At 34.9% G+C, this 60912-nt stretch overlaps 2 protein-coding genes across 5 annotated transcripts; both read left to right on the top strand.

Annotated features, from left to right (window-relative positions):
- Window positions 1-6161: 6161 nt before the first annotated feature.
- On the top strand, window positions 6162-17614 carry LOC143223425 (hairy/enhancer-of-split related with YRPW motif protein-like). The gene is made up of 5 exons (XM_076451381.1): window positions 6162-6367; window positions 6547-6598; window positions 8267-8350; window positions 9474-9546; window positions 13453-17614. The coding sequence occupies exons 1-5, from the start codon at window positions 6300-6302 to the stop codon at window positions 13821-13823; spliced, it is 648 nt and encodes a 215-aa protein (XP_076307496.1). The 5' UTR covers window positions 6162-6299; the 3' UTR covers window positions 13824-17614.
- A 13585-nt stretch (window positions 17615-31199) lies between these two features.
- Window positions 31200-57747, top strand: LOC143223424 (epoxide hydrolase 1-like). 4 transcript variants are annotated; one of them, XM_076451379.1, is made up of 8 exons: window positions 31200-31222; window positions 39377-39506; window positions 40677-40978; window positions 43320-43488; window positions 46385-46517; window positions 48478-48686; window positions 55859-56093; window positions 57231-57747. In XM_076451379.1, the coding sequence occupies exons 2-8, from the start codon at window positions 39377-39379 to the stop codon at window positions 57451-57453; spliced, it is 1401 nt and encodes a 466-aa protein (XP_076307494.1). In that variant the 5' UTR covers window positions 31200-31222; the 3' UTR covers window positions 57454-57747. The 4 variants fall into 4 exon arrangements, with proteins under 4 accessions (XP_076307494.1, XP_076307493.1, XP_076307492.1 ...); XM_076451378.1 differs by lacking the exon at window positions 31200-31222 and adding an exon at window positions 31651-31956; XM_076451377.1 differs by lacking the exon at window positions 31200-31222 and adding an exon at window positions 31946-32081.
- The last annotated feature ends 3165 nt before the right edge of the window (window positions 57748-60912 follow it).

Here is a 60912-nt window from a genome sequence, read left to right as displayed (position 1 = left end):
AACCGTCCCTAATTTAGCAGTGTAAAACTAGAGGGAAGGCAGCTAGTCATCACCACCCACCGCCAACTCTTGGGCTACTCTTTTACCAACGAATAGTGGGATTGACCGTCACATTATAACGCCCCCACGGCTGAAAGGGCGAGCATGTTTGGCGCGACGGGGATGCGAACCCGCGACCCTCAGATTGCGAGTCGTACGCCTTAACGCGCTCAGCCATGCCAGACCTGCTATATTGTTTACAAGTGCGTAAACAAAGAGAGAAGAAACACTGTTTTCAAAGAACTTTTCATGCTGGTGAAGAAGAGTGAACTCAAATATATTTCAATTAAACACTTTCAATTAATTTTCATATATTATGTTTCTTCGAAGGTAAGCACAAAGCTACACGATGAGCTATTTATGCTTTGCCCACCACAAGCTGGGAACTCTGTGCCTACTGTTAAAAGATAATAGAGAAGTTTCAGGTGGTTTGAAACTCTGTTGTCTTTTTTTTTTTTTATAAATGTGACAATTATGTCTGTTACGCTTATATTCTGATAACATTTGTTTTACAAATTAATATTTATTTAGAAGAATGACATGAGAACATACGAATATTTATTAGTGATTAAGCTGAAAACACACTCATTGTATATTTGATTGAATCTGTGATATTTTAATAATCATTACGAATGATGATATTGTAATAAAAGTATTCTTATACTAGGAGGTTTCAAGACTTTATCAATCACTCTGGAATAAATGATTTGTATTACCAATAATTATACTGTATTGATAATCGATTTATAGATTACAGAAACACTTACGAATCTTATTTTACATGGAAGTTTTTAATTAATTAATCTAGCCTAAGAAAAAATTAAGTACCTACTCAGAGGTTTTATCATGTTTATGATGTTACGTGTAATGTACCTGGTGTACCCTTCTACCACTTTCATTATTTTGTATACCTAGTGATATTTTATTATTATTCACCTTTAAATCTGGAAGAGTTTGCAGTTCGAGGAAAAGCCCATACTGATTCAATATCAGATTTAAATGCGTCATTTATCGTGACTCTTGAGTTATGCTGTTAGACGAGGGAGTTCTAGTTCTATGATGTCTAGCAGAAACAAACTTTTAAAGATTTCAGCTTCTGAATATGTTATATTAGAGTAACATTTCTAGACGTGCAACAAATAAAATACAAATACACAATTGTACAAATGAAGTAAATATTTACTCATACGAATAGGGAAAGAGGTTTTAGTGTGATATCTCACTATTCGGCATAAACATAGAAGAGAGAAAATCTCTTTTAGAAGAAAGAACATTTTGTGTTGTTAGACTCAACCACTTATTTGAGTAGAGCTTCGAAAGATGACAATAAGAAAAGGGAAAATAAAAATAAAAAACGTTTTAGCATTTATTGGGGAAAATGTAAACACTATGAAATTAGCCTAAATACTAGCTGGTCAAAAGTTTAAAAGTAGTCCTAAACAGGGTAGGAAATGCCCAACAAGAGGTCTCAGTAGTGAGTTGCACGGCCGTAATTGCGAATAACTTCAAACATTCACTTTGGCATAGTCGATATGAGCGTTTGCAGAAGGCTGGATGGAATGTTATTCCAAGTGGTGAAGATGGCTTCACGAAGATCATGCACTGTTTGGAATTCACGTCCATTTCTATAGACTTCCCTTGCCATCCACCCACAAACATTTTCAATAGGGTTCAGTTCGGGCGAACACGCTGGATGGTCCAAAAGAATCACGTTATTCGCCATAAAAAAGTCCTTTATCCTGCGGGCATTGTGGATTGCAACGTTGTCCTGCTAAAAGAGCCAGTTATTTTTACACAAGAGAGGGCCTTCAGTCAACAAGGATGCTCTCGCCAACATGCCAATGTAGCCAGTTGCTGTTTGACGTACCTGTATCACCTGTAGCTCCATTGTTTCATGAAAGGAGAAAGCACCCCAGATAATGATGGAACTTCCTCCACTGTGTCGTGTAGAAAATGTCTCCGGTGGGATATCTTTATCGTGCCAGTATCGTTGGAAGCCATCTGGACCAACCAGGTTAAATTTTTTCTCATCAGAGAACAAATCATTTTTCCACTTTTCAACGTCCCATGTTTGGTGTTTTTCAGCAAAGTTTAACCAAGCTGTTTCGTGGTGTGGAAGGAGGCGTGGCCTTTGATGACGTTTACGGTTTCTTAAGCCTTTCTCTTGTAGATGCTGTCTTATTGTTCTTGAGCTGCATTCTGCGTCCGTAAGGGCCTTAATCTGGTTCGACGATCGACTGGTGTCTTGCCGGACAACCCGTCAAATACTCTTGCTTAACGCAGGCAAAATTTTCTTGGGCCGACCACTCGAAATTCTCGTTCTGAATCCCTCAGGATCTGTGAAAAAATTTGCAACAGCAGTTTTACTACACCCAATCTCACCAGCGATGGCACGTTGAGAGAGACCTTGCTTTTGCAGCTCGACAATTCTGCCACGTTTAAACTCTGTCAACTTTTAACCTTTGCCATATTTTTACCCAACGTACCACAGGAGATGTTAGTTGGAGATGTTCACAACGCTAATACTTAAATACAAATGGTTAAATTTCGTTACGTGTTTACCAATTAACACTTCGTTTCAGTATGGTCTTGAACTTTTGACCAGCTAGTATTTAGGCTTATTTCATAGTGTTCACATTTTCCCTATTAAATGCTAAAACGTTTTTTATTTTTTTCCTTTTCTTATTTTCATCTTTCGAAGCTCTATTCAAATAAGTGGTTGAGTCTAACAACACAAAATACATATTTTTTTCTTGATGTTCATTGGCCTTAAGATTTAGGCCAGCAGTGTATCTTTTCTTCTCCACAAAGAGTGGGTACAAAGTTAAACTATTATAAAGCTCTGTAGTAATACGTACTTTTCACTGGTTTACTAGGAATATAATAACTATGCGCTGAAGAACTTTATGATTAAGAAAGTCTTCATATTTGCTGTCAGGGCCGGATTAATACACATGGCTTACAAGATCATAGCTTGGGGCTCCTCGCTTCATTTACGGTACTCGAAGAGTCTCTGCTGGTAAGCACATAGACTTGTATACACAATCTCGGTATATTGTAGATTAGATTGTCGTAATTAGCTTACGTTAATAATCATTCATAAAGCTAATCGTTAAAATAATCGGATCAACCACTTTTATATCAGACAATATACTCGTGTGGCGCCACGCCAAACATTCACCTTTACGTAGTATCATGATGTGTTATGAAGTGTTTAAAATAACTTGGTAATTAATACATCTTTCGCGTGTTTATATTTTTCTCTTTTTAGGTTTTATTCCCATTAATTGTTAGGTGTATGAATAAACGAGGTTGACATGGTCTGGCGAATACGGGGCTCAAATCGTAACCGTCAGGTCTCGAGTTGGAACCTTAGTTGTCGAAAATGCTCGTTCAATACTGTTGCTGACTGGGCCAGCCAAAACTTGAACGATAAAATCCGTGGCTTAAAAAATTAAACGCCAACCCCAACAATATTTGAGATTAAGGTTAAAACAGAGGATAATATGAATGAACGACAAACCAAGTTGCGCCTGGGAAAGAACACCAAGCCCGGCATGGCCAGGTGGATTAAGGCGTTCGACTCGTAATCTGAAGGTCGTGGATTCGAATCCCCGTCGCACCAAACATGCTTGCCCTTTCAGCCGTGGGGGCGTTATACATTGACGGTCAATCTCTCTATTCTTTGGTAAAAGTGTAGCCCAATATTTGGCGGTGGATGGTGATGACAAGCTGCCTTCCCTCTAGTCTTACACTTCTAAATTACAAACGGCTAGCGCAGATAGCCCTCGTGTAGCTTTGCGCGAAGTTCCAACAAACAAACAAACAAACGGAACACAAAAATGTTTTGTAAACTTGTTATACTTTCACTGATTTCAACGTAACTAATAAAGTTTCTGACGTTAAACATTTGGAAATAATCTGAAGATGAAGTTGGAGGCAAAACATCTGACAGAAAAATTGATACAAGTCAAAATGTGCTTCAAGTTTTATACGAGTATCATTAAGATTGGATGCAAATAAGTATGCCTAAAAGTACCATTTGATATCTGTCAACCAACAGTTGACAAAGGCTGTAATTGTTCAGTTCTTACTGCACTCTATACTCTCACACGTTGGTTTAACCAATCACAGAATCTAGAAAGTTTAAATTTTCCTTCAGCAACACGTGATTAATCTGTGAAACTGAGAGCAAGAACGATAAATGACAATTCTTTTAAAACCAGTAATATATTTTATTACTCTTGGGAAATTACACGCGTACACAAATTACATGATTCATGATAAGTGAAATTTCCTTCTGAAAGGAAATTGTTTCCTGCTCCTGCTCGTCTTGTAAATTCACTTCTGACATTCAATATAAAGAGTTGCGAGAGGTCATCGTTTTCTCCACAAACTGTATTGTGTTGAGACAGTGGGACAAGAGTTCAGTGACGTATTTGTGGCTCTTGAAATTACTTTAATCACTACATTTCTGGTGTGAAAGATATGCTCACGGCTGTGGAACACAATGAATGCAATCTGACTTTATTTATGACATCGTGAAGGTTTTTAAAATCCATTATCACCAAATTGGTCACGTGCATCAAAGCCCTGGAGAATAAATATACATTAACAAGCGTGGGAATGTCACGCATGAGATCACGAGGATACTCATATTAACAAAAGATAAACAAAATTTCTTATAGCAGTTTCGTCTTCAGAGAATATGCTATAACTGACTGTCTGTTTCAATTAAAGATATTATGGAAACCGTGAAATACATGTAGATTTTTAATCATAACGATTATAAAAGTCTTTTTACCCTACGTCGTTTTACTACGATTCACACACTAACTTGAACCACAATAGTAGTTCATAATAGGGATCGTCCAAAAAAGTTCACAAAAATTGTAATAGAACAAAGAGCAATAATCATCTTGTAAAAACATATTTCTTCTTTAAATAAATTCAAAACCTATCTCAACAATTAAGGTTTCTAAAATATTGATAATAGCGGAAAAGCTGATTTTTCTAATTGTTAGACAAAATTCATAACTCTTCTATTTGTTATTATTATTATTCATATTTAGTGTTGTGTTTAGGTTACTGCAGACGTTATAGTTGCGGGGGAGACTAATTACATATGCAACAGATTTTAAAGTTTTTATATAAGAAAGAAAATATGTTCAATATACATCTTTATATTCTGTTTTGTATTTTGTCTTTTATTTTTTTCACAATAATTGCATCTGTTGTCTCTTCTTCTTTGCAATGGCTTTTTTTTTTCTTGTTTTAATTCTGTAGCAAAATCCTGATGTAAAACGAATAGCAGTAGACGTGATTCTATATTTATACTCTTCTACGCATAGGCGTCCTAAGGGGTTAGAATGAGTTGACACTTACCACACCCAGAAAATAAGAAACAAAATTCTTTCTCCATTCATTCAGAATATGTATATGAACTGAATATTTTATCGACGGTCCAGGTCCACGTCGAGCAAATTAGTTTAATATTGGCACACTTTACTTAACTGGAATGCTAGCTATCTCTATTCTTGTTGCCCAGCGTGGCCAGGTGGTTAGGGCGCTCGACTCCCAATCTCAGGGTCGTGGGTTCGAATTCCAGTCACACCAAACATATCTGCCATTTCAGTCGTGGGAGCGTTATAATGTGACAGTCAAACCCATGTCGAAAAAAGTTTATATTTGAAATTAGACCTTCAACTAACATCAAAGTGAACAGAGTTGAAAAAATAAACAATTTCATTTTCTTTTCGTGGACGGCAAATAAACTCAAACTAGCCGTCCAACCTCAGAACACGTTTGAATAATAAAACATCAATTGTCAGCTTTACTGAAGCATCTGATTGACGTATCTCACTGCTGTGATTTATTACTGGTTCATTTCTTTCTTCTACTCGGCCCAATTTTATAACTGAAAAGTTACTAGAAAAATAAAAAATACTACTATGATCACGTCAAATTTACACATTGTTCACTGAAAACGTCCCACGCTCACTTACGTTTCTGGTTCAGTGTACCCGTGCACGTGGCCAATCAGTGTACATTTTGCGCCTAAAGTTGGCAGTCATGGTTGAAGCAAAATGGGAGTGGAGGTAGGGGAAGGGGGTCCATAGTCAGAAGGCTTTCTTTCTTTGGAGATCAGAAAAGGAACGGTGTTGCACGAGACTGCTCGTGCGTCCTGAAGGAGAACTTCCGTTATTCGTGTGTTCGGCCGTCGTTTCATTTCACAACAACAGGCAGTCACTTGCGACACGATGAAGAGGAATATTAGTGACAGGGGCTCCGACACTGACGATGCCTTTGCTGTGGGTGACACCAAAGGGTATATTTTGGTTTTGTTTTACACGGCATTTAAACCATTCCTAGCTGTATCTAACATGTGTCATTAGATAAGTTTTTAAGTATTATTATACAGACAAATGTTCAAAGATAATTCCCTCTCAGTGATTTCCATACGTGTAAAATTAACCAAGTTGATCCTTTGTTCTCTCTCCTACGTAGGAGTCACAGTAACAACGAGTGCCAGTTTGTTAATCGCAAGAAAAGGCGAGGAGTAAGTGAATTTAATATTTTTACTGCTGAATAATAGTATGAGATTTATTGAACACAAAACTTTATAAGTAAAACAGTGTTCAGCATAAAAACATGGCCCAGCATGGCCAGGTGGTTAAGGCACTTGACTCGTAATCTAAGAGTCGCGGGTTTGAATCCCCGTCACACCAAACATGCTCGCCCTTTCAGCCGTAAGGGATTATAATGTGATGGTGAATCCCTCTATTCATTGGTAAAAGAGTAGCCCAAGAGTTGGTGGTGGGTGGTGATGACTAGCTGTCTTCCATTTAGTCTTGCACAACAAAATTAGAGACGGCTAGCGCAGATAGCCCTGTGTAGCTTTGCGCGAAATTCAAAACAATTAGCATAAAAACAGCAGCAAGGAAACATGTTAATTATTTTTAGCAAAGTTTCTATAGATTTTTCCACAAGAACTAAAAATGTAAGATTGTAGGTTTCTATCATATTCTCAAATATCTGACTTAAAGTTCATGTTTATTTTTCTGGAACACTCGCCTAAAATTGAAAACGGTTAAAGAATTTCTGTCGATTATATATGAACAACTGACAATATTATAATTTACGATATTCCGTGATATCGTTATGAAACTACCAGTTGAGAAAAACCATATAAATTGAGATAAGTTTGAAGGTACATTGTTTAACTACTTACAATAAAGGCTTATTGTTCTATTCAGTTTTAGATCAGATTCATTCCATTTCAAGTTGTCATACACTCGGTGATTTTTTTATTATTATTATTTACACATCATGTAAACGTTATGTATAAACTAATACTTGTTAGGTTCTAACCAACGAACAGGAAGCACGTTTCTGAACCGTAGATCTCAAACTTCTGTGGAATTTATGCTTTCAACAAAACACTCAAATCAATATTAAACAGTTTCGAACTTGGAATTAGAACTGTCCACAATAAACTTATACAAGCTTAAAAGAAAATGGATTTGACTATTAATATTTTTTGTTTTCTTTTTGTTGTTCTCCATTTCGTAAAGGATTTGTCGAAGAGATAAAATACAAACAACAATCACGAAACCTAATTGTTCATTCGGTTCACCACTTGTCACTGTGTTGTATCTGTTTGGGGAAATTTTTTTTATTTGTTTTCTTGTGTTGAATTTCGCGCAAAGCTACACGAAGGCTATCTGCGCCAAACGGCCCTAATATACCAGTGTAAGACTAGAGGGAAGACAGCTAGTCATCATCACCCACCGCCAATTTTTGGGCTACTCTTTTACCAACGAATAGTAGGATCGACCGTAACATTATAAAGCCCCCACGGCTGAATAGGGAAGCATGTTTGATGTGACGCGGATTCGAACCCGCGATCCTCAGATTACGAGTCAAGCGCCCTAATCACCTGGCCATGCCGGGCCCTTATTCAGCGGCTTATTGCTTTAGTATAAGTGGTGAAACGTTGTCTGAAATCAACAAGTTTATCATAATCTGAAACTAAAGGTCTTTTCAGTTGTCAACTTACTCACAAAATGTCTAAATCCCTCGGGTATAATTCAACATATTTCTTTAAAACTTGAGCCGATGAATCTCCCTGTGACATTTTAAAGTGTGCTTGTTTTACTTATATTAATGTATATATCTAACTTTTCTAGCCACCAATCTTTATTATCACTGTTCTTAATCTATTCAGGTTATTGAAAAGAAGCGTCGTGATCGAATCAACAACTGTCTGTTTGAACTACGACGTCTCGTTCCCACCGCTTTCGAAAGGCAGGTAATGAGAAAAACGTTTAAAATTATACGCAATATTGGACAATTTTAAAACATAGTGTAGGCTCAAACTAAGTGATCTTTTTAACGTCAACAATTAAATTGTTATTATTTTGCTTTGTGTACTTCTAATATTCAGTTAATAATAAGAATAAAACTCTTCGTAGTGACCTAATCATCACCAGAAAAACAGGAACATCTGATGAGAAAATGTATTTTTACTTTCACACAGTTCTTGTACCACTATAGTAACCATGGTGAAGCCACAATGTTGAAACTGTGGCTAAAATAAAACGTTTTTTTTTTTTATTATATGGAGAGTATAAAAAAGGTCATTTCATTTCTAGCTTTATTGCCAGAATGTCTAATTTCCTCAGGTAGGCACTAAAAATTCCTAAAAATAATCTAATGATCAATGATTTTACTAAAAGGTAAGCGTATGAAACTACTAATTAAGTTCCCGTTTCTCTACGTAATATTTTATGAGACTGAACATGAAAAATGAGTTGTTTTTCTATTAAATTTAGTTTAGATAAAAAATATCATAATTAGCTGTGTCAAATAATAAGTGAGAATACACATATACCCTACACAACATTACTCACGACTTATCTACTGAAGTTCTTCCGTTTTCTTCTTGAAGCACTCAAAAATGAGATTTTTAAATCTTAACGTTCGAAGTTTACGTTTTTTTCGTGAAAGCTTTTCACTTGCAATGTTTGTACATGTCATAATCTTAGTTTTGTTAGTTCTGAGTTCTTGCAGGTTCAAACTTCTCAACTACTTTTCCGTTTACATTGAAAAAGATATTATGCGATTTGTTGCAATTATCGTTAGAATGTTTCTAATTGAAAAAAACGATATAGCGTTGGACTTGAGACAGTAACAAAGTTTGTATGTATAGTTTCGTGTTTTTATTCTACGAGTTTTCTTTACTTACTTACATTACCAGTTCTTTCGGCACTAATCTTAACTAACATTATTAACCAAGTGAGACTATGTATATAAACGATACTGAAATTAGTTAATTTTTATATAGTATACAAAGCCGATTCAAACGGTTTGTTTTTATGCAGTGCTTACTTTATTTTTGTATAATGTATAAAGCGGATTCAAATCTTTTGCAGGGGTCAGCAAAACTTGAGAAGGCAGAGATTTTGGAAATGACAGTAGAACATATGAAGCTGTTAAATGTCAAAGGTAAAAAAAATATAGTTGATTATAAAGTTTCCATCATTTATTTATTCGTATTGCGAAAAAAGTTATGTAATGCCTGTACAACATTTGTGTTCAGTATTTCAAAATGTTGTATGGCGACTGTATGTGTATGTATATACAACAGATTACCGTCTAAAACTATTGCACGTTCTTTAATAAACACTTAGCAGTAAACACCATGTTACTACACTTGAATTCTCCGTACCTGTGAATTACTTCTATTTTAGTAAGTCTGTACGATTAGCTTTATCACAAGTCTTGAATTTACTCAGCAGTCTAAGTCATTCTTGATGCCCTGGTTAAAAAAATATATAAATTTTGTGCTCTTCCCTACAAAATCATATGCATGGGAAGAGAGAAGGTTCATAGAGTGAGATTTTTCTTACTGACTTTGTTTTAACTCAGGAAGGTGTGTAAAAGTTATAGTCGCACTGATTGTCCAATCATCAGCCATTGGTAAAGCTAATTTTAGTTTGTTCTTATGTTTGATGCTAAGTTATTGCTAAGCCTCAATCTTGACCTAGTTAGTGGCTGATCTATGAGGCAATTCAATTTACAGTATTTATATATGTGAGAGCACTAGTAGAGTGTACAAGTCTTCCATTAGACAGACCTACGTTATGTAGGAATTTTAGTACTGGCTTATGGTGTTTATAATTTTGACTCGTGATGAACATCTGGAAAAGCTAGAGAAGTTCGTTCTCTAACACTCTTTAGAAGCTTTGGAAACCGCAGTTCTATGATATTTAGTTTCAAGGAGAGAATATTTTGTTTTTGTTTCAACACTGGTGGCTGTCCCAGCGAAACTACAAGTTTTTGAGACTACTGAAACCCGGTAATAAGACTTAATTAACGGAATCTCTTGCAGATTACTAACTCCCCTTCCCACTTTTTTCTTGACGTTGGCGATAATTTCACACCTTCCCCTAACAACAAGGTCAAGTTACACTGGAATAATAAGAAAATCAAAAGTGCCATTATCAACTCAGTCGTTTTACGTCTGTAGGAGTTTGGTGGGTAAGTTTCGAAACAGTGGCGTGTTCTCATGACTTGGGCACGCCACATCCATCGTTATTTCAATTGTTAACGTTCACGAAAGAAAATAATGTTAGGCTATTGTTCAGTGGGCTGTTGTTACTCTTGTCGAACCAAGAAGCTCCCTTGTTCTCATGGTAACGCTCGAGCTCTTTGCTTCCTACGCACCTTTAGAATTGACGACAGAAAAAGTACCTCAAAAACATATTTTCGCCTAAGTGAAAACTAACCAGATGAGTTTTGAAGGTTTTGTTGATATTCCAAACTGTCATTTTCCTACCAGAAACAATGCAGTGTGAATGTTCCTGAAGTCATGCTTCTTTCGTCGAAGCAGGCAGGTGCACAAACAATTGGTGTGATACGTGAAGTTAGGCCTGTTTTTTGGCCTCACATGTGTATTTCCACGTAACTCTCGGGTGTGGGAACGAGGCTATCAGTGTGCCAGGAAGTCGTACGGACAAATAGTCGACTTAGTTTTACTGTTCGGAGAATTATTTTTATGCCCATGTTTCGTAACATGTTCTGCCAAGTTACATATCAGTTCTCGAACTGTACACATAATACGTTTTACTTGCCCGGCAGAAAAAAACAACAACATACCAAAACCACTGGATAAAGTGCTTTATTTGTATTACATCTAATCCAACTATCAGTAACTATTTTTCTAGCTGTAATTTTACACTTTCAATCTTGCGTGTGATGTCTCCGCGAATGATTATCAAATTACTTCAGCTGTTCTTGTCGTGTGTGTATTCACCTTCACACCAAAATAAAGGTTAGAAAGATACGGGATACTCGGTTTCACAGTAAACAAAGAGCATGATAACACATAACTTTTATTTCTTCTATGATTCTGGTCTCTGTTAATCAAGGTTTACGCAAGCGCGGCAAAAGAAATGATATTTTGATATTATATTAATCAACACATCCCGCTTATTGGTGTGGGTCATTTTACTTTTGCATCATTTATTATATTGCATAGCATGAAACAAGTTAATCAAATCGATCTCCGTGGGTTAAATATTATCTAAACATTAATATAAGGCATCACCACAACTCATTTCTATATAACACACGCTGTTATAAGCTCTCCAGAAAATCAAAAAAATACTTAATAAACGTCGTTTGTTTGTTTTGTTTCAAACACGTTTTTTTCATCTACAGTATGCGTCAGTTTCATTTTTTTCTTTGAAATAAAACCAGTGAATACAATTTCGGATTATTATTAAATTAACTGAAAGAGTTTTTTTTTATTCTGTCACTTGAGGTCGTGCAGAAAGCAGTGGATTTAGTTAGCAACCCCGAAGTAGAGTTTATATTACAGTATGAGCCATCAGTAGAGTTTTCTAAACTGCTGTTATTTTCCAAACTCACGCAACTGGTAAAATTTAAATGCAAATCTTACTAAAAGGTTATCATTTGTAATTCGGAGCATTGAATAATAAACAACGTTGTGAAACAATATAAGCAGATGAGGCCAACCAAAACACGCTTCAGGTTTAGTGTCAGAAAAAAATCTTGAAATATAAATAACACGATACACCGTTTTGAATAGTCATATAATAATTTGAACAAAGGCCATAAACTGCAATAGTGTATAATTGTGGTTATACGACCTAGGAGGTCAAGTGCCCACTGGACTTCTCTCTCTAATAAACAACGGATTGAGAAACTGTTGTCAAAGTTGATTTGTTCACATAGACTGATTCCTACAAATAAATGAACGGACGGAGACAGCTCAAGTACGTATGTTCTGAGCGTTTGGATCCAGATGTAAGGTATTGAAGAGGCGTCATTATGGACTGGACTGTATTTTGGTGTCATACGGACTTGTTAAAGTCATCAATAAATCTAGAATAAAAATAAGTAAGAAGAAGAACCGCCTATGAAATTAAGCCTTTCATAAGGTACAGAACTGCACCGATGACTGGACTTCAAGATATGTTCGAGACTGATTTACCTGGATTTAAGGATTTCTGAACAATTCTCGGAACAAGAATTTGACATCTCTCTTCCCACTCAAGCATCGCTGAAGAAAAGAGAGACGTTCTTATTGATGAATGGGGCGATGTTCACGTAAAAACTATTCATCATCTTGTTACTTCATAAACGAGCCAAATTGGCGTAGCTCTGAGACCTCACCACAGTCCATCATTTCTTTATCCAAACAGTATGGTTTGCATATATATATATGTACATGCAGTTTGTTTGTTTCATTGTTCTTACTTATTAAATTATAAAAAATTAAAGTCAGCAACAGTTATTGTTAGTTTCTGAATTAAAGCCCATCAAGCGTTTTTTTTACATCCATTTTACCAAATATTCACACACACACACGTCCACATGCATACATACATACATTTATAGAGTTAAAAGATTTCAACATGCACATAAAGGTTTAACAAGATATAAGTGTGAAAACTAAGATCCCATGACTGATATAGATACAGATCCTTCGCAAATTATCAAATCCCATGTCTTCTTGAAATCACATTTACACTGTTTCTTGCCAATCATACATCTATCCAAAGATTAATCATCTCCAGACTTACCATAACTTCAGTTTGGGTCAGCCACTGATTAATATGAACGTAAAATAACATACTTTTGTATATGTTGCTAATGCTGTATATTCTTTTGGCATATAATCTGACAGGCAGCTTTGTTACCTTGTACATGTTATTTAGGTATTTTTCTTATCTTTTACCTGGTATGTTCATTAATAAGTATATAGATAGCTATGCACTATATTTAAAATCTTAGTGTTAGACACCATTTGTTTCGAGAAAGTGGTGTGTGGTTTGTCAGTTTACTGTAAAACGTATGTTCATTCACTTGTTCTGCATTTTTCAGGATTTGGTCAATTGTCTCAGAAGAGCCATGGGATGTTTTTGAATTATCACAGCGCTGGGTTTCTAGAGTGTGCCACTGAAGTTACACGCTACCTGATGACGATGGAAGGCTTAGATGTTCAAGATTCATTGCGACTGCGCCTCATGAGCCACCTTCAGTGTTATTCAGCACAGAGAGGTCTAGCAGTTGCTCGCTGGTGTTCTTCATCTCCTTTATCATCATTACTTTCTTCTACACCTCAGAACCTTTCTCGAAGAGCAGTCCACCCTACTAATCATAGTGTACAAGTATCGTCCCCTCACAACTTGAAAGCAGTGTCTGGAACTTTGTACCCGTATCATAATTCAAATTTTGCCCATTCTCTTTCGTAAAGCACGATGCCATCGTATCTTCTTTCGCCACATCCGAAACAACAGGTACCAGTAATCTCCAAAGCTTCCATGGAGTCTTCTATTGGTTCTAGCAATAGTCCTAAGTTGTCATCTTTTCCTCAGCTTTCTTTAATCCAGTTGCCTGAGACAACAGGGGTTCATCAAGTGGTTAAGTGGATCTCCTTCCACAAAAATTTACAATCCTTGGGGTGCTGATCTACATTACTAATTAAAGTACAATTCTAAATGAATATGTGAACGAGAGTAAATCTGCACCATAATTCATGCCAAATATTCTCCAACTGAGTGGATACGAAACTTCTTTCTAGTATTCCAATACTGAGTGAACTATGAAAACTTTGTAAAAGTTTGCAAAAAATTCTCTCTGTAAATACAAAAAAACTGTTACTATTTTTTACAGCAAATTCAAATATTTTTAGAGATCAAGCGAAATGAACTGTCTTCACAAATATATTATTCTATAGCTGATCTATTAACGCTGTCTCAGACAAATTAATGTTTTACTTTGTTTGTTCATGTACATTATATTGCACAATATATGTTACTTGTTTTTATTTCTTATCGATTCATTATTTATTTTTGCAACACCTATTAACAGGAATATTGATATATATCCTACAGTTCTATGTGTTCTAAAACACATTTAATAATAAACATCACAATCTAGTCTAAGTAATTATTAGTCTAGAATATATTCTTATTTCATTTAAAGTTGAAAAAATGTTTTATTTTTGAAAGTTTTATCTAATATTTGTTAGATATAATTCTGAAGAATTAAATATAATAACAGTTTCTTAAACAATATTACAAGATTGTCGATTATTGTTCCCCGTTGAGTAAACGATTAGTTTACAAACAACGCTAAAAATCTATTTTGTTAATCCACGGTATACAGATCGCCCATAGGCTTGGTTTATTTTGAATCTCGCACAAAGCTACACGAGGGCTACCTGCGCTAGCCGTTCCTACTTTTGCAGCATAAGATTAGAGGGAAGATAGGTAGTCATCCCCACACACCGCCAACTCTTGGACTACTCTTTTACCAAGGAATAGTGGGATTGAAAGGCTGAAAGGGCGAGCATCTTTAGAGTGATGAGAATTCAAACCCGCGACCCTCACATTAGGAGTCGAGTGCCTTAACCACCTGGCCATGTCTGGCCCGCAGATAGGCATTGTGTAGCTTTGCCTGAAGATAAATGAAACGGGAGGTACATGTATAACCGTATTCCAAATTTTACCACATTTAAATTGATTTGTAGTTTAATAGCAATCATTAGTACATTATTTGATTTTACACTTTGTATATTATTTATAAATCTGGCGATATGATACGATTACGAAAATATACTATGTAAAATAAAAAAAGGAGAGTTTGTTTGATTTTGAAATTCGCACAAAGCTACTCGAGGGCTATCTGCGTTAGCCGTCCCTAATTTAGAAGTGTAAGACTAGAGGGAAGGCAGCTAGTCATCACCACCCACCGCCAACTCTTGGGCTACTCTTTTACCAACGAATAGTGGGATTGACCATCACTTATAACGCCCCCACGGCTGAAAGGGCAAGCATGTTTGGCGCGACGGAAATGCGTTTTTTACAGTCGTCTGTTTCACTGCTGTGAGATATGTGACTAATACTGTCTTTAAATATGCTTGAATTAAAAGAGCATATGTTTAAGTAGTTTTGAAAATGATTACTTACAGAATTTTTATGTCAAGATTGAGCTTATTATTGTAAAGACAGGACGTCAGATAATCCACAATTTATTGTCGCGTATTTGCATGAAAAATTACGTTTTTAACTCATATGTTTCTAAAATAAGTTTGCTTGTTCTTGTAGTTACATGATCTGCATGCTGTAGGGAATTAAAAGTAATTACTGTTTGAACAACTTGTATGTGGGTTCAAACTACGTTTCATTTCCTCGTTTACTATAAACCCAAGTTTCATGTTAAATCTGTAGAAGGCTCGGCATGGCCAGGCAGTTAAGGCACTCGACTCCTAGTCCGAGAATCGCGGGTTCGTAATCCCCGTAACACCAAACATGATCGACCTTTCAACCATAAGGACATTATAGTGTAAAGATCAATCCCACTATTCGTTGGTAAAAGAGTAGCCTAAGAGTTAGCGGTGGGTGGCGATGACTAATTGCTTTTCCTATAGTCTTAAACTGCTAAATTAGGGACGGCTAGCGCAGATAGCCCTCGTGTAGCTTTGCGCGAAATTTACGCGCTTGCCATGCCGGGCTTGACAATTGATTTAAAAATTAAAACAGTGACTTTTCATGACAGTTATACACAAGTCTTTATTCCGCATTCAAAGGAACAGGCATGACCAGATGATTTAGGCGCTCGACTCGTAATCTGAGGCTTGCGGGTTCGAATCCCATTCACACCAAACATGCTTGCTCTTTCAGACGTGGAGACGTTATAATGTGACGGTCAATCCCACTATTTGTTGGTAAAAGAGTAGCCCAAGAGTTGACGGTGATGACTAGCTGCCTTTCCTCTAGTTTTACACTGCTAAATTAGGGACGGATAGCGCAGATAGCCCTTGAGCAGCTTTGCGCGAAATTAAAAAACAACAACAAAGCTTTGTACGAAGTTCAAAAACAAACAAACAATCAGCGGAGCATGTTGTTGACAGGTCATGACTGGTGGTACTGATCTCACAGTTGCGTTAGTTATATTCGTGTATTACTTATTTGAGGTCAAAACGAACTAGACAAACATATTCCAGTTATTTAGTAGTTGATATATATATATATATATATATATATACTATTAAGACTCTCTAATGGTACAGTAGTAAGCTGGTGGACTTTTAACGTTAAGAACCGAGTTTAGATACTTGTAGTGGGCACAGCAGAGATGATCCATTTTGTAGCTTTGTGCTTAACTATAAACGAATTTAATTTTAAAAAATTCCAACGCTACATTTACACCATATATTAGCGATAATGAGTGCTGTACAAAACTTTTGACCATATTATTTAACGTACATAAAGTTTAAAAATATTGCTCGTATACATAATTTTAGTTTAAAAATGAAAAAAAACAACAACAATTGTACCAACAAATAAAAGTAATGGGTTAAATTTGTAAACCGGTAATAAGGGTTTTCTATACGTGCAATACATGAAGCAATTCAAGTAATTAGAAAACAGTCACAATGAGATACAGAATTTATAGTCACTAGTTTGGGTTTGTTTGTTATTTCTGTTTCCGTACGAAATATCATACAAAATACTGAAAAAGTTAATAAGTTGTACAATGCTCTACTAATTAAGTATTTGAATCCTTCCTTCTTACATACAGAGCATTACACGTTGTTTTCATGTTACTAAACGATTTATGCTGTTTCAAATGTTTTTTGTTACTCCACAAAATTTGGTCGCCTATTGATATCATTTTTTACATAAGCCTTAATAATATTGTTATCTGATCAATGTGTCGTCCAAGCTATGGCTGTAAGTTTCCTTTCGGCGTCTTTATTGTCATATTTTGTTTTACCACTTTTGCTGTGTGCATGGTATCATTGTTTTGCTAGAAAATGAATCCTCGTCTGAAAAGTAATTTTTCCTGAAGGAATAGTGATAGATCAGAATTTGCCTGTACTTGTCTTCAGTCATGGTGCCATCAATTTTGTGTATAAATCAACGACACTGTACGCAAAGATGTAGCCCCAAATGTGTGTTAATTCCTCATTATGTTTCAATGTAAATATTGTACTTTGACCTTGATACCATTTGAATAAACTGTTGTTGATTATTGACGAACAGTTCAAATTTTGATTCATCAATGAAACTCACACATCTACAAGTTTGTTTTTTTTCTATTTAACTGTTTGTGAGTCGATGTTTATTTTAACCTCTTGGCTCAGTTAACTCAATCATCAGCGAGTTTTGATCAACTGCACATCTGTTGAGACCATACTATTATGGGATAAAATTTAAACATTGATTTACAACAGAATTGTTGACAATACCTATATTAAATCTTCGTCTATTTCAAAAAACACATAGTTTGAGATACTTTACATAATTGTTGGAGAATTTCGATTTTCTACCTCGACTGCTTATAGTTGCGTTCTCAGAGTGTTGCGCACGGTTCTCACTAAAATATGAGAGTTAGCTGTAATCGTTCTGAAGAAGAATCCTTGATCAGCCAAAATTTATCCTCAGATGCTTCTGATGCTGTATTTTAGTTTTGAGGAGGCCCGGCATGGCCTAGCGCGTAAGGCGTGCGACTCGTAATCCGAGGGTCGCGGGTTCGCGCCCGCGTCGCGCTAAACATGCTCGCCCTCCCAGCCGTGGGGGTGTATAATGTGACGGTCAATCCCACTATTCGTTGGTAAAGAGTAGCCCAAGAGTTGGCGGTGGGTGGTGATGACTAGCTGCCTTCCCTCTAGTCTTACACTGCTAAATTAGGGACGGCTAGCACAGATAGCCCTCGAGTAGCTTTGTGCGAAATTTCCAAACAAACAAACAAACAAAAAGTTTTGAGGAACATGATGAGAATTACTATCTTCTACTGCTGGGTATAGTAGTACCCATTGCATATTCTAATTGATTAATTCAGTCACAGTGTAAACTATCAGCACACGACTGTACTCTGGTACACAATAAATATATAGTATTCTAACACAATTTGACATATATACTCCTTTCCCTAGCGTTTCCGGAACTAATTTCAATTCTGTGGATATCTACACAGAAAAGAAATTAGCCGTTACTAGCAAGCATATTAAAGCGATTTCTTCTTGCTTTATCACAGCTGTCTGACAGAAGTAACATTTTATGACAAACGAAACTTTAAAATAACATTAATTTCAACACTCGCCTAGGAGTGTGATTTCACGTATTTACCGATTGTGTAACATTTATAGATAAAACAACAATTATAGTGGTGAGGCAGAATAGATGATGCCAAACACTATTTACACATAAAGCCCTTGTAACAGCTCTCGTTCTTAGTAAAGCTGAGAATCAGAACCGACAGGATGTAATTTCGTTGCTCAAGTAAAAATATTCAAATTAATTAATTGTTCAGCCAAACTTTTATTAGTATAGAAATGTATACAGAAAACTGATGATTTTGCCGCAATTACTGCTGATTTTGGGTATTTTGCACCTCAATTTCTATAACATGTGCTGCACTGCAACTAGACGTAAAAGGATCAGTTTCAGTTTGTTTTGAATTTTGCGAAACGCTACACAAGGGCTATCTGCCCAAGCCTTCCCAATGTAGCAGCGTAACACTAGAGGGAAGGCAGCTAGTCATCACCACCCACCGCCAACTCTTGGGCTACTCTTTTACTGACGAATAATGAGAATGACCGTCACATTATATAGCCCTAACGGTTGAAAGTGCGAGCATGCTTGGTAACACTGAAGTATTTAAGGGAGGTAGCTCTAGATATTTAGTGATGATTTTGTGTCTCAAAATTTAGAATTTTTACTGTGCTACAACTATGCTTATAGGGCAATCTTCATAGGTGTGAGTGTGAAGGGATGAGTTACGACGTGGCTAAGTCGGTGATAGTTTATACAGCTTGAAATTATAACATTTAGCTGTTAATAATTTGGTACTTGTCAGCCAGTACGATAAAATATATTTGGTATTTCATCTAAAAGATGACAGATACTAAATGCTAAATCTACGTGCCAAGTCGGATAGTCGCAGCCTGGCTTGTTATTATGATGTTGAGCAAACTATACGTCAAACTTTTACTTGTTGAACCGGCTGAGTAAAGCAATTTAACAAGAAATATGAATTTATTTATTAAAGGTTAATCAACCGATAAACTTTCCAAAGTTTAAAGAACTGATTTTCTAAATTATGTATAGGCTAACTTATAAAACATGTCTGAAGTTTACCGATAAACTAAATGAGTGACTTAATAAAAAAAAAACAAAACTATATACATGCGTGGGTTGGCGTTAAACTATCCATACCAAACTATTTTATACTGTGTTATCCAACATGATCTTATGTATTTGACATCTGATAAAGGAATTATTCATTTTAACTCACATTGTTTATTCAGGTATAGTTCGTGGTGTAATAACGTAAATACCAGATACAGTACACAGAAGCATTAAAAAACTGCAAATATGTATTTCACAGGTCTAAAGGTTATGCAAGTGCAGTACACAGACTGCATGGGAACAAAGGTACAGACAAAAAATCCAAAAATATATTCAAAGCTGAATATATGCTGAGTGTATGCGATCAGTCCAACGGACAATTCGTTTAATGCGCTTAAACTTTCATCTGAATATTTTTGGACGACAGTGACTATCAAGGCCCATGAAAAAATCCTGTAACCTCGTGTCCTATACCCATATGCTCTCTATTGGCTGAAGTTTCGACACAGTTCTTCTCTCATTCAAATTTACTGTCCAAATCTAATCCTAATGTTTTTGCCTATGCCTTTTTCCCACCCCACCCTTACCTCTGCATTCTAGGGGGAGTAGTATGTTTACAGACTTACAACGCTAAAAACCGAGTTTCGAAACCCTTGGTGGGCAGAGCACAGATAGCCCATTGTGTAGCTTTGTGCTTAATTCAAAACAACCCTTGCCATTACTCAACCACCAGCATCACTAGCCTCGTCTTCAGTCTCTTTAGTATTACTAACCTTTCTATTTTTTACCTCTCTCTTTCCTTCCTTTTCATCTTACATCCTTTCATTCACAGGCCCCCTTGGTCCCGGGCACAGGTACTCTGGCACCAGGAGCTCTCTCCCACACCCTTACGGGCCACTTTGATTCTTCGAACATTATATAATTTTTTCTTAAATAACAACAACTGCGTTAGTGACCTCAGTTCTGGTACGTATCTATTGGATGTTTCGAACAGTTTTGGTTAGATAATCTGGCTAGGTTCTGTGATGTTACATGGTAAAAGATTCTATAAAATTGCTATATTTATCCTTGCACATAAACGACTACTAAGAAATGTGCATCGATGCCAGTTATATATAAATGCCTTTAGGTGAAAGTAGTGAACGTGGTTGTCTTTTCGTTTGTTTTTTTTTGCCTAGTTGTGTAAATGTTTAAGAACCATTCAAAAAGTACATAACGCGAAGGGGCTAAGCCTGTATTACGATGTGTTACAATAGATAGGGGGAGTTGTGAATGGTATAACTTAAAACATAAATTGCAGTGAAAACGATTTAGGTGTACAAAAACATTAATTGTAATTTAACCTACTTTCACTTGAACCTAAAGCACCTTTAATAACTTAAACACCTGCAAATACAATATGTGTATCATTTTTGCATAATAACTTGTTTAGTCACATATTACATGTATAATAAGGTACGTACTCAAACACAAAATTCATAATCACAAAAAAGACCTTTCGTAACGATGTAATGGTAACATGGTTACAGCTGTCTGTAACGAAACGTCTCAGACTCTACGGAAAATTAATAATAAACAGTACCCAACTCCAATTTTTAAGATGCACTTATTGAACAGTGAAATTCGAGAGTTGCCAGTCTTATAACGCATACCTGGCTACAAAGTGCGGAGCAATATTTTTCAGTAACAGGACACGAACCATAGACACTGATTTACCGGCTGACATACTAAATCACTTGCTATGCCTGGCTCCATCAGTTAAATGGTTTATGAAATGTATTTAGACACAAATGAAATAAGTTTGTTAGTTTTTGAATTTCGCGCAAAACTACACGAGGGCCATCTGCTCTTTTTGTTTGTTTGTTTGTTTTGGAATTTCGCACAAAGCTACTCGAGGGCTATCTGTGCTAGCCGTCCCTAATTTAGCAGTGTAAGACTAGAGGGAAGGCAACTAGTAATCACCACCCACCGCCAGCTTTTGGGCTACTCTTTTACCAACGAATAGTTGGGTTGATCACCACATAATAAAGCCCCCACGGCTAAAAAAAACGAGCATGTTTGGTGTGATGAGGATTCGAATTCGCGACCCTCAGATTACGAGTCTAGTGCCTTAACCACCTAACCATGCTGGGCCATGAAATAAGTAAAAATAAAAATAAAAAATCACAAAAAGGAACTTGGGAAGTGTAAGAAGATTTGTTTTAAGAACAGAATAAGAACCAAACAGTCAAAAACAAATACAAGTTGATAGTACTTCAAGAAAATACGTTCAGCAGGCCGAATCGGTGGAATCAATAGCTTGCTTCTTCTTACTTAACGACTTAACATTTTACATTTTCTTTCTGTTGACTAATACAGTGTTTCCTGTTTTCGAAATAAACAGATCTGTTATATGTATTTTTATGAGACGATGTGTTACAGGTGCTATTATAAAACCATATACTCTTCACATCTACTCCCTGCATAATGCCAACCACATCTTCAAGGTGGGTGTAAAATCTTTCCTGACACATGGGTCTGGCATGGTTAGAGCGTTCGGTTCGTAATAGACGTTTAAGCCAGGGAGAAGGGGATTAATGTGACGGGCAATCCGTCTATTTTGTTGGTAAAAGAGCATCATCCCAAATGTTGAGAATCGATAGTATTGACAAATTCTGTTTTCTCTATTCTATAACTGCTAATTTAGAAACGGCTAGAGCAGATAGCTTACGCGTAGTTTTACGCGAAAATAAAATGAAACAAACAAAATATGACACATGTTCATCACATCCTCAGAGTGGGTGTGAAATCGTTTTTGACACGTGTTCATAGCGTGGGTGTGAAACTTTTCCTGAAACATGTTCGGCATTTTCTTGAAGTACGAAACATAATACACAGGTTTTTGTGATTTTCGAAGACCTGTTTTTAAACATTTTGGTGGCATTTCAGCGCCGTTTGGAGTTGAATGGTCTCTGTATTTATAATCCAAATAATAGCTTTTAGGGTTCTTAATAAAGCTCAACCAACATTTTACAGGAAGACTACTAAAAAGGTTCACGTGTAAAGAACGTCAAGTTTGAATGAGAAGGAAAAGTTAGACTAGGCTAATAAGCCTACCCATGAGATGCCAAAAAATAAAACAATAACAAATGTTTTAATTACTAGAATAATTATGTACCCAGGTACTAGAGAAGAGAAAGAATATGTGAAATTATGTCTCAGGTATTAGCTATTGTATGTTATTTATAATATATACATATATGCTAGTGAACTTAAATAATTACATCCAAATGAAGCCAAATAAGTAATCAAAATCATGAAGAAGGACTGCGTTAAAAACAACAAATCCCAACTTTTGATTAATTATAACCATACATTTTTAAACCATAAACAAAACTAATTAAAATTAAACGAAATAAGCTGCATATTTTTAAAAAAAAAGATCCTAGGGTACAAGCTACAACGTGAGATTATAAAATGTATCCTAGATTTTGGAGGAAACTGAAGAAGTAGGACACACATTGCGGTGGGGATACACCGTTTATCAGTTTTAACTTCCAATTCGCTAGTCTCTACATAAGAAGATCAGAAATTTAGATATTAGGAGAGCGAGATGTGAGTGCTCAATACACAGAAAGTAAAATCAAAGAAATTTTACTAAAAATTACTAATAATTATTTTTAGTTAAAAATAAGGTGACTTAAGAACTTGGCAATACTTTATGCGGATGTACACCTTGAGCCACGTATAAAAGCTCGACAGTCACAGTAAACTATCACTTTACTGATATGGTTCAATGTCGTGTTAATTAGTGCTTCTACCATATTAGGGGCAGGAATGCTAATTTCAAGAGGTAAGTTTCATCTTATTTGCCCCCAAATGATAGAAGCTTATTTTCCTTGTATTTAATTTTATTTTGCATCTTTATATGTTTATCTTTTTCTTATTCTTATTTTAACTTTGGAGGGCATCACCTTTTCACAACAGTTTGCAGGCAGTGAAGGGTGATATAGATGTGGATTTTTGTGTGCTTGAGCACTCACATCTTGCTCTCCTAATTTCTAAATTTCTAATATTCTTATGTGAGACTAGCGAATTGGAGGTTAAGACTAATAGACGGTGTATCTCCACCGCAATGTGAGTTTTATTTCCGCTGTCACCTACAAAACCTGGGATACATTTTATAATCCCACGTTGTAGCTTGTATCCTAGGGTCCTTTTTTTTAAAAAAAATATGCAGCGTATTTTGTTTAGTTTTAACGTGTTTTGTTTACGGTTTAAAAAGTTATTATATATATATATATCTATATATATTAATGAAAAAGAATATATTTTAATAAAGTTAAATAATCAAATTAACAAGGAAGGTCTTCATAAAAAGCAGCAAATCTAAACCTCCGACTAATTATATCAGTTTGTTATAATTTAAAAAAACAAGTCAAAACAAAAATAAATTAAGCAAAAAAAAAAAAAAAAAAAGCTGCATTGAGATCCCAAGCTGTAATGTGGGACAGCTTGTATCCTGGGATATTTTCAATTAGCACAGCGTTTTGTGTTTATTTTTGTTTCGGCTTATTTTTAAAGTTATATATATATCATTAAACCTATTAATTTAACATAAAAAATTACTCAATCCAAACGTTACAGCTGTGTAATATAAACATGAACAATAATTATGAATCTTACAGTATTATGTTAAATGTTCTAAAGGTAGTTTATCATCGCAGACGCATTAGTTACACGTAGGCGTTGCAAACATGTTTCAAGAGTAATTATATCTGGAAATATAACCCCTGCACAACCAATATATTAGAGCATCTGAAGCGAACATAGTAAGGGCAACGCAACGCTGGCCTAGCCTAAACATTTTTGACCCTAATTTATGCAATTTCGTTCAAACGTGATAGACACTTAAAGATAAGTTCAAATTGTTTATTTTCTGACGAAATATTTTAGTACCAGAAGTACGAAGTACTTTTGTATCGAAGTTAAATTTCTAAATGTAACTAGGAATGAGATTCGTCCAAAAAACATCAGAGGCCCAGGGGAAGGATTGGTATTCTCCATCTCTGTATGATTTTTGGAATGATCCAGCTCTATGAATCGGTGATTTAAAGTATGGTTATGTTCACTTTAATGTTTGGTACAGAGCTGATACATCCTGCAAATATATATATATTTTTTCACCTCTCTCATTATCCCTGTGATGAGTCCCCGGAAATTATTCCAGACTTCTCGGTCTTCCTTCAGTGACCCAGCCAGCGGTGAAGCTTCTATTGAAATTTTCTCTAATGTAAAACATTGTAGCCCTAGAATACTAGAATGTCATTACGCAAGTGCCATGTGGTAAAATATGTTGTTTATATAAAGTTTGTGAATCCCAGAGGTTAGGGTTACGAAAACCTTTTCAACAGAGGTGTAATAACTGTTTTGTCGAAAATAATAAAGCTACAAAACCTTTTTTTTCTGATTCTGTTGACAAACGGACCATGTTCGGCATAGCCAGGTGGGTTAAGGCGTGCGACTCATAATCTGAGGGTCGCGGGTTCGCATCCCTGTCGCACCAAATATGCTAGCCTTTTCAGCCGTGGGAGCGTTGTAAAGTGACGATCAATCCCACTATTCGTTGGTAAAAGAGTAGCTCAAGAGTTGGCGGTGGGTGGTGATGACTAGCTGCCTTCCCTCTAGTCTTACACTACTAAATTAGGGACGGCTACCGCAGATAGCCCTCGTGTAGCGAAATTCATAAAACAAACAAACATACCACAGGAATCGGTAACATTCTGTCGGTTGTCTGAAAGTACCATTATGTTAACAAATCAAATAATTCTCTTTCATGGCTACGAAAACATCTGATACAAAATTATTTATATTTTCTCTTTTTAAACGATCGATACATTTGTGGAATGCTAATTCTCATTAAGTGCCTGTATTTAGGATCGTTATTTCGCGAGGTTTCCTCTGTTTATAGATTTATGTATGAGAAGTATTCTGAGGAAATACTAAAGACACTATGGAACGGATGTTGTTATGTATTTTAATTAAGTTATCACAAAACTTTTCAGATATATGGGTCGATTGAACAAAACGTAGATTAATTTTAAAAACCGTTAAGCAACTGATCATTTCTACGATTACTGATTTATAAAAAAGTCATAATTAATATCTGTATTCATCAGAGCTACAAGTAATGTACAGAGGTATTAAAAATGAAAAGTTTTACATTCGGAGTAAAAGGTGAGAAAAATGAAAAACATTTAATTCTGTCAATAGATATGACGCAAATCTTCATACTGTTAATTTTTAACAGCTATATCATATGAATAATAGACCATCAAATGAATTGAAAATGGTAAAATAAATCTCATGTGTTTCTATGACAATTCTAAGTTTTTAGGGAGCAAGGGTACTACAATCTTGTCCGTATGTTTGTTTTTCCGCAAACGTAGCTCGAAAACAAATACCTCTATGTACGCGAACATTTAAACAAGATGGTAAGTCAGTAAGAGACAGTCTTCCCCAATTTGGTCCAAATCTAAATAAAAAAAACAAACAAACAGATTGTGATCACTTGGAATCATTTTTTTCTTATAATGGGCAGATAGGGAATGTGTGTGTTTTGAGTTAGTAACTCTGTAAAGTGTGATTAGATTCGTACCAAATTTCATGGGCACGTTAAGGTTGAGATTTCTGCTCACGCTACAAGACATTATCTGGATGGTTGATCATTCCGAACCTGAGAAGGATGTTTTGGGTTTTCGAAGGTGAAATTTGACGTTATTCGATATAGATGCATACACTATCGAAATAAATCGGCGGGGTGATGGTATGCGACCTTTATGATTACGTTTGTTCTATTGTTTTGTTCATCATTTTCTAATAAAATATGTTATATACAAGCGCCATCTGTTGACAAATGGGGAATAACTGAATTACTTGCTGTACAATTTCTTTCAAAGTGTGATATTTTTTTTTCACTTTAAGCGTGGTTATATTACTAATATGTATTTATTAGAAACAAAAGTACTATATGACAGCACGTAGGTCTTTATATATATCCGGAATATATTCAAAGTTCTATTAAAGCTCCATCCTGAATGACTGCAACTTCAAAATCCTGAGGAAACCTAATAAATATTTGAAATCTTATTATAATTAAAAATGTACTGCACTTCTAGGATTCGAGTAGAAACTGTTAAATCTCATCCTAAGAAACTAAAAAAAAAAAATCGGAAGTCAGCAGAAATGTGGTAAAGACTAATTTACAGTCAGCTACTGAAACCTGAGAAATTTGGAGAGGCAATTTATCTTTCGTGTGTCAAACTTTTAAGGTAAGGTATAAGAAAAAAATAAAAATAACGCTGTCTAGTTTCCTATATATGCTTAACTTAGGTATTTCTTTAACAAACTACTGAAATTTGTCATTATTTTCCTTTTTTAGTCCATCGTTTTATTTGTAACCTTCAGAGGATATTATTTTAATGCATTGAAAACATCACTTGACAATATGTAACCTGATTAAAGGTATGTGTGTATTGATGTCTCCATCTTGGATATCAATATTTTTCGATATCGATATTTTTTTTTCTAAAGATAAAAATTTATTTAAAGCACAAACACAACTATTAAACATAGTTACTGGTGACCAAAACAAAATATTTCCCAATAGGTTAGCTGTATGTTTACCAACTTGAAATGCTAATATCCGGAGCTCTATTCTCCATAGAGGACACGGAAGATAGCGTGATGTTCTTTTGTTCTAAAACAAGCAAACCAAAACAAAATACTATATACTTGTAGGATTATTGATGTGTGTAATTTCCTATAGCAGAGCCACATTGGGCATCTGCTGAGTCCACCGACAAGAATCGAACCCCTGATTTTAACGTTGTAAATTTGAAGACTTAACGCTGTACAAATGAGGAGCTATTGAATGAGAACAGTGTCGTCTTAAAGGTGAATTTTCAACAAATTTAATAATTGCTTTAGAAACTGTACTTTGGTTAGGTATAATTCCTGTGTGGTTGACCTATTTTTAAACACTTTAGTTTTTGAGTAAAAAGTGAAACAAAATATGCGGGTTCTCAAACTCAAGTTCCTCTCGGTCGTTCGGCTGTTTCCGTGACGTTTTACAAGTATGACGTAATAGTTGCCAAACACGCTTCGTTGCGCTCCGACCATTTTGTTCCTTTCAGTGCTGGTGTTTTATGTAAATCTATCGATGCTTTTTTCGATTACAGCTTGCAAAATAATAATATTAAAATCAAAATTATACTGATGATTGGTAGATAAACTTGAAAACAAGAAATATGTGCAACTGAAGTAAGTTGCAACTAAGTAGGATCATAGTTTTGGATAAACAGTATCTTGAATTGTAGGTTAAACTCAAATATACTATTTTAGGTTTAACTGCATCTTGAAAAATACACACTCGTGACTTGGCTCATCATCACCGAAGGGACCATTCAAGTCAACAAATTCAGAGTATGATACTTCCAAGACATCGATATTCAGGTAATTTCCATCAAAGCCTCGAGTCTGAGTAATGCACTCTTCATCTTTTAGTCAGTTTGACACCCTGTCATATGAGCGACACAAACGCACTCTCTCTTGGTTGGCATCTGCTTGCATAAACCACACCTACACCTTGCACAAACATATGGAATATGTCACATAAATTATACATTTATGGTAGATATTAAATTAACTATTCATACTGCTACATCTAGTTTGGTTTTATAAACAGAATTATGACGTATAATTGAAATTCATTTTGTTACGAGTCATAAATATCCGGTACAATGATTGTGGAAGGGCCAAGTATTAGTTACCATAGTCGACAAAGTATAAACAAATAAAACCCAGTCTGTGATACCAATAATTTATAAACACCAGACAGGTTTCGAGATGCTTAAAATTGTACGTGAAATAATACAGACCATATTTGTTGTCATGACTTAGGCTTACCATTTTTCCAGTGGAGGTATGACCGACTCGCAACCGGCCTCGGCGCTATCAGTATCACTCACAGTTCCGCTACTCTCGCTAGTGGAACTGTCCTCATCACTAGAACTTGTCAGATTTGTGTTAAAAGTAACTGTTCTAGGTTCGTTCAGAGTAGGTTCGAATTGATATGGTGCTACTCGACACTGTTCAGAACACAAAGTCAAAACAGACTCCGCCTCTGTTTCTCCGTATGCACTGGACATGTTTATTTACATTCAATGCGCTGGCGTTGACGGTTTATTTGGCAACTATTACGTGACAGTACTTTTCCTAGCAGCAAACGTAAAAACTAAAAAGTTCGGATTGCCGCTCGGAAAGGGCTTTTTCTGCACCAAGTTCTATGTTTCATTTATTAGCACATATTTTTTTATAAAAAATGTGAACCTGCAAAATTAATCAGTATGAGTAGTTCTTTTGACTGCAAAGTTTTCTTTTTTCTATAAAATTCACCTTTAACTCGTAAAGAGAAGTATCATATAAAGGAAAACAATGGAAAATAGCTAGTAAATATTTAATTACAAGTCAAAGCAATATGAAACTGTCAAAAAAGGTTGGATGCAAAAACACCTTCTTTTTGTTTTTTATCAAAAATAATAGACACAATCCATAATTAAAACTTTAGAAAAGTTAAGAAGCCAACTAAGGAAAAAATATATAATATTTGTATTTATGTCTTCTTCTACTCCCAAAACAAATGAACAGAACAATATATATATAATGGTCATAAATTTCTGGGTCGCCATGACAAGTAAACTTGGTTACACATTTTGTCACCAGAGGACGGATCGTTAGGGATCCGTTGCTACGCCGCTACGACAGGCGGCCATGATGGATGATTACGTCACAAAGTAGAGAACGTGTTTCTGTGCAGCTATATAAGTCGTTATATTACAAGATTTCTAGCACTACTTTTCAATAACTATTGTAATGCAAAACTTTGATTTTGAAAACACTTTAAACATGAGTAACAAATATTTTTACCACTCAAACTTTTAGTTATCTCTACAAGCTCAGACTACAGTGAAGTGTATGAGGGGTTGATTGTGTGGGGTCAAACACCCGTCTTCCTGTACTTAAGCCCCAAAAGTTCTCCTTTTCTCTGTCATAAAAATTGTCAACAAAAATGAAAAGTTACATCTGGTTCTACAACTTGCTTGCTGAAAGTTATTGGAAAAAAAAAAAAAAGAACGTTAAAATGAATGGCACACAGGAAAGTCTTTATATTTACAAAATTATTTTGGCGTGCTATTAAATACACAACAGTTCACTGTTTAGTACGTTTATAAGATCAAATGAACAGGAATAAGGAATGATCTGTTTGCTTCATATAAATTGTTACCCTATGAGTATCAGAAGTGACTCACAGTCCCTATAGTCTCGTCCGTCATCCCCCTTCCCTTCATAAATGAATAGTAACCTTTTTTTTATTTATTTATGAAACCCTACACAATACTGTCAGGTTTGATTACAATATTTCAGTAACACTTCTTCCATTCATAGATTATCCAGTATTCATTATTAACGGAACCTGGAGTATATTGTAAGATATTTTTATAAACGTAAATAAAATAACGATCTATATCTCTACCCCGAGTGGCGCAGCGATATGTCTGAGGACTTACAACGCTAAAAACCGGGTTACGATACTCGTGGTTGGAAGAGTAAAGAGAGACCTTTGTGTAGCTTTGTGCTTTATTACAAATAAGAACAATCTATGTCCCCAGAACGCAACTTTATTACCTTAATATTTCGCTATTACATCTATGTGAAGAGCTAACGATTTCCAATCAGTTCACTCAAAACGATAACTTCTGACGAAGATCTAGTAGAGAAATACTGATCAAATAAGGTCACATACTTTAGATGTAGATCTCCTTTTTTTTCTACATTTATTCATTATACGTTTTGAGAGCGCCTAAAATAAAGGTAACAGAACAAAGAGTTTTACGAGGTTAACGGTTTCCAAAGTTTAAAATATCTAAATATTTAATTTCAAACGAAACTTTACTTGAAAAAATTAACTTTATCTATTTATTTTTCATGATGATTCTCCAGAATCCAATTTTCTCTTTTAATTACACAATCAACAAAAGTTCTTGAATGAATGTGTGTGCTTACTGCTGTACCCTTAACGATTTTTTTATAATGTTTAATGTTCTAGTGATAAATTAGTCATTTATAATGTCTCCTCTACAATAATCAACAACAGTTCTGCACTGGTACAACGGTAGGTCTTCAAATTTACAACAATAGAATTAGGAGCTCGGTTCTCCTCGATGGACTCAGCAGATAGCCGAATGTGGCCTTTGCTATAAGGAAACACACAAACACACACACATCAACGACATGTACATCACGTGCATCCACCGTTTTATTACTGCTACATTGATAATTCAGCTCGTGATCTGAGGTTCGCGGGTTCGAACCACTGTCCCACTAAATATACTCGCCTTTTCAGCAGAAGGGGCGTTGAAACGTAACAGTCAACCTCATTATTAATTGGTAAAAGAGTATCCCACGAGTTAGCGGTAGGTAGTAATGAATAGCTTCCTACTCTCTAGTTTTACACAGCAAAATTAGGGACCGCTAGCGCAGATAGTCCTGGTATAACTTTCCCCGCAATTCAGAGCAAACTAATTCATTTTCTTCCGCATCCATTTCAAACAATTTATTTAAGACAGTTTCATTTATTAATAAACAGATTATTAATTATGTTATTATATTTTGCCATATTTTTTAAAAAACAGAGAACCAGTTTCACCTCAAAATGCACAGTAGTGTAACAAAAACCGCGACCGCAGGCTCAATGTTGCAATTTTATTAATATTTTTTCATTTTGTGTTAAATAACTTCGAATGCTCATAAACAACTGCTAAATGATTCAAATAATAACATCATTTGTTTTAATAACGTCTTTCAGTAGCTAAGTTGTATGTCTGACAGCTTACGCCGCTATGAGTCGAGTTTTTGTCGCTGAGATGGGCGGAACACAGATCATGCAGCTTTGCGTTTAGCAACAGACAATTTTAATCTTTCTGCGCGTGATTTTTGCACCTTCCAAGGTCACAGTGACGTAGTAAATGGCTTTCTTTCATGTGTACGCGCACCAACACTTCTTTACTTAACTTAGTCGAGAGTATTAAACCTTTACAAGATCAAATTCTACAAGTAATACATTGGACAATTACAGATATGTCAAACTTTTGTGAACAATAAGAAATACCGGTACCGTATCGTATTATCATCGGTTTATCACATACATGTAAGTATTGAAATAATTGTTTTCATGATATTAAGTAGCACGAAACAAGCCTTGGCTTCATACAGAGGTCCAGTCACTGGGTGGTCGGATAATATCCATTGACGTTACAAAAAGGGTAGATGCAGGTAAGGGCTATTTCTTTTAATCATAGAACGAGAACTCTGTTCACTTTCACAAAAGTGTTCGTAGTATAAGACACGATGTAAAGACCCAGGGTCATGGTTTATGATCGCCAAGAGTCGTGACCACTAACAATGTTCTTCTGACCTTTGAATTGTAACTGTGTTGTGGTAGCTGGTGTCCTTCAGACGCATTTCCATCTCCAGTGTCATGCAGGCGTTAAGAATCACGACGTTCCATTTTTTCCTACGGTTCCTAACCATTTTGTGGGTCCATCAACTATCTTTATTTGTTGTCCTCCTTTGATTCACCGTATTTTTACCAATTGTTACAATGTTTTCCATCTTTTCTTTCCTCATTACACAACTTATGAACTCTGCTTGTCTATAATTCTTCTTGTTTTTTTGATGATGTCGTGTTGGTTTATATTATTCGTGTTCTCCTCTCTCTACTACTCGCGAGGTTCTTAGATTCTTCTTGAAAAAGCTCATTTCAACTGATTTAAGTTTTCTCTTCATTTCCTTTGTTATTGTCTAAGTTTTACATAAAAATGGGCTCAATGTAACAGTGAGAGATTATTTTTTCACTTCTATTAAAATATTATTGCCAAAGGCAGAATAACCACAACACAGAACAACTGAGTACAACAACTAGATCAAAATATTAACGTTTAAACGTGCTAAGCGGTTACGTCTTGACTAATTTCTATGTGTTTTCACTATCATATTCTTTAACATATTTAAATGTCACGAGTTTTAATTTATTTTAATTTTTTATGCTACGGCCCCCCCGATAGTACAGCGGCAAGTCTCCGGATTTACAACGCTAAAATAAGGGGTTTGATTTCCCTCGGTGGGCTCAGCAGATAGTCAAATGTGGCTTTGCTATAAGAAAAACACACACACACATACTACGGGCATAACAACATACTAGAACTGATATTAGTAATGTGTAAAGCTGACAGTGCAGACATACTTTAAAAACAGAGCGCCATCTGTTATGATCATTAAACTTTGGCAAATAGTAAATTAAACATTATACTGTGTGTGGTTTTCATATAGCAAAGCCACAAAGGGCTATCTGCTCAGCCCACCGAGGGGAATCGAACCCCTGATTTTAGCGTTGTAAATCTGGAGACATACCGCTGTACCAGCGGGTGCCGGACATTATACATTTATACTAAAATAGAATTCATATTATAGAGGAAACAGAAGAAAACAAGCATAATTCTTACTAAGTGTCAGGTTTCTACTGCCATCAATATCCTTGTGTTTGTTAACGATATTTTTGTTTCTTTAACTATGTCCCCACCCAGTGACACAGCCGTACGTTTGCGGACTTATACCGCTAAAACCGAGTTTCGATACCTCTGGTATACAGAGTACAAAAATCCCTTCGTGTAGTTTAGCGCTTAGCAACAAATAATAACAACTTATTTAAATATAATAAGTTTAATGTGGTATAATATAATGCAATAATATAACAACTTATTTAAATATAATAAGTTTAATGTGGTATAATATAATGCAATAATATAAAAACTGTGATTGAGTATTTTTTTTTTTACTTTTGGCTTGGAACTTAACTAGTATCGATGTTCTCACCCTTGTGATTTTGGTTCAATGATGCTCTTGAAAAACACTCGAATGCTCATTTTGAACTGATAGACAGGAAGGAAGCTTTTAGTCAACAGCGCCCCTCAGCCCTCGAACTCTTAAAATACTCTTGTATAGTCCAGTAGTGACATTTGACTGAATTTTTTATAGCACTCCCAACGCTCCAAAGTTCATGGCCCAATTTTTTGACTACCTGTCATGAACCGTGAACCCTTGGATCTACAGTCCGGGCACGCTAATAATAGGCTATTCCCAGCCCTAGAAATTTGACATCATTGTTAATAAAGAATGCCATCGTAATGCAGAACCACAAGTCATTAGTTTACTTTACTTTAAAGAAAACTAGTTGTCGTGATCACTGTAGTAATTGTTACTAAATTACGATTATTTTTAAAATAAGTTATCAGACAGTTATTTATACCAGGTACTGTATTGCTGAGATAGAATTTTAGTTTCTCATCTTTCCACCAGATATCATGATTTTTGTTATTTTTATTCTGAGTAAAAGGAAGCCCCTACTGTAGTCGATATCACTACATGTTGTGTGCCTCAAGATAACAAGATAACGAACTATGTAACCTTATCACTTGTTTGGGCTCCTTACTGACCTTGATCATTCATTCTTAAGATAACGGTTTCGAAATGCTACAGCGAAAAGACGCCTCCCGGATTGTCATCGTATTGTGAACGTATGAAATAGTGAATATCTACGTTTCGTTAACGGGATAAAAAAAGTATAGTCACTCTTGGTGTGGTCGGTAATGTACTATTTAACGTAAACATTACTGGTAATAAGTTGGTTTATATTTTGGTTGGTGGTTGGTTCTGAATACTTATCCGTGTTTACTGTCCAGTCACGTTCCTTTCACCATTTAACACACTATTATTACCGTGTTTTATGTTTAAATAATAACTGTTTAATAACGTTCCTTTCATAATTCTCAGTAATATTATTACTGTGTTATATATAAAACGCTAAAAATCTGGTTTCGACACCCGTGGTGGGCAGATTTATAGCTAAACCATTGTGTGACTTTCCGCTTAGCAACAGTCAAATAGAAATATATTCGTTATCCGTTGATTCTTGAAGGTTTTGAAGGTTAAAAGAAATGTTTACATCTGTTCTACAAGAAACTGTTGAGTAGTCGATGGACGTTATGCAATGTCGTAAATAGAGTTAAAAATACTTACATCACTCTTCATAAAAAGTGAATCTCTCTTGTACTCTGCGCATGCTCTACCAAGTGATATTTTATTAGGGTTAATTCCCATATGTTGGCTATCACGAATAAAACTCTTTTATTCGTGTAGCTTTGCGCGAAATAAAAAAAAGCAAATGAAAATCTCTCCTTCTCACAAACGTGGCCTCTCATAGAGTCTCATAAGGATCGTGGTGCGATCAGCAGCTAGGTATTGAGATTCCTTGTAGTAATTTTTATTTTCCGTACTTTTACACGTCATTCGCAGTGGCAAAGTTGATAAGTTACTTATTATTATTTTTATTACAAGCCCAAGGTGACACAGTAAACTTCTTTTTGTGTAGGTATAGGTAGTGTTTAAGAATCTTTTATGGATTGAAACTATCTCACTTTCTTTTTGACAAAGTTTCAGAGATTGAAAGCTTCTAAAAGACACGTCAACTAGTTTCCTGTCCATAGAAAGTTCCTAAGATATATAGTGGGCCATTCATGCTTTGCTTACCGCAGGTATCCAATCCTGATGTCTATAGTTATAAGCCCTCAAGCTTACAGGAGGTACATTTTTAATAGTTCAAATTACTTTAACAATTCAAAATGGCTAGATGTTTGTTGAGAAGCTAAAACAAAATCGATTATTTTTTCAGACTTTCCGACAGTGACATGAAATTATTTTTAAAAAACCCGCATAAGTAGAGGAGATAGAGAAAAGTGAAAAGAGAAAACTAAAAGCACAATAATATGTTTAGATAGTTTGTAGTTAAGCACAAAGCTACACAATGGGTTACCTATTTTCTGCCAAACATGGGTATCGAAATCCGATTTTAAGCGTTGTAAGTCCGCAGAAGTATCACTGTGCCTCAGGGAGGTGGGGGTGGGGTGAGAGGACATTTAAAGAGACTTTGAAAGAGAAATAACGAGTGAACAGCAACTGGTAGGGATAAGACATATAAACTGGAGGACACAGTTTAGAACATAAATAGTGGCTTAACGAATTGGCATGATTAAAATAAATTCTTTTTTAAACGTATAGAAGATTGCAAAAGTTGCTATGGATGCTAAGAACACTCTCGTCTAAGAAAATGTTTAAACTACCGTGGCTATAAATACTAATAAGGGAATAGCTAAACAATTACTGATTTTAAAATTATTACTGAGCTGATTTCAGTTTGGTTATTTGAAAGACTATCATATTGTTAAAATTATTATAAAGGATGTTCGAAACTCATCTTCAGAATATATATATATACAAGAAACCAGAATGAAAGAATGTAAGGGTTGAAGGTCTTTAGTTATTAATAACACACGTGTATGACATTAGCATTGGTTAGAGGGATCATACAAAGCATTTGATATACTATACAAGTTGAGAGACTAACTTGTGTATTTGGAAGTTAAATTAGATAACCGTATAAAATTTTGAAAAACAGCATCTAAGAACTACGTTAGTCATTACTGTCAGACCACATGAAATTTTGAAATCTACACTGTGTGCAAATACCACCATGCAATTATCAAAGAAATATTATTGAACTAGATTTATCTTATAAACGTTCTATTTCTCGTTAAAACCTGGTAAGGCTGAGAATATCTAGAAGTGCCCTTACAAAGTGCTCTGGTGGCTCAAGTAATCTATGATTTTGGTTGATATTCCAATGTTATGGAAGAATAGATTACAGATTAAGGGCAAATCAGTGACTGATTATCTCTTGATAACTACTTCTGAGCAACGATTCTAAACTGACCAGTAATTATAGATACTATAAACGTTGATGTTTACTATTTCCTTGGGAACTGCTCAGAGTACTTATCAAGAGACAAGTTCAGTAGTAGAACGAAAGGAAAATGAGAACTGAAGTTTTCTGATGATATTGGATACCTTGCTCAGGTTTCCAAATATCAAATAATTTAGATAGGCTATCAATTCATTTGACACCTAATTAGTTTGTTAATGCTGTTCAGGATGAATACTACAGAAAAATAAAAGCGTCACTCTCAAAGAAGTTATTCAACTAATAGGGCTGGACTCCATCATGGTTGTTGCAAAAATACTCAAAATTATTGGAACTGGTGATGATTACGGATAATGACTAGAACTGGATAATGCTTCTGAGAATGGCCACATAAAAGACAGCCAAGGCAATGACAATACTATATTAGTGAATATAAATATGTAAAACATGAGTACCTTAGGAAGATCACCTTATAAACTCTGCCCTACAACACACAAAAAAGTGAGAAATAAATGCAGTACATTTTGGTGTGTTTCAGTCAGAGAAATGGCTTAACTGATATGGAGTGGAATAAACCTAATAATCCCAAATTTCGTGAAAAATGATTGTATTTTCTTAAAGTATCTAAGCTTTTCTGTGAGGTTTAATCTCCCTCATGGTTCTCAGAGGCTTCAGTGTACTTATCAAACTCGTAAACTCTTCTATTATCCTCACTTATTCTCATGGCTATCCCAAGATGAAAGTCCATACCCGATAGCAACCCCATTAGGACAACCGCCTGTGGTACTCGAAGAGGTGTGCCATGTTTGGTACTATTAGATTGTGAGTGAGGGTATGAACACCGTTTCGAAGAAGACATTTAATTGTATGTTCATAGTCTCTCATTGTAACGGAATACAGTTATCCCAAGGGAGGTATGTTGTCGAATAAAAATATTTGTAACATCCACCGTGGTAATTAAACACTTCTGCCAAGTTTGATCCCATTAATCAGAATAAGAATATGAAACAGTTTCAAACATGGTATCCTTAAGATTCCGAGAAAGGTCAAGTATACAAAAAAAACAAATGATGCCAAATTCGACTTCAACGATCTTGAAAACTTGCAAGTTTGATCATCCTGAGGCGTTTTATGCCCCCTAGCTAGGGGTTCCACTCTATACCGATAATTTAAATATCCGAGCAATTTCAAGTTAGCCTATCACGTTTAACTCTGATAACTCTAAAACAGACAAATAAATTCACATTATGAAGTAACATGCGATAAGGAAACTTGTTCAAGAGTTAGCAAAATTAGGCTCAATCAGACGTAGTCTACAAAATGAAAATCTGTCTTCACACACAAAACTAGAAATTGGACTGAATAGTACTACAAGTGAAGATAAGGCACTAACCACAGACGAGCATAATACTGGAACTGCAAAAAAAAGGCTCAAACAAAGATGGGAATGAACTTTCACATACTCACATACAAAGCAAGAGACTGGAACTGTAAATAAGGATAAGATTCCAGCCACAGATAGGAATACTTTAACACAGATAAATCTAACTATTGTACCTATGAGAATTACAAATAAGGATGAAGTTGAAGTTAAAAATATGACTTGCTTTCACGTACATAGGAAGAAACAGGTTGTAACTATTTCAGTTATAATATTAATTATACAACCTACAACATTTCGGAAGGTTTAGGTGTAAAAAGTACGTAATTCACATACTACATTATATAGTAATGCCACATGCTCATAACTGTGTGATAATCTTGTGAACGAGGCATAGTTAATCGATATGTACCGTGTTTTTCCGATAATAAGACATACCCATAAAATAAGACCTAGTGTGATTTTTGGGGATAGTTTTAATATAAGCCCTACCCTTAAAATAAGCCCTAGTTAAGAGTGGCAGGAAGAGGAAAGAAATAAAAAAAATTAATTTATTAATTAGTTTAATAGTTAGTTAATTAGTTTGTTTAAGTATTAATCAGTTAGTTTAATAGTTTAATAATAGTTTATTTTAAATGGTTAGCTTAATAGTTTGCAACGTTAAATAGAATATAATTTCTATTTATTTAGTGGTCTTATAATTTTTACTTTGTAACTTCATTTTTTTAATATATCAAAATAAGACATCCCCTGAAAATAAGCCCTAGTGTCATATTTTGGAGTGAAAATTAATATAAGCCCTGTCTTATTTTCGGAGAAACACGGTATATATCCACACGTGGCCAAACAATATCTCGTTTGGGGACCATCACAAAAATAAAAATGAATTCAATAAAATGCCAGTTTTGATGTTTAAACTTGAGTTGTTTCGCTCTTTTATATTATATTATTTCTGTTTACAAACGGGTTTTGGAATCATTAATTTGTGTCAAATACGAATTTGTGTAAGCCGCTATTTCATTTCACATTCCATATTATAAACACCGAAGAAGCGCGTGCAACACAGGAAATAAAGAGAGGTTGACGCTTTTATTTTCATTGTTATCTGATAACAAAGAAATATGACAATTTGACTGTTTTAATGTCTACTACGCTTCAATTCATTGAAACTACACGAATCTTGTGCTAAACAAGCGAGAGCGTAAATTTTATTTTTATGTTATTTTTTATAAGTACACCCTCTTGAAGTTTTTTAGATGTTTTGCTAAAAATAACTAGTTCTATGCATAGTTTAGTAATACATATTTTTGTAAATTATTACGTTGTGGATTATATCGAAATCTTTCATTGTATTATCATTTCATTTATTTCTAGATGGGCTACACGAGTGTTATCCTCCTGTTAGGAGTTTTAAGTGCTATATTAGTACCACTCCTCTGGCCAGACCCAGATGCTCCAGATCTTCCAGATATGTGGTGGGGCCGTGGGAAGATGCCATCTGATAGTCAGTATCGTTTGCTTTCATTTTCTAGTATTGTTTTAGTCGTATTGTAGGATATTAAACGTACGCTGTTGTTTGGAAGTCTCACATTCAGGAAAGGGCCGTCTTTAATAGATTAAAGAAAAACAGACAATTAATAACACCACTCGTCAACTTTTTAGTGGCTCTTGTTTTGACGAGGTAATAAAATTCGATTGTCACTCTCGTGGTGCATTCAATGAACCGAAAATGCGAAGAGCGATTTTGAGGCATCGGATCGCGAACCATGAGCCTTCAAGCTTATACTCCAAGCACGTAATTACTAGGCCACACCTGGTCCTTTAAAACACTATCTTTTTTCATATATCATTATTGAGCTTATTTTAAGTTAAAAATAAAAAAGATACTTACAGGTATTATCTTCTTCTTTTTTATATATGATTTGGGCTAAGTTAAATTAAATTCCTTTTCTATGGATTTAGCATTTTTAAGTGTCACTGAATTAGTAGAGCATTTTTTTACTTTTACCTGAAATACAAATTTTAGTAGACAATAGAGGTTTGTAATACAAATTTGTTATGTTTACAGCAGAGCTATTCAGGCTATGTACTGTGTCCATAATTTTCGACTAATGACCAGAGGGAAGGCTATCGACCCCCAGCATCCACTGCTAACTCTAGAGATACATTTTTAAACAGTTTAGTAGGATTAACTCTAATATGATAAATAATAAATAAATAATATGATGACGTTAAAAAGGAGAACGTGTTCTGCGCTGGGTTTCGATCCCGCAATCTGCATGATAATATAAAGTATAGTTATCAGTGCTTAAAAATGTAACCTTGTGATAAAGCTCTCAATTTCGAAGCTGGCGAGCTGTGTTTGAATTCGTGCGATATAACATAAGTCCCCTTACTTTAAGATGTGGGTGTGTTACAAGAGTTAAAGGTAGTCCCTTAGTAAATAGTTCAAATTCAGTAGCGGCGGTAGAAAAAACCTTATTAGCTCCACTCTGTATGTAAATACAAATAATATTTAAAATTGATGAACTTACTAGTTGTTACCTATACAGATTGGAAAACAGCATGTTTTATTTTACAATTAATCCCAAGGCAATTAGAAAATTAAAATAGAAGGAATTATTGTAAATTATTCAATTTTGGTAATATGTATCATAATGTTACTCTCCAACAGTTTCAAAATTTCCGAAAGATAACACTGCTATCAGACCGTTCACTGTGAACATCAAGAACGAGACTTTACAAGACCTGAACCAACGCTTGGATAACGCTCGCCTGCCAGAACCTTTGGACAACGTTCAGTTTCAATACGGATTCCATTCCAAGTACCTGAAAAAAGTAATCGATTATTGGAGGAACGAATATGACTGGAGAAAAGAAGAAAGAAAGTTAAATCAGTATCCGCAGTTCCTAACTCAGATTGAAGGCATTGATGTTCACTTTTTACATATTAAACCAGCTATTAAAAACTCCAAGGTAACATTGTTTTCACATATCTGTCTAGCTCAATTTTCAATTTGCTCGATTAAGTTGTTCCAAGTAAGTCTTCGTTTCAGTCTTGTATTTCCAGTTGAGTTAAGCCAGTTCAGAATTATCTGAATTTATTCATAACTTAAAACAATGCAATTGTGCGTTTCGTTATGTGGGGAACGCTTCCAATTGAGGTCTTCCAATTTCTGTGGTAACGATATATGGTATACAAAATTCTTTATAATATTCTAACCATAAAACAGGAAACTATCGCAGAGAAATTAATGATAGTTTCTATAATTATATTATCAGGGTAAACTTGCATTCCAAAGATATTTCCTATAAAACTTTCAAACAATACAACTTTTGGGCTCACAGGTTCACTTATTGAAGAGACATTTTCATTTGAAAATGAGTTTTTTCTCCGTTCTGTAAATATTTTAGTGAAATATCTTTGTTTTTTGCAAAGAATTTTACCTATAGAAGACCCGTTTTCATTGCTAAACTATTCAATACACACTTGGAGATGTTTCCATATCTGAGAACGTTAGAAAGTTGGATGTTTACCAGAAATACAAACGTCAAGGATGCAGTCATTTTTAGGTTCATTTAGGTTAAAGCCAAAAGAAAGAGGGGTTGTCCAAAAACATTAGAAACCAATAAAAAAAAAAGACAAATAAACTGCGAAACAAATTGAATAATATGAATACGATATTTTCCTATTCTCATTGTAACCACTTTCGTTGTCTTACATTGTTTAATGACGTAATTAGTCAGATCTTAACCAACGAAAATCATAAAGAGATAACTGGAGAGTATTCAATATCGTTTTCATTAGTGTCATAGATGACAAAACACATTGAAAACCATTCTCACAGTATAAATCAAGTGGAATGGCCTTTTACCAATACCAAAATAACTTTTGGAAGTTTGATATAACATTCAGTAAAAAAGTATAATGTACCATTTTTTTCCACTTTTTTTTGAGAAAGTCTATCTTTTTAAATAATGAAATCGATTTATTATAAGTTAGCTTTTTCCTGAGTTTTTTGACAAAGTTGTTTGTTTATACTTTATAACATAGTTAATTCTGTTTTTATCTGTAAAATGAAAATTATAAACAGAACCTGACTTTTAATGAAGTTAAATGTTTTAGTGCCATTTGCCTGAAGAACAGTAATTATTGTTGACAAAGTGTAAAAGGTTTTCTACATTTGTAAGACTGAAAACAACACATGCTTTGTACTCTATCATTGAATATTTAGGGTTATTTTAAAGAAATGTGAAATTATTTTGAGTCCGAAGTGAGAAACTTGCAAAAATTACTTATTGTCAACAAAACTAGAAGTATAATCGTGATATGATTTTTATATTTGTTACAAGTGTTGGTTGTAAATTTGTTTTGTGAAATACGATCTACGATTTATTTGTTTATGGAATTGTGTTTTATGTGTTAAACAAATGCAATCTAATCTAAAATGTCTTCGTAAAAACTTCATGAGCCTATGAAAAAAAATCTTTATTATGAAATGAAAGTATAGAAAACTAAGGATGTAAATATTCTCTCTTATTAAAGGGCCCGGCATGGCCAAGCGTGATACGGCGTTCGACTCGTAATTCGAGGGTCGCGGGTTCGAATCCCGGTCGCATCAAACATGCACACCCGCGTTATAATGTGACGGTCAATCCCACTATTCGTTGGTAAAAGAGTTGGCGGTGGGTGGTGATGACTAGCTGCCTTCCCTCTAGTCTTACACTGCTAAATTAGGGACGGCTAGCGCAGATAGCCCTCGAGCAGCTTTGTGAGAAAATTCAAAAAACAAACAAATAAACTTTCTTAGTAATGGGCCCGGCATGGCCAAGCGTGTTAAGGCGTTCGACTCGTAATCCGAGGGTCGCGGGTTCGAATCCTGGTCGCATCAAACATGCCCGGCCGAGTTAGAATGGTAGGGTCAATCCCACTATTCGTTGGTAAAAGAGTATCCCAAGAGTTGGCGGTGGGTGGTGATGACTAGCTGTCTTCCCTCTAGTCTTTCACTGCTAAATTAGGGTCTGCTGTGCAGATAGCTCTCGAGCAGCTTTGCGCGAAATTCAAAGAAACAAAAAACAATCTCTCTTATTAAATCAAACTGCATAAGCTGTAAGTATATGTTTGTTAATTTCTCTGTATGAATACGAATAGAAATATGTACTAACGAGAGAAGTGAAATAAATTTTCCTTGTTTCAGGACAATATTATTGGCAAGTGAACTCAAGGTTTGATATTTTGACTTGTAACCTATTTTTCGACAATATGCAAGTAATTTGTAGCCTGTTACGTCATTGAAATTTTTTTTATGTTTATTAGACTCGTGTGATCCCACTGATGTTACTCCATGGATGGCCTGGTTCTGTTGTCGAGTTCTATAAGATAATACCTCTTCTTACTACACCGAGTGAGAACAGAGATTTCGTGTTTGAAGTAATATGTCCCTCAATTCCAGGATATGGTTTTTCTGAAGCACCTCATCAACCGGGTTAGGTTTAATTTTATTATTGTTTATATCGTTTCTTAGAAATTAATTATCTTGTGTAAAACTACTTATTACTGATATTCTCAATTAAAATACATAACACGCAAAAGTAATAGGGCCACATTTTTAAAGTTAGTGACGAATAAAGTAGCAGGGATAATTTAGGGAAATGTCACTCTTTGAGGATGCTTGAAACTTTTTAAACAAAAGCAAAAGATTAAAGTTGAATTATAGTTTAATAATCACATAATAAATTTAGTAGAATAAGTTAAGTGTCGGTTTTTGGTAGAACCCATATGAACTTCATGGAACTGTTAAACTCTTTTATAAACTATTGCATGATTTTGTTCGGTTTGAAATTTACTCGAGGTCCATTTATGCTATCCGTCCTTAATTAGCAGTGATAGGCTAGGGAAAATAGCTAGCCAAAACCGCCCGCCCCCAATTTTTGGGCTATTCTTTTATCAACAAATAATGGGATCAACCATCACATTATAACGCCCTCATGGCTGAAAAAGCGAACATGCTTGGTGAGAAGAATTCGAATCATAAAATTGCGATTCGAGCATCCTAATAATTAGGCCATGCCATTCCACAATCATATAAGTAGCATAAAAAATATATAAATGAAAGTGGTATTAATATTGCATTTCTCCCTGTTTGTTACACCCGAAGTCCATATGACTCTCATGGTTCGTCATTTTAGGGTTATACGTTTTTATAAATGGGATTTAATTATATGCAAACCATTAATACAAATGACACGTTGATGTGTAGAGAGGGACCATACCTCCAATCTTACTGATTTCACTTGATAAAAGAAAACTGTTTGAAAATGAGTTGTCGTTTGTGGTTTTTTTTATTGCAAAGCCACATCGGGCTATCTGCTCAGCCCACCGAGGGGAATCGAACCCCTGATTTTAGCGTTGTAAATCCGGAGACACACCGCTGTACTAGCGGGGGACAAAATGAGTTGTAACGATAAGAGTCTGAATAAATGGAAACATTTAGAATGAAATTTGTTTATGTGTGATGGCTTCAGATGGCTTTGAAATTAGATTTCATGACTTCATAATTAATAGAAAGATAATTTTATTGCTTTAGTGAAGAAGGCAACGTTTCTGATGGAGAATATTTCTGGAATACAGCAATGAAGCTTCTCTTTCTCGAGAGAAATAATATACATGTATAAATGGTGATACAACTTAGATTGTTTGTGGACAGTAAATTCTAACTTTCAAGTCTAGCTTGCTCGGTGTTCTTCAGTAATTGTTATCAATCAGTAAGGTGATATCGTGATTTTAGTATTTATTTTTATAAAATAAAACTGTTATGGTGCTGCTAATCTTCTATTGTATGAAACTGAACTGCACTCTAGTGGAGTTACGGTAACATGCAATTAGCTGTCAACTGACCAATCTGATGGTGCCACACCAGCATAATGCATATAAAAGTATAGTTAGTATTTGTGTACTGAACGCACTCATTTGCTCTTGGACAGATATGTCTCTTGAGAAACATGTAGAAATATAAGTTTTACCTGATGAGTTCATCCATAATATTGAGGAGAAATTTCAGTTTCAGTAAGAGCTCATGGATACTCTGAAGAAGTTACGTGTAACTAGTGCTGTTGGCAATAATAATTGCCGAAGTATATACCGAAACTCTTCAAATATCATGTTAAATATCTCTTTACGTGACATACAACAATCCAATATAAATGCTGCTTATAACTTTATTATAAGTTCAAGTATGAATATTACCTTCACAGCACTAAGGTACACATTACCATAAAGTGGTTTCAGTAGATATATAATTGCGCAAACTCCACTGTCGATGATTCATAACCAAACTAACGGGCTGAAATTGAAATCAGAGTTCAAATAATGGGATAATAAAACTAGAAGAGGGTTTTCTTTTCAGATGAATCAAAATTGTTTGACAACAATCAAAGATCTTTGTTTGATGGTAGAAAGGGGTGTTCTCACACATCTAGAGTGAGGCATACTGGAGGACTAGTTGACATGTGGGCTAAATTTCAGCTAATAGCGTCGAAGATCTATACAAAATTCGTAGCGTCCTGACTACTGAGAAGTATAACAGGATTTTTATTTATCTTATCGTATGTCATTTTCTCAGAAATATTACAAAAATATTCATCACTCAGCAAGACATTGATCCCAAACATGCAGGAAATGTGGTAAAACAGTATCTGGTTGGAAAGAGGCTGATAGAGCAATCACATCCTCAGCTTGACCTGCACAAAGTCCCGATATACATATCATTAAATCTCTGTGGACGTATTTGGAAACTGAATAGGTTAAAGGGAAAACAAACAACCTGGTTGAATTTAGGGCAAATGGGGCAGTATTTCGAGATAATACTTTTATAAATTCATAGTAACATAGAAACAGGGCGCAGAGCTCTTTAAAATTAAATATAGTATAATAATATATTGGATAACTGATTTCTTTACATTTTGTATTTTCTGTAGTAACGTATTGTACTAATGACAATCTGACCGTTTCATTACCATTACTTATTACTTGTGACTTCTTTGCTTTATCTGCGTGTTTCTATGATTATTTCCAGTGCTGTACATTAGCAAATAGAGAAAATATTGGAGAACACTCCGTAATTCAAACTGTTACAATTGGATCCTTCTTTGTAAACTTACTAAGACATAGAAGACTCCTCTCAACGAATACGTTTTAATCATGTATTAGGGTCCCAGTGTTCGTTTTTACTGGAATGATTGAAATGTCTTTACAAGTCATGATAAATACATCGTATCTTCGAGCACAACAAAAGTACTGTATTTTTAGGTATCAATACAAGATGTATACTATAAGTGGTAGAAAAAAAAACTTAAGTTTTTTTGTCTTTTTCTTATATGTAGGTTTTTCCATAGCTGATGCTGGACGTGTTTTTGTCAAGTTGATGGCTAGGCTGAATTTCCAAAAGTTTTACTTACAAGGTGGTGATTGGGGAGGTGCAATATCCATGGTTATATCATCTGTATACCCAGAGAAGTAATGTGTAGATTTATGTCTACTATTCGTTTTATTTCAATTTGTAAATCTTAACTAAGTCAATCTATCTATCTTCGTTCTTGAAAACTACTATATCTTGCAGTTTTAACTACACACCAGGTTCCAAGCGTATTTATAAAATTAGGATTTAAACCAAAATGTTTTTACTTAAATGTTAGAAAGCAGAACTCGTTCAATCTAACTCAAAATATATGAAGTGTTTCTTCAACTGCCAGAATGATGAAGCAATGCACCAGTTAGTAGAATTAATTATTTACGACCAGGCTTAATCATGGAATATCAATTACCCTTTTCTCCTATAGCAAATTTACAGTTCGTGCGATTTTAAATTAATTAAGTTATTAATATGAAGTTATATTCAGATTAGTGTGCTTATGGTGTGTTTGAAGCGATCAGATTCGAATCGTTGCCATGGTCACTAACAAACATTTAAGTAGTTACTGTTTATTATTACAATCACCGATAGAGAATAATTGGTTTATATCTTACGTTTCTGCTGCATATCTGGTGCTATCTTTAGGAAAGTCAGACAAAGATTGTTTCTATGATTGTTGTGGTTGAGATTTGATACTTCTTGTATGTTATAATAGCTGGTGAGTAAATTAACGGGCTTTCCCATTAGAGATTGACTCAAGCAACTATTTAAATGGTTTTAGTCATAATAATAACAATGATATAATAACTAATTTATTTGCTTCTAAACGTATAAATATACAACGGGCTATTTGCGTTGTGCTCAACGTAGAGGTCAAATAATGTTTTATACGTCGTAAATTTAGCCCCGGTGGCTCAGTGATAAGTCTGGGGACTTAAAATGCTGAAAAAAATATATACGAGTTCAAGCTGACCATTTACCAGTTGAGAGGAATTAGTTATTAGTTTTAGGTGGTAGTATAAAGTATATTACATTCTAATAACTTGATGCTATATGTATTTGTTTTACTTTTACAAGTGAATGAAATTTCTCGAATATAATAGATTTTTTTTGCTTTTTTTCGCGAGTTGATTTTTCAACTTGTTGCTTAAATCGATTGATACTCGGATTTAATGTTCCAATCTTGGTTAGCCAGGATGATAGGACTTATTGCTTAAACCTTGTATTATCGAAATGAGGAGAACTATTATTCAAAACTCTGTTAAAAAGGAATAAATGACTTATTGCCTGATTCTACATTAACCAGGAAGAAAATATTTATTGTTCGAAACTCCGTTAATCAGAAAGATGGTGTCTGTCACCCGAACCTCTATTACTACATACGGTCTTTGGCATGAATCTCAGATTTAGTCAAGAGAACACTAAATCTGGATTTGATCTATTTAATTTAACTAAGCTGTTAAACTATGTGACACTCAGTTATAATAGTTAATAAATTCATACTGTCCACTTAATACATGCAAAAGAGAAAAACAGACAGTTAAATTGTTAGGGAACTCATTAACTGTGTTGTTTCAGGCAGATATAATTATACAAATACTAAAAAAATTAGGTTAACTTTAACATATTTTTAGCTATCGGAAGTACCCGTTCCTTGGAAGGAAGTTATGTAAATTCGTGATTAATGAAGATTATCTTCAGGCATGAAAGTTGCTTCCCTTATAGGTACTTTTTAAAAAATGCCCATAAAAACTGTAAAACACAAAATGTGAAACGCAAGTTTGCATGTATTTTTACATGGATCTAAGAAATTCCCATGACATAGTTGGTGAACATCAATTAATAAGGGGCGAAGTAGTGGTAAAAAACACCGTTATAACAGCAAATTGTTAAACTAAAAATGTGATGTAACCCGCATGGACCTATTGAACCTCCATGTTAATTTTAGTGAAGACCACTTTGCGAAGTAATTACATGAAAAAACAATAGCAAGTACTATTACATTTACAAAGATACGCAAAGAGATATAAGATATAATATTAAATGAATTTTCTTTCCTCATAGTGTACTAGGAGTCCATTTCAACTTTGTTCCTATCCACGGAGGGTTTGCAAACAAAATGAAACACCTAATTGGTATTTTTTTTCCTTCTTTGGTGGCTGATACCCCAGCACAGCAGCGCCACCTCTTTTCACCATTCATGGAAAAGGTATACTATCTGTTAAGAGAAACGGGTTATGCTCACATACAAGGAACAAAACCTGACACTGTAGGTGAGGAGTTTTTCATTTATATAATACATAATACTTTACGCTTTCAAATAATATTTTTTTTCTGTCCCATTTTAAGTGTTTTCTTAATTTAGATTTTTTTGTGGATTACCTCCAAATTTATATTAATTGTAATAATTATTTTATCATGTTAAATCCACATTTATCCAAGTGGAAAAATACTTTTTAAGAAACTAAAAGGGTAGGAAAAGTAAGGAAACACGGAAGGAATGGGCATGTGGTAAAAAAAACCTTCCTCTCTGCTGCCCAACAAGGAGTCATGTCCAATATCTTGTCCATGCCCATTACATTTATTTTTCCATCCTTTTTACAGGCCCGGCATGGCCAAGCGTGTTAAGGCGTGCGACTCGTAATCTGAGGGTCGCGGGTTTGCATCCCCGTCGCGCCAAACATGCTCGCCCTTTCAGCCGTGGGGGCATTATAATGTTTCGGTCAATCCCACTATTTGTTGGTAAAAGAGTAGCCCAAGAATTGGCGGTGGGTGGTGATGACTAGCTGCCTACCCTCTAAGCTCACACTACTAAATTAGGGACGGCTAGCACAGATAGCCCTCGAGTAGCTTTGTACGAAATTTCAAAACAAACAAACAAACAATCTTTTTTACAATGAGTCACGTGGACGAAACTTATGAAACTTAGTTATGCTTATCATAGAATGTGAATAGCATTATTGAAAGCAATACATGTATTGTTAAAATCTGTTTATACAGCACCAAATGAATCAAATATTCGCGTGGACCCATAACTTGTATATATTTGGTTTTTTTTTTACAACTTGTCCCTCCTTTTGCAATTGCATAAAGAAGCAACAGGATTTCGTAACTTAATTATATAAGTGAATTAAAATACAAAGATAAAAATCCTGGAAGGTTTCTTTGTAATGACGTCGTAGATTTGTTACTTTCTATACGAATGTAGAAGAATCATAGACACACTTTACTATGTACTCATAAGTTATGTAATCACACTACACAGGAAAACGAAGTAGGCATGGACCGGATTTTGAAAACGTCCATTTACGAGATCGTACATAAAAAGTTTTATTGCAGTATGCCCATTCCTGTCTTGTTTCCTCACTTATTGGTGGACCCTTTCCTTCACTTTCATTCTTATAAATACGTTTTTCACTTGTTCAGGTACTTTGTTCTTACATATTGACATGATCTTATGTATACTTTATTCGTGTTAATACGTTATATGTATATCATCAGTGAGTGCGTGCACCATATTATTGTATGTGCAAATAATACTGTATGTGTGTGCTATGCATTCTCTTCATTTATGGTATGTGTGCACATTATGAGCGTGCATTTGTGCTGTAGAAGTGATGGCACATACTCTATACCGTACAATATAATTTGGGTAAGTTGTTTTTGTGTGCATATACTAAAGGTGAATGAATAAGTTAATTAATTCAATTAACTATTCCATGCTAGCTCTACAGTGAGCCTGTATGTTATACAGGTAAAAACATTCAATAAAGTCAGTTACTTAAAGAAATTGAGGAATTTGAGGTTTTGTGCTGTGCTGACTTTCTCAAGTGTTTCCATGACTTGTGGTTTGTATACACTTTGTCACCTGAGGTGGTTTTCAAATACATTGAAGATTTATTACTTAGTTTTCAAATGTGAGTATCAGTAAATAATTTGTATTGCATGTATGGTGTATCTGTCATATTCCTACTATAACTCTTACCGTACTTAAGATGCATATACCTTAGTATTTTTAATATATATATAACTAAATATGATTGTATTAATCTTTCAAGACGATAACGTAACAGTAAATCCCAAGATACGTTTTATGTTATAGATTTTCGCAAGATTTCCTGTTTAAAAATGTAATATGTGAGATTTATGGAAATATATTTGACTTCTAAAGCAGAGCAGTTGTTGTTGGTATATACTTTTTTCGTATTCAACAGTATATATATATTTATTTAGTACTCAACTACCTATTGTAGAACAAAAAAGCATTGTTTTACTAGTTATATTCGTCAATGAGACTCTACAAATATTATTTGTTTGTTTGAAATTAAGCACAAAGCTACGCAATGGGTTATCTATGCTCTGCCCACCACGGGTTTATAATGATATGAGTACGCTGGCGTACCACTATTCCACTGGGTGGCCATAAAAATATATATGAAATATAAACTGAAATATTTAATGTTGTTATAAAATATAATGAAATAACTATTGATTTTTTTTTAATATACGTGTGGTTAAAAATAATAAACACTTTAACATCATGGTTTATCACACGTCAGCACAGTTTCTTGGTTGTTCAATTACATTAGTGCAAAGTTGTAACATCTTGAGCTGGATGTAGCGTGATATTAAGAACTTTCTGGAGTGTAACGAAGAAAACTGAAATAAAATTGTGTACAAATATCGATTGATGTCTAAAATGCACTGAGTGCATTTTAACACATCGTATCCGAGCTGGCCTGATGAACTGTGATATTGACGAAAAGCTTCTTCGACACTTTGCTTTCACCAATAAGTTCTTGATGTGCTAAAGAAGACAACCCACAGTAAATTTGCTCTAGACGTGAATGGTCAAACACTAGATGGTTTCTTTGAGATAAACAAAATATTCGAAAACTATGTAACGTATTAGAAACATTAAGTAGTCTTTATACAGAATTTAATGACACCACTTACTTTCTTCCATTGTTAACCTGAGAAAAATTACAGCTTCCATTTATGAACTGTTGATGTAATGCACATAATGCCTATAGAGAGAAAGGTATATCTTCAGAGTCCATGTAATTAATGTTGAAAATGTGTAAAACGTTCTGACTCATATTAACAACAAGGTATGTTGTATCAAAAATCCTTCACAGGAAAAGTGGGAAGTTTACAAGCTTACAATCATCGTTTGTTTGGTTTATTTGAATTTCGCGCAAAGCTACACGAGAACTATGTGCGTTATCCGTATCTAATTTAGCAGTGTAAGACTAGAGGGAAGGCAGCTAATCATCACCACCCACCACCAACTCTTGGGCTACTCTTTTACCAACGAATAGTGGGATTGACCGTAACTTTATAACGCCCCCACAGCTGAAAGGGCGAGCATGTTTGGTGCGACGGGGATTCGAACCCGTGACCCTCAGATTACGAGTCGAACTACTTAACTCATCTGGCCATGCTGGGCCTACAAGCTTACAATGATAAAATCTAGTGTTCAATTTTATGCAGCGGACACAGCAGATAACCCAAAGCGGTTTGCTCTAAAACAACCAACCAAATAAATTCTATTAAAAAAACTGGTTTAGCTTGTCAAAGGATATTGATCTTAATGAGCGGTGGTACTGGTATATAAAATATATTTTGTATTCAAAGCGATGTTACAGAGGTTATCTGCCCCCATCCCTAATTTTCAACTACTCACCAAATGGAAGACAGACAGTTAGTAGCATTTTACCACCAACACTGAAGAATTGGCTGTCATTCTTATAATACATCAACAGCTTAAAGAGTGGTAAATAATTTCTGAAATCATACGAAATTGAACCCGACCTACCAGTTCCTAAATCCAGAGGTCAACTAATGGCAAACTCACGCCTAAGGTTTAAAAATGTAACTGATTTGGAGAAAAATGGATAATTATCCTTTGGATAATATTGATATCAAGGTACAAAAAAGCCTTGAATGAAGGAGCGAATGAAAGGTCCAAGCACATAAGATACTATCAAAGACTGTGATATTGACCATGCAGATTGAGATAGTTATAATAAAAATAATAATCTCTTTCTGAAGACGCTTTTGTGTCATTGTCATAGACAAATGAAGGCATCCCAAAGAAATGTAATTTCTACCAATAAAATACTTGTGGAATTGTTCAAGAGGTTTCACATTTTAACAAAATGGCAATTTGAGGTAAACGCAACTTTAAATATTAGGCATAATTTTGTAGTATCATTTTATTCGTGAATCTTCACCCTAAAATGTTTAGTAAAAGTGTTGAACGCGCTTGTGAATTCAAAGTATCATTCCATATAGACTTAAAAGTATTCTGTAGGTGATTTTATGCAAAGGGTACTTTCAAATGGGCACTGTCAAAACCTATAGATTCTTATATTAATGCATGGATAAGAATGATGTCTTATTAAATAAAACAGTAGTTGATACATGAAATTAAGAACGATTTGGACGTTGTTAAGTGAATAACTACAATAGGCTTTTGTGCTCTGCTCATCACGGATATCAAAATTCTCTTTTTAACGTCGCATGCCTACTGATCTGCCGCTGAGCCACTGGAGGTGGGGGACATAAAAAGGATAATAAAAAAATATTACTACATAACCTCTTTTTCTTTAATACAGTGTGCTCAATATACATACTTGCTGTAATTCTACATAAATAGTTCGCCCCCTGAGGAAAATGAAAAGTTCTCCAGAAAGCATTAGGCACGTATGCTCCGAAAGTTTCTCAGTGCATAGAAATATTACCCGAAAATTTCTCAGTATATGGAAGATCACAACAACAGAGAGACTGGTCGTGTATTTCAAGTAGACGAAAGATACGTACGAGAGTGACAGAAATCACAGCCAGAATGAAAAGAAATACCACAAATTAAACGAGCAATGAAGGGTATACATGCAAAGTGGCCGACCTTGGAAGAAGATCTGATGTCTTGTGGTTACATCACGTAGAAATGTAGGCTGTTAAGTATTCACGATTCTAATACACCTTCGAATGCAGCAAATCGCCGAGCAGATAGGTATCACCGAGTTGACAGAAAAACATTTATGATATTTGAAATTCATGAGACGAAATAGTCTATTTGTTGGAGACAAGACGATCGTTGGCCCATAGCTACTCGTGGACTGCAAAGTTAAAGTGGAATGCTTCCCAGTGTTTGTTGAAAATTAAAAGGCAGCTCTGGACACCCATTGACCGTATTCCCTCGGTAACATAAACGAGGGCACTCAAGGACTATTTAAACAAAAAATCGACCATCAGAGTCACGAGTACCAGACAAAACAAATTTCACCGCTATTCTACTCTTCATCAGAATTAAAAGTGGCAAATATACATCAATAACATAAGTATGTAAAATGCAACTTGCCTGCTAGGCTTACTTTTGATGATAGAACCTTAATTTATTTTTCGCATATTTTACGATATACACTAAGTATGTTTGTGTTTTTTTTTATAGCAAAGCCACATCGGGCTATCTGCTGAGCCCACCGTGGGGAACCGAACCTCTGATTTTAGCTTAGTAAATTCGTAGATAGTAAATACACTAATCCTAGCGCTAGCGACGTGAAACATTAAGTTCAACTTGTGTCAACTTAGCTGAGTCGGTTAATTACAGGCTCGACATGGCCAAGCGTGTTAAGGCGTGCGATTCGTAATCTGACGGTCGCGGGTTCGCATCCTCGACGCACCAATCATGCTCGCCTTTTCAGCCGTGAGGGCGTTATAATATTACGGTCAATCCCACTATTCGTTGGTAAAAGAGTAGCCCAAGAGTTGGTGGTGGGTGGTGATGACTAGCTGCCTTCCCTCTAGTCTTACACTGCTAAATTAGGGACAGCTAGCACAGATAGCCCTCGAGTAGCTTTGTACGAATTTGCCCCCCGCTAGTACAGCGGTATGTCTCCGGATTTACAACGCTACAATCAGGGGTTCGATTCCCCTCGGTGGGCTGAGCAGATAGCCCGATGTGGCTTTGCTATAAGAAATACACATACACACACACATTGTACGAATTTCAAAACAAACAAACAAACAGTTAGTTACTTATCTTTAAGAGTAAAACCATGTTAAGTCAGCACTGAATGAGAAAATAATAGTGATTAATGGAACTAAATAATACTCTTGTTCCTTTCACCCGTTTACTCTCGTTCTCAAAGTTCATTTCACATATCTCAACTCAGAACGATGGTCCCTCGCTGGAACAGCAGTAAATCTCCTGATTTGCAGCGTTAAAATCAGGGGCTCGATTCTTCTCGGTGGACACAGCAGATAGCCTGATGTTGCTTTGTTATAAGAAAAAAAATCACACATAGAAAACAATTTAAAAATGGCACAACTAATATTTTTCTCAATGTTACAAAAATGATGAAGAAAATTTGATTGTCAAAAATATAAAACATTCTTTAAAATGGTTTTCCAATAAGCTTTATTTTACTATTATTTACCGCTAAGGGAATCAGTTCCTAAACGTAAGCATGTCAAGCGCATTACAAACACTGGGCTGAGCGCTCGCAACGCAAGCACCTAGCAACCACGACCAACAAGTCCTTAAGTTTTGTAATACAAGTATATTCTAATCCTGGTGACATGAAGCAATAATTTCAATATGTGTAGTTAACTGAAGCAGTTACGTACTTCTATGTATTTATAAATATATATCTTGTCTTAAAATCACGTCACATTAGTGGGAAATGAAAAAGAACACAAGTTAATGAAAATAAAAATACACTCCTCTTTCTTATCCAGTTACTCTCGTTCCAAAAAGTTTATTTCTATGTCTGAACTTAGAACAAGAGAATTACGCAGTGTCACTACCACTTCCAGCTCTTTCTCACACGTTGTCATCCTTTAAGATAACACACTTTCCAATTTCATGTAATCTACTTGATAACGTGTAAAATTCTAATCTGCACTTTAATATCCTGTACGAGTTGTTTCCCTTAAAGATCTAGTTAAACAATAATTATTACAATGTAAATGTCTTCGGTTAATCTAAAACACTAAAAAATATAAAATGTATCCCAAAGCGCTTAAATTTAAAAATAGCTAGTATACTGCTTCAACTCAAACACCAAGTGATGTCTCATAAACAGAGCAAAATAAAGGAGCTCGACGTTACTCACATTGCATGATTTTATGCATGGGTTGTAAAAGTGGATTCCATTTAATTAAGTAACACTGATGTGACTAATGATCTAACGCATTCACGAACATAAAGTGTCGAGCATGATTTCTTTTTTCAAAATGAGTGCAAACAATGGAGGATCAGAACCACTGGGCCACTCTCAGCCTTCTTAGATCTTGTCCAAGGCAAGAACTATAAATATTATAGAAATAAATATTTTGATTTGAATCATGTTTGAAAAACAGTTGATTTGTTTTACAAACTGTGAGTCCGACTTATTAATAAGCTGTAGACCTGCAAGTGAAGATGAAACTTTTCTAGGTACTGGAGTAAATGATTCCCCCGCTGGTCTGGCAGCTTACATCTTAGAGAAGTTCTCCACATGGACTAATAAGGAATACGTGAACTTAGCTGATGGAGGATTGACAAAGAAGTTTACCCTTGATGAACTGCTGACCAACGTTATGGTGTACTGGGTAACAAACTCCATTACGTCTAGCATGAGGTTTTACAAGGAAACCATGTCAGAACGTATCCAAAACTACAAGTTCGAGAGGTGAGTTTTGCTGAAAACAAACTTGGGTTTATAAAGAATATGCAGATATTATATAATTTTTTCAGTTGCTTTGAGAAAATTGTATTTCCGTTTGTCACTATAAAATGTTTTTGTTTTTTATCCACATCAAAAATTATACCGAGGAAAAACGTAGTTCGAAATTTACTCGTTAGTAAGTGTATGTGTTTGAATTATTTAAATGTATAAAGTTTGGGGAAAATCAGAGAATGAGAGAAGAATGTTTGTTTCTGAATTTCGCGCAAAACTACACAAGGGCTATTTGCGCTAGCCGTCCCTAATTTAAAAGTGTAAGACTAAAGAAAAGGCAGCTAGTCATCAACACCCACCGCCAACTCTTGGGATACTCTTTTACCAACGAAGAGCAGGATTGAGCGTCATGTTATAACGCCTCCACGGCTGAGAAGGCGAACATGTTTGATACGACGGGGATTCGAACCCGAGAGCCTCAGTTTACGAGTCAAACGCCTTAACCCACCTGACCATTGGAACTTATAGTAAAAGCGATAGTAAAAAATAGATACTGAGTTGGTAGTAAACAAGAAACCCTCTATGTTTAAACTTTGATGGTTAATAACTCCCGTTAAATTTGAGGATAGTAGTGAATTGATGTTATGTGTTGAACTGGCAATTTTCCAATTTTTTTTTCCTGTTTATTGATATTACTTATTCACTCGTTGGTCTTCAAAAATAGCTATTCGAGATTCTTCATTCAAAAAAACGAACAAAAAACGTAATAAACAAAAAGTATAAAAGAAAAGAAGTTTCGAGTTTCCCGCCTCAAGGTGGCAAGTCAGTCGCATCAACAATAACATGGCGTACAAACAGGAGAAAGCAAAGTGCATGTTTTATTACGACAACTTCTGCCACACTAACAATGGTAGAAATGAATTATTTATTTGTTTGTTTTGAATATTTCACAATTAACCGACTCTGTTTTCCACACTTTCTTACTAGTGGATGACACAAAATGTTATCATATAACCCTATGACCGATCTTCACGAAAGTACTTAATGATGATAAATGTAGCGGTTTAACTTATAATAAATCGACATAACTAAAAAATGCAATTATAAAGTTAGCTTTTTATTAATTACGTATTTTTAAACTTTTGTTAGACTTCCAGTGACTGTGCCAACAGGGATTGCTTTGTTCCCGAATGAAATTATTATGACACCAAAAAACATAGCCAAACATCAGTATAGAAACATTATTCAGTATACAGACATGCCTAGAGGAGGTCACTTTGCAGCATTTGAAGAGCCCAAACTCTTAGCAGACGATATATGGAAGTTTGTTGAGAAAGTTAGAACAATAAAGTTATTTAAATTAGAAAAATGAGTGCTTTGAAATACATATATAAGTAAGGTGGTAGAAGCTGTTAAAAGTACTTTATAGTGTTGTCTTTATAGCAAATTTTTATTGTATCGAGACTCAGAATGGGACATCAGTAACGGATTATTGCATATTATTTCTTGCTTTTATTTACTAAAGTTCTTATGTATCTTGATTTCTAGGCCTACTCAAGGCAACTGAAAACTTTCATTTAACGTAATTCACTACCTTAAGTGTAAATTATTGTCTTGTATGTTTGTGCGAGTATAGACATGATTAAAATGAATATATATCTTATAATTTATCGGTGTCTTTGTTATTTGAAAACGAAAGTATTGACAGTTCATATCCCAATACCTGTGTTTATTTGCTATTTAGCAAAACATTTACTCTGTTCATATAATGCTTCTCTGAAGTTCATATTCCGATTCATACATTTATGCCAGATTAACTGTAAAAGCTGCGCAGACCAATTTCTATTGATTTTTCCGATAAAATTAGCTTACGTTGTTATACAATTGCTCAAAACACATGATACTGTACGGTTATCTGCGTGACGTTTCAAAATTTTAGCTGGTAAAATATGTAATGCTGATAAAGTAAATCTTCATGATAAACCTTGATTATGATTTGAAACACAAGACTCTGATCTAAAGGTTTTTATTTCACTCAAATTGTACATGTGTCATTACTTGTGGTGCTTTCATTTTAAAGCAAGTCTTAAAATGAAGCTACTCTGCTTTTCAATACATTTAATCAAAATCTGTTCAATTGAAACTTTAACCTTGAAATAAAAACCACGGTTTTAAATAATTTTATAACAAGAATGTACTTTCATGTTTAGTATTTCCTTCCTTACGAAAATATAATTTCGGAAATGATCTCAAATAAAGTTTATGATCGTACGAAGTAATTGAAACTTATATAGGTTTTGACCAGTAATTTTGTGATATCTGATAAAAGGTGGAATATTTGTTTAGCTGAGATAACTTGTTAAAGTAAAATCAAGGAAAGAACGTTTTAAGTTGTTACAAAAGATGCCTTGTCATAAATTAAACATAAAAGCAAAAATAAATATACTGCTTTAAAAAGCATAAGAAGGACAATGGGATTTCCAATAAAGTTTATAAAAACAGATAAATCATTCACACATAATTTTCAGTAAAATTTGATAAATAAATTGTTTACGGTAAATTTTAATAGCACTGGTTTAATGTTTTTTTGGTTTTTGGAATTTCGCACAAAGCTACTCGAGGGCTATCTGTGCTAGCCGTCCCTAATTTAGCAGTGTAAGACTAGAGGGAAGGCAGCTAGTCATCACCACCCACCGCTAACTCTTGGGCTACTCTTTTACCAACGAATAGTGGTATTGACCGTCATATTATAACGCCCCCACGGCTGGGAGGGCGAGCATGTTTGGCGCGACTCGGGCGCGAACCCGCGACCCTCAGATTACGAAGCGCACGCCTTAACGCGCTAGGCCATGCCAGGCCCTGCACTGGTTTAAAAGGAAAGGGGAAAAGTAACAAAACAAGAAATAATAAAACTTATATGTAATAAACATGGATATTTGTGGTGATTGTTGATCTTTCTTGTGGCTTTACTTCTAGTGAACCATTATGACTTACTTGTTTGATGTTACTGATCTCTGATTAAACTTAATATTGCGATATGTCTAAAGTTACTTTGGAATTAAAGAAAAAATATTGAAATGTGGTCCTTGAATTAAATGATTTACGTTTTTAATGACATTTTTTAAAGCTTAATATCAACAGGCATTTCACGAGCCAGTGGGGGACAGTTTGGCTGAAAAAACAACAACAACGAACAAACTACCCAATTCGGCTTTTCTTAATTTGAATTGAAATATTTTAAACATTTTTATTGGCTACAAAAAGGCATTTCTCGCACTCTTTTAGCGTCGGGGCTGCAAAACGTTATTTGAGGTGGTGAAATGACTGAATTCTGTTAGCACATCACGAGCTTAACTGTCAAACACAAAAAGCATAGAAGTCTCTAAATAACACTCAGAACTATTCAGGAACAGCTTAGGACTATAATGTTGATATTGTACAGCAATCTGAATACAATAATATGTCTGTAGTTGCTCTCAAAGTGTTTCTCTCTGCTCATCCTTCTGCTGACTTATCGAATCACAGGTGAAATCTTTCATATCTCAAGTGAAAGATGGTTGCAGAAACACAAAAAGTTGACAGTTGCTTGATTAATGATGCTGAGAATGTGGTTTTATTGATTTATACTGAATTTACTTACATCAAATAGATCTAACTAGTATGGAGGCTTCCGGATGCTGTATTTTGCAAACGAAAACTTGTTTCGACTTTGTCTCAAAAAGATGCGTTCAAAACCATCCTCTTTCAGAGTTTCTGGATTAAACTTATTATCAATATTTAACAAATTGTAGTGTAAAGACACCCTTTGGCTCCCGAGTAACGTGTTAAAAATACTACTGTAATTACTCAGCGAAAAGATTCAGATTATTAGTAAAGCTATTACCTATAGCTATGCAATAAATATAAAGTGAAAATAGAGAGGCACTCATGTAATGCAACCCTCACCCGGCAGTGTTTTTAATCTGTTCAACAACTAAACAAAATTAAACAGAAAACATTTTTTAATCCTAAAAATTGTAGGTTTAAGTGCCAAGATACACTTTCCATTTCAATTTGCTCTCTAAATTCAACCGCTTTTCAAAATCCCGGATTAATTACTATTGTTATAACGAAAGAAATTGATTCTCACGATGTTGCTAATCATTGAGGTACACTCATCAAAACTTAATATTTTGGTTCATGGAGAACAGTAACAAGACTTAATTAAAATCGGATTAAAACTTTTCGAGTTTCATTGTTTGCAAATATATACAAACTGAAACCCAGGAATGAACTGCCGTTAGACCACACTAGACGAGATAAGATTTAGTTTAGAAATTAAGATATAAAATAGGTATACTGCGAGAAATATCTAGACACAAATACAACCATAAAGCTGAAGTTTAGTTAATAAATATCACAACCTAAAACTGAACGTAGTTTATCTTAATAGAAGACACTGTTATATTTGTATGACTTCATCTTTTACTGCGAACATCATAGAGTAAGTGCAAGAAGATGTGATGCTATGCTACAGATTATCTTATTGCAGAGTTTTTCTCTCAAGAATGTAGTTATTGTGTTAAAGCTTTGCAAGAGGTGGAGGAACAGGAGAAAGATTCAGCTATTGAAAGTAGCATTTTCCAAAGAGAATTTTCAAATATTGGAGAAGTCCATTCCTGAACTATGGACTTTTGTTGATGTTGTAAAGGTTACTGATGACAGACGTACTGCAGCACTCTGGGAAGGATTGCAATTATCTACTGCCTCAAGAGTGGATTATGTGGTCCTCCCTCGATAAACAAGAGGCTAATTACAGCTTGAGCTATTTCATAAGTAGACAAAACATACA

This window comes from Tachypleus tridentatus, chromosome 8, assembly GCF_004210375.1.
Source record: "Tachypleus tridentatus isolate NWPU-2018 chromosome 8, ASM421037v1, whole genome shotgun sequence".
Taxonomy (NCBI): Eukaryota; Metazoa; Arthropoda; class Merostomata; order Xiphosura; family Limulidae; genus Tachypleus; species Tachypleus tridentatus.
The sequence above is the reverse complement of the archived record's forward strand: the minus strand, read 5'-3'. Positions and strand labels throughout refer to the sequence as shown.

Coding starts and splice junctions, on each gene's coding strand:
- LOC143223425 (XM_076451381.1), top strand. CDS start 6,300: ATGAAGAGGAATATTAGTGACAGGGGCTCCGACACTGACGATGCCTTT. Junction 6,599..8,266: donor ATCGCAAGAAAAGGCGAGGA/GTAAGTGAATTT, acceptor TAATCTATTCAG/GTTATTGAAAAGAAGCGTCG. Junction 9,547..13,452: donor GAAGCTGTTAAATGTCAAAG/GTAAAAAAAATA, acceptor TGCATTTTTCAG/GATTTGGTCAATTGTCTCAG.
- LOC143223424 (XM_076451377.1), top strand. Junction 43,489..46,384: donor TGAAGCACCTCATCAACCGG/GTTAGGTTTAAT, acceptor TCTTATATGTAG/GTTTTTCCATAGCTGATGCT. Junction 48,687..55,858: donor AACAAAACCTGACACTGTAG/GTGAGGAGTTTT, acceptor AAACTTTTCTAG/GTACTGGAGTAAATGATTCC.